The sequence below is a fragment of the Symsagittifera roscoffensis genome, chromosome 3, assembly GCF_963678635.1.
Source record: "Symsagittifera roscoffensis chromosome 3, txSymRosc1.1, whole genome shotgun sequence".
Taxonomy (NCBI): domain Eukaryota; kingdom Metazoa; phylum Xenacoelomorpha; order Acoela; family Convolutidae; genus Symsagittifera; species Symsagittifera roscoffensis.
This window is the reverse complement of record NC_087064.1, coordinates 64,378,347-64,450,435: the sequence shown is the minus strand read 5'-3', so window position 1 is coordinate 64,450,435 and position 72,089 is coordinate 64,378,347. Positions and strand designations below refer to the sequence as shown.

General features: G+C 34.1%; 1 protein-coding gene across 1 annotated transcript; it reads right to left on the bottom strand.

Annotated features, from left to right (window-relative positions):
* Positions 1–23,356: 23,356 nt before the first annotated feature.
* Positions 23,357–57,424, bottom strand: LOC134842132 (uncharacterized). The gene is made up of 9 exons (XM_063858332.1): positions 56,418–57,424; positions 47,477–47,644; positions 43,347–43,470; positions 41,872–41,951; positions 38,595–38,891; positions 30,310–30,474; positions 27,085–27,287; positions 25,259–25,493; positions 23,357–24,341 (listed from the first exon to the last, which is right to left on the bottom strand). Exons 1-9 carry the CDS (start codon positions 56,545–56,547, stop codon positions 23,494–23,496), a joined length of 2,250 nt encoding a protein of 749 aa, XP_063714402.1. The 5' UTR covers positions 56,548–57,424; the 3' UTR covers positions 23,357–23,493.
* Between the last annotated feature and the right edge of the window lie 14,665 nt (positions 57,425–72,089).

Genomic DNA, 72,089 nt, shown 5'->3' with positions numbered 1-72,089 from the left:
TTGTTGTTGTTGCTGTTTAATGAGCTGGTTATCAACACACGTTAAGTGGAACTGATTTACTAGCTTCTAAGAACATATGAAACGATCCACAAAACAGCATTACTTCGACTTTTCCCCTGGACTCAACTGTTTGAAATGATTGGTTACAGAGTCTAAGGTTTCCACCGATGGAGATGCTTCAAAGAACGCCGGTAACTGATTTCTAGTTAAGACAATGGTAAAAGTTTTGCTGAAAATATGAGTTTTTCCCCTTTTTAGCAAAAATAAAATTTTAAAAAGTAGTGAGATTTGATGACTATTGTTTCCTATGAGGTCTTTTATAGTGCGAGTACTATTAAATATGTTTTTGCTATAAAATTTAACTATGCTGAAACCTACTAGCACTTGAAAAACACTGGGTTTTCAAAAACATATATATATATATAATGAAAACATGACTGCTCTATATCGAGTATACCTATTATTTATACAAATTTAAAACAAAATAGGAATTGTAATTCCTTTTCTCATAATCGACGGTTTGGTATGAGGATAAATTATCTTGAGTTTATTGCAGTGAGTAAAACAACATAACTCTTTATTTGTTTGCTCTTATGAATCAATCATATGGTTTACTGTTCTGAATACAAAACTCTGTTTGTAAATGAAAAACTGGTCACTTCATTCAGAACTCTCTTTTAATCTACCATAGGTTCGTCTCCATAATCCTCAAGTTCCAAAGTTTAAAAAAATATGCTACCTAAATTCAATTTAACTGACTTGTAGTCACAGGATCAATAAATCTTGCTACATCCATATAGCATCTATATACTTTCAAAATCTCTACAAATCGATCTCCATTTATCGTGTTGCTTTTTTATGAGACTTGCAACTTGTTGGAAGAAACATACTTTTTTGCAACTGCCTGAAAGGCTCTCTGCAGTCGTTTCCTCTCACGTTTTTCCCAAGTTTGTCCCTTATCTATCTGAATACAGACTTATAAGTTAATTTCAACAAGAACTATAAAAATCAAGCCTGTGTTCATCTCCAAATCTTTAACGCTATTTAGATCACAGAACTTGTTAGAAAAGTGTAGTAAAATTGCAGAACTCCCAGTTCTGCATACTGCAATTTGAATAATCAATTAGTTATTGACTCTTTGTGCTCTATTGTATATTTTGATTCTTGTTGTTTTTATTTCTGTTGTTAGTTTTGTTGTTGTAAATGTTTTGTTGTTGTTTGTGTTGTTTGTCTTGTTATCGCTACTACTGTTGTTCTCGTTGTTGTTAATTTTATTTTCGTTTTTGCTGTTGTTGTTGTTTATTTTAGTGTTGCTGTTAAAAATGTTGCAGGTTCACTTCTCTACAGAGATGGAAAAAAGTTACTCTGTTGCTTTTTAGTTTTTTAGCATCACAGCCTGTGCACCTGGAATACACTAAATCACTAGTATTTCTTGATGCATGGTAATTACTTGCAGCCCAAATGCGATGTTCTCTAAACAAAATTTCTGACAAAGCTTCTAACTAAACCAAAAAAGTTCAGCTTACTCCTTAATTTTTGATCAAATCATCAATGGGGGCCCAGCAATTTACAATCGATCAATTTCAGTTAGAATTTTGCTGTAGTGAAATAATGCAAATTCCGTGATTATTCAACTGCGCATGAGTCACCTTGCGATTGATTTCTAACTTTTGCACCATTCGCTCCTTAACTCTTTACACACAAAAGCTGCAAGTCAAAAAAATTTCACTTTGGTACCCCTGGAGGTTAATTACTAGAATCCAGTCAGGAGAACTGCAAAAATTTTGGCATGTGAAACCTATGTATCGACTCCAGTTACAGTTACAGCAAATCAATTTGAAAACAGAAGTAACCGGTTATTGTGGTTCATAAAAAAACTACAAAAACATTTTTCTTGATGAAAAAAGTGTCAATATGCGTGCGCGGTATGACAAAAAAATTTTACAAACGTTTTAAAAAAATGAAGTCGACAAAATCGAGGTTATCTGTTCTCAGCTATTGTAGAAAAACATTCAAAAAATTTTCTGTAACTTTTTAGCAAAAATACTTTCAATTTGTAACAAAACATTTTTTCGCCAATTAAAAGCTGAATAAAGCTTGCAATATTAGTTTTAGTTCGGTAAAGTTACTTTTTCTTACACTGAATGAACAATGTTACTTTTAACAAACGTTACGTGAACTAAAACACAAAAAATTAAACCGGTCTTTCTCGAGACTGCGTTTTTTGAGTTTTTTATTGTCGTTTGAATTAAGACTGAAAGGGCTTTTAAATGGTTTGAACTTCATCAGATTCTGGTGATTATTTGTGGTATCTGATTTTGCGTGGAAATCAAATAAAACTGAAACGCACCAGAACAAAAAGTTCTTTCCTAATTTGATTGGTCAGAAAAAAAATTGTGTCACAGGTATCAAATTGTGTCACATTGGCTCAAGTATTAGTCGAGCAAGTGGGCAAAACCCAAGGCAGTGAGGATGTGTTCAAACAGCAAAGGGAATTAGGGATCTAGGCACTAAAACCAAAAAAACCATAGAACTATGAGCTTGGTTCCGGATCCTGATGTATTCACATGCAGTCACCGGTCTCAAGTTAAAGATGATCAGTCAGTTTCAGGAGGATCAGATACTTGAGTGAGTCATCGTTAATTATTTTGCTAAGTATCAAATGACTGCTATGATTTCTGAGTTTTGGTGATGACATTGGCTCAGAAGTTTTCAGGGCTAAATAATAATTTTTTTTAAAACAAAAATCGCGTCAAATGTTTTTAAATGTGAAGTTATGGCTGATTTTTCAGCGAGATATACGCGTCAACAAGGTTTGGGTGATTTGGGCGTGGCCTTGGACGATGAAACGTGGTCGAACGAAATGTTCAAGTATCGCGCCACAACAGCCCAGAGCTATATCACGCTTTGGATGCGCTCTTTCAGTCTCGTCAACAGGAACAATTCACTCAGCTAATATGTCAAAAGAGAGCCAAAGGCCAAAAAAATATTTTTTTGGTCAAAAACTATACAGAAATAAAAAAAAAGCAGCTTGCTGCAATTTTCAAGACTACGAAGTAAGAGAAATACTGCACAAAAGGCATAGAGAAGAATTGTTCCTATTTTCCACCCGACAGTGGCCTCACAATTCTCCTCGTCAAACACTTCGTGGTGATTCCGAAGAAAGCGAAGAAACAACTCGCCAGATGTCTCGAATATCTGCAAAGCAGCACAGGAATCTAAATCCGTTCAAGTTCACGATACAATCCCTTAATGGTGTTCGAAAACAAATTCTAAGCATACTTCTCTCCGTGTTTCTGAGAAAAAAAATCTTTTAGGCTAGTGATAAATCATCATAAATTAAGGGTTGTTTCAATTTTTCAAGGGGTCTGTTTTGAATTATATGACCACAATTGGAACCCACCTGCTTGAAATTTCCAAAAAACTGTTTGTTTTTCTCTACATGGATTAATTTCCAGAGATTAATTTCTTTAACTATAAAAAACTTTAAAAAGGAAAAACAACAAAAAGGAAAAAGGAAAAAGGGAAACTACAAAAAGGAAAAACTGATAATCTTTGAACATTGTGCTCATCTGCAATATAACATTTCAGCAATAGGTTTCTTTTTTAACAACTTCAAATATTACCCAGAAATAAAGGATTTTTTGATCATTTTCAATATGAGAAATCATTATTTTGGGCAATAACTGAATGGATTACTTGCGTATCAACAAAACGGCTCTTTTTCCTTTTCCCCCATCTGCAATTTTTTTATCTTTTAAATTACTGTTCACCTTGTCCAATAGTCATGCAGACTAACTAGGCCATGACAAACCTATTTGGTCTTCATAATTAACCTTGTAAAACCCTTCGTTAGACCATAAAATTCATATTAGGGGGATTTTCCCTTTTTGTCCTTTATTGCTGTTTAGATCTTGTTTTCGGTCAGTTCTTAAGTTCTCAAAGGTCACCATCGTTGCCAAAATACACTAAATTATAGAGTATCAAAAAAATTTAAAAATTATTGGCTCTTTTTCCTCTCCCCCCGCCTGCAAAATTTTACTAGTAATATTATGTTCACTTTGTTCGACTGTTATGAAAATCGACATACCGACTATTTAGGTAATGACAAATATATTTGGTCTTCATAATTAACCTTTTAAAACCACCCGTTACACCATAAAATTCATGTTCGTATGAGGTGGGGGAAAATGAAAAAGAGCCAAATTATCTAAATTACACTTTTGTGGAATTGTGGCGCATCGGTAATGATGGTGCCCAGTAATCATATGATTGCGGGTTTAATTCGTACATACCCTGCAATTTACAAGGCGAGCTCTTGTAAGGTAGCCATAACTTAGTTAACCTTAAATAAATAACCCTAGGGTTAGGCCTCTGGCTGGTTATCTATAAAAAAACGTTTTGGTTAAAGTAATACATTGTAGCAAGAAGAAATACATTGTGATACATTGCAGTAAATTGTGGCTGTAGCATTATATCAGGGCATTGTTAGTGCTTAGAAGAGCTGAGTTTTGTTGGACTAAAAATTCGTCGAAGTTGTAGATAATTTTTCTGAAAACACGCCCTTTTTCCATGCAAAACTCGACTTCTGCTCCTGATTCTAGGCGTAATAAAAATATAATTGGATCTGAATGTTCGAACACCAACACATCCTTTTTTATTTCTATTATTCACCATACATTTCACCTCTTTTTACGTCTCCAAAACCTATCAATGTGAATGATTTTTCACCCTGTGTTAATTACGAAAAAGTACCCAGGAAATTTGTTTGATCATCAAAGCTTGAAGAGAGATCAACGGAGATAGCAATTCTCTGTTCCAAAGATTTATTGCTCAATCGTACAGAATTTGTAAATCTTTTCAACGATTTCCCTCTTTGGTTTCTAGTGAAGGTTTGCCACCACTATATTGAAATATATCAACGTTTAAGAAGGAGCATTTTTTTTTTACTTAGTAACGAGTCCCCCCTTGCAAAGGGTGCTAGTTGAGGAGATCCTAATTAAATAATCGTTATCGAAAGCAGCGAAGCTAACCTAACGCCAAATGGGATCCACCAAAAGATATATCATTTGAAAGTTGTTAAAAACCTCAACAATTGCATCTAATTTTTTTGTTTCTTGCTTCAAACGTTCGCAATACCCGATCAACTTTGAAACTGCAAAATCAATCTTGAAAAACAACATGCATGAGTTGAGACTGAGTGAAAAAAACTAAAACTGATATATTCGATATTGGACTGAGAAAAAGCAAGAATCCGTCCAGAACTTTGAATGTTAGATCGTACAAAAATTTAAGATTTTTAAAACTCATTCCCCTTTAGTTTTTAGGAGAAAATTGCTACCCCTATAATGAAAACATTTAACAGTGAAAATATTTTAGCTTTCACAAGCTAGGCTAACCCATTACACGCGCAAGATCCAGAAAAGATCAGAAAAACCCTAAAGTCTCATCTGGATTAGGGTTGGTAAAAGTTTGAACTTCCAAGTCACTAAAATCTCAATGAGTTGCAAATTGAATTTCGAGTTTCAAAAAATCTGGAAAAAATATACAATGAAACTTAAAAATAGCTAGAGCTGTCTCAGCTGGCGTGCTGTATGTATTTATGGGTCACTAATAGGTGCGTCCTTAGTACGTGGCTTTCTTTTTTAGTAGTTCCACGAATCGTAAGTACCTGGGTTTCAGTTAGAAGATTCTGCGATCTTGCAAATTTTTGTTTATTTTGAATAAGGCTTATCTTGCAAACATACATACATCTTGTCAAGAATTTTGCAAGAACGCAGCATAGTTTTATAACATAACCATTGGCTATTGATCAAGGTGATGAAGTAGAAAATTTTTTAGCACAGTTGTTGAAAACTTCGGTGGTTTCAATTTTCATAATAAATTTGTCTTGTAGTTTCTTTAGAAAGAATTAGATCATTTCGGCTCAAGCTAGAGTTTTAGCTGATTTCTTCTGATATTTTGGAAATGACGTCAAACAAAATCAATTTTCAACTAATGTTTCTCCGATGCCAAAATCTTGGTTTTAAGTAGTTTCTCAGATGTTTTTTTTTCGAAGTTTTTTAAAGCTCAATCTACAAATTCTTAAGGCTACATAAGAAAGAATGAACGAAAACTTAATCAATTGTCGCTCAAAAAAAACGACAAAGCCACAACCTAAAACACGATAATTGTCAGAAAACCACTTGAAACTGTTGTTTTTTCATTAAATTTATCAACGCCCCCCTCAGTACTCATACTTTAACGGGAGCAAAGTCTTTTTGCCTTCATTTCTCTTTGATTTTGTTACAATCAGTAATTGTTGTTTTGGTAGTTCTATGAAAAAACACAAAACCTGTCGACACACTTCGGATCTACATAACAATTTTTTCCCTTTGTTATATACTTAAGAATATCCAACCCATTAAATACAACAGTAAATTAGCATTACAGCTACATATTGCGAATTTTAGTTTTGCCGCAATCAAATCGGTCGAAAATTTGATTAATTTTATCTACATAACAAACCCCTTCTTGCTGAAAAGGTTGCATGGGGTTTCCGAAACTGATCTTGTGCAGATAATAACGTATTTTAACGTACAAGGCTAGATGGATTTCTTTTTTTTTTCAAAAACCTTAGTGGTTGTAAATATTGTTCTGTTTGTCTAAGCAATTTTATTTAATCAGTCGGGGTTCGCACAAAAATTGTATACTCATTTTTTGTGGGAAGTTTTCTGTTACGTCATGGACGAAAACCAAAATGTATACAAAAAATTCCCTTTCCTGAAAAATCCTTTTCCTGTATACATAAAATTCCCTTTCCTGAAAAATCCTTTTCCTGTATACATAAAATTCCCTTTCCTTATTTTCGTGCTGCTTAAATTGTCTTAAAAAATTAAAAAAAGTTAGTGAAAATGAAAGTGTGCTTTTAAAAAAAGTAAATAGAAAATTTGTTTACAGCGAGCTCCTTACATTGCAAAAGAAGCACAAATAGTTGATAACTTTCTTTGCAAGTCAGAAGAAAAGGCCTGCTGTATTTTTAAGAAGGAGTATTGAGTTAATTGAATAAAATATAAATAACAATCAAAAATAGTTGTGAACGAAAAAAAGTCAAGAAAAAAATGACATACATATGCAAAAAATGCCTAAGTGCATGTAATCTACGCATGATTTTACGAGTTTCTTCATAATTTTTGATAAATTTTTCTAAAAAGGTGATTATTTAAAGAAATTTTGTGCTTATCAACTTTTGGTTTATTAACTGCACATTATGAATGCAGGTCTTAAGAGAATCTTACAAGACTTTTTCACGACCTTGAATTTTTCTTAACTTCAGCCCAGAATGCAATGGCTCGCTAGATTTTGTAAAGTATCTTATTCAGAAATGCAGTTCAAAAGAACCCGAAGTCCTTTTAGATTTTTGCTGGGCAGTTGGCTATCATACTTAGAACTATATGTTGTTTATATAAGTTGGATTTGAAAAAATTGCTTATTAGATGACGTTAAAATATCCAGGCTTAATATTCGGTTTTACTTTCACTGAGTTGCGCAATTTAGTTAAAAAATTCAAAATTAAGCTAATTTTGCATATTGTTACAATTAATTCTTACAAAAAATGTTTAGCGGATTGCTCGGTTCTGAAGTTTTTCTCATGTCAAAGCAGCTTTCCCTACGTTTTTGCCGATAATTAAAACTATCTAGGTCGGAAAGGGCCGCCTGGCTGGTAATGGATTATCTCAAACAAAGATTTATTCAAAATGTCTCCAAAACTTCGATGCCCTCCTTTAAAGAGAAATCATTTCTTTTTTGTTATGGAAAACCATTTATGAAGTGGTTTTCTATAACAAGACCGTTTGACCCAGATTCTTTTTCAATAGATGGTCCAAAAGATCTATATTTTTTCCAAGATATATTTTTAGCGAGACTTTAGTTATACAGCTGACCAATTTAAAATTGAGTCGAACGTAATTATACAAAAACAAAACTTTAACCAATCATAAGCACATTTATTAACTATAGTTACAATATAGAGTTAAATTTAGGAAAAACTTTAAATAGATAAGATATGCAGTAATTAAGTATAGCTGTTTGTTATAATCAAATAAAATACACAAAAAAATCCTATTTACTTCAGTTTTTTTATGAGTTTGAGATGTCGGATACTTGTTAGCGAAGTTTTGGAAGAAATGAAATCAAATTCGTTGCTATACTTGACTGCTATACTTGAAACAAATGCTTGTGATAAAAAATAAGACTTACGTGGGCTGAAATAACCGTTTTTCTTTTAAAATTTTTTTCTAGATTTTTTATTTTACAAACAATAAAAATTATACACAAAGCGCTTGAGTTGATGAGCGGGCTATTATTTAGCTGTCGCATAAGATTTACATTACTTACAATTGCGACATGATTTTATGCTTTTTTAAGGCATCAAAATGCTTAAGTTGAAAGCATACAATTACGAGTTGTTTGCTGAGCATACAATTACGAGTGAACTAGTGGTTAGAACATTTAGTTATGAAGTTTTTCAGAATCAAAGTCAATTACAATCTCATTAAATAATTTGCTATACCGCTTAAAACATCTGGGTCTGGCAGTAGAAAAAAAATTTTTGAACCAAAACCTCCACCTCTAGTATTGCAGAAATCACATCCATGATTTGTACCTACTCTTCTTTGTCCGTGAAAACGGTGTACGATTCCATGTTGATTAAAAAAAAATAAGTTTTTTCACTTCTAGTGTTTGCAACTTTTTGATTGTTTGTCCATTCAGAATTTGTACTTATTTTGTTGAAAAGTCAAATATAAATGATTACCCTCTAACTAAAAAGCGGCTTAAAATACCAGAACGTTTAGAGTAATTTTGCAATAACTTAATTTCAACTCTAATTGTTAGAAATATTTATAAAAACTTTAAATCATAACATAAATAAGCTTTGAAAACACTTTAAAATAAATATGCGAACTCAGAAAAAATCAAGCCAGTGTAATCTGAATTCAAACTCCGATACTTTTCATCTTTTTTTCATCAATAATTTTGTATGAGAGTTGTGACAATTTTAAGTTTTAGTCAGGTAATTCACTATCCGTTGCCAAACATGAGAAATTTTTTTAAGTCACTTTAGAGGTGAGTGCGGATATCTGTTTCTATCACTTTTTACATACTATCATAACTTCATTCTTATCTGTTAAACCAGAAACCGGATAAGAAAATTTCAACAGTCAAGAGGAGCCGGTTGGTTGCTTATCAAAACGCACAATACATTCCAGGGGCGGATTTAGGGGTGGGGCGGGGGGGTTTGGGGTGTTGCGGACGCACCTCCCCTCAGGGATTCGACCCCCTGCCGACCCTTTGATGCTTTTTCAGAAATCCATTTTTGGCCGACCGACCCTAAAACTTTTCTAAAGGCGCCTTTGGCGCCAATATATAATAACTTTGAGGGGGAGCGCGCCAAAAAAAACGCGATTTTTTTGTCAAAATTTTTCAAAAAGTGCCCAAAAACGGCTTTTTTGACTGTTTTTTTTTAAATTTGCCTGCGGCGCAGAAAATTTTGCCAAAATAGGGGCAAAACAGTGCTTTGGGAGAGCTCAAAAAATCAATTTGGTCGACCTAAAAAAAAGGTCGTCAAAATTTTCGAATTTTTTTTGAAAATCCGCCCCCCCCCCCTCGAGAAAATCCTATATCCGCCCCTGATACATTCCAATACCAATTTTTTATTTAAAAGGAGAAAGCTAAATAAAAAAAATCACGCAAGGGTGAGTTTTCCCAATTTTCCCGAAGGTGATTGAGTGAGAAAAAGACCAAGAATGAATGAGTACAAAAGCCGCAGTTTGATAAAACAGCGAGTCGTTCAATTCTCATTTTAAAAAAGCTTGTGAAACAAATCCATATTGTTCCATTGAAGAAAAAACTGGTATGAAAATGGCATGACTAGCATTTGTTTTATTAATGAAATGATATGACTAAAAAGTTGCTTTTTATTCGTCAATAAAATTGTATGATTAGCTTTTTTCTTAAGTGACAAGAGATTTTCCACGGATTGAAAAAATATCTTTGTGTGTTTCGTTTTATTTATTCGTGTTCTGCCTTGAAACACAAAACAAAAAATTTCGCTGATGAAGAAACAGGTAAAACGGCAGCCAAATCGCTTACGTAGCCAAATCGCATTTGTATTCACTTGCTATAAAATAAACTAGATTAATAAAAATCCCGACATCGCAAAGAAAAATTTGCATCTTATTTTTTGATTCCTTGATGTAAAAAGGCTTGGTCTGGACTTTTTATAGGCAACAATTTTAAAACTTTGATAATAGAAGCAATTTTTGGTTAATGTTTGCATCTTTAAAAAAGTAGCTCTAATTGTGATCTGAAAAACTTTTCAACAATTTTTTTTTCTGGCTATGCTTATCATGCAATTCTCATGAATGAAAATTGCGTGACAGGCAATTTCCATACAAAAAAATTAAACTTATGACAGAAAAAAAACTGTCATTCAGCAAAAAAGCGCAATAAGTTTTATTCAATATTCCTGAAAACAATTTGCATGAATTCGCAGTTTTTTATTGCAAAACACGTTTTCTTCATAAACTCTATTAATGGAATGGGATATTGACAATTTTTTTTGGATGTCAACCTTTGTAAAATCCTGGCTGGCTATAGTATTTTTCTAGCTCCACTTTTTCGTAGAATTATAGATATTGATGCAAAAAAGAGTGGCCATTTTTGCTGTTGCAAGCTAGTTGCAAGAAAGACTGTGCTGGCCTATACTTTGATAAAATTGCGAACAAAATGCAGAAAAAAAGTACAAAAAGTTCAACGTTAAAAAATTTGTTTTTAAACCAAATCCTTGTATCAATATAATAGGAATAAAGGTTAAAATAGACACCCACCGGTGGTTGATTGTTTCGTTTCTTTAACTTTACTCTATACTCTTTTGATATTGTTTCTAAGGAGTCATTTTAAGCAACTTGAAACACAATATCAAAAGAGTGTCGAGTAAAGCTCATAGACACGGAAAAATGAAAGAAACAAAAGCATCAAACTCCTGTGGTTATCTATATTAAACTTCATTCGTATTATATTGAAAGTGTTTTTGGTTCAAATTCCCAGTTTCTGCTTTTGAGTTACAAACACTCTTCTTTCCACTTCTTGCTCTACGTATGTTTCTCCAATTTCATCAAAGCTTGAGCCAAAATAGGTTTTACTTAACTTGAATACATCTTGCAACAAGCTTGCAAGAGCAAAAATGGCCACAAATTTTTTTTTTACAAAGATGATCAATTTTGAAACAGGCTCAAATCTTGCTCTTGTGTGTTAACTTGAGCTCGAACACTTTCGTGTATTTCATGTATTTTAACTTATATTGCAAAAAGATTGAAATTTGCTCATGTGAAAAAACTTTGAATACATGAAAATTTTCATGAAGGTAGTCACCAATGAATTGCCCGCGTTTGCAATCAATAATTACGTAAAAATTTTACAGCTTTTTTTAAAAATTTGCCTGCGGCGCAGAAAATTTTGCCAAAGCTTGCAATAGCAAAAATGGCCACAATATTTTTTTTTACAAAGATGATAAATTTTGAAACAGGCTCAAATCTTGCTCTTGTGTGTTAACTTGAGCTCGAACACTTTCGTGTGTTTCATGTATTTTAACTTATATTGCAAAAAGATTGAAATTTGCTCATGTGAAAAAACTTTGAATGCATGAAAAATTTTCATGAAGGTAGTCACCAATGAATTGCCCGCGTTTGCAATCAATATTTACGTAAAAAAATTTCGAGGCCTCCATTGGTTCTAAGGAGTCATTTTAAGCAATTTAAAAAACAATTTGGAAAAATAATGCGAAGGTAGAGCGCTCACATTGCAGAATTCATAAGTAATTGTTGATACGAAACGCCGGCGATTTATTGGTGACTACACTCTTGGAAGTTTTTACGTTTTTCACATGAGCAAATTTTACGTGTTTTTTTTTGTATTTCAAGTAAAAACACACGTAACATGGACGAGTATTTGCGCTCAAATTAATACACGAGAACAAAATTTTCTCAACACAAGATAAATGTTTCTGTGTTTTTCATATTTTTTAGCCTGTTTCAAAAATCATGATCCTTAAGCACAAAAAAAACAGAAATCAACAAAGTAAAAAGTTGTTATCATTAACCCGGGTTTGGATCCACGGTGCGTAATGATCCGTGTTACTGAGCTAAAATTAAATTTCGATAACTTACTGATAAAATGGGTCATTGTACTGATACTTTCAGATAATTGATGGGAAAATGTCGTTCAGCGGAAAAAAACATACTTTTGTCGGAACATACTTAGTTCGGCTGGCCAGTTTTCGAATCAAAACGGAAAAGCTAAAACTACAGGAGGGGTGAAAATAGCAGACTGCCAAACGTGACGACAGAAGTGAAAAAACGCATTGACGGACATTTTTGATATCATGATTTGCATCTGACCAATCAACGAAAAAAATTCTGAAACCAGACGAATTAAGCACAACCATTCGCAACTTCCTTGAACTAAAAAAAAACATTAATCTTTAGGGTCAATTAGACTCCAGAATGATATCAAAAAAATGGAATCCCAAGGGAAATTATATTTTGGCCAGTAGGTTCCTAAAACAATTTTGACAACGACAAATCAAAAAAATTTTAACTACCAACATTCAGTTTTAAAAAATCAAAGCAAATGCGATCGCTTACGCCAAAATTTGAGCTGATATCAAAAATGGTCAATTTTCTCGTGGTTTTTTTTCTGTCTTAGGTAAATCCCTGCAGCTTATTTAAAAAAATTTGAGTAGCGTACTAAATAATCTACACTTATGGATTATTCGGCTAAATTGAAATTCAACTCAAAATTGCGAACAAAACAATTTGAGATGTTGACAAACTTTTGGCAAACTTCTACTACCTTTTGCAAACAAAAAACTGGACTCAACCGCTTAATTATCGTTGAAGAGAGAGGTGACTCAAATAAAACAAACTTTCAAAACGCCCATACATTAAGGTATAAGTGCAGAGAATAAAACAATGATCGCATCGATTGGTTCAGTTAATGAGATTGCGATCAATTTTTTTTGCGGATTTCTAGTAAAGCCGAAATTGGAGCAGATGTGAAAGTTGTTATTTTTTTCCGGAAGCTTCTTATAATGTTTTTGTTTTCTGGTCTGGATAAAACTCAGCTACCTTGATAAAAATTTTGAATCACCCACCAATCCATCCACAAATTCAGTGTTATGAACAAAAATGAATGGTTTACCAAACAGTTTATGTTTCATTGTAGTTCGACTCATTTTAATTGTGAACAAAACATTTTGAGATGGTGCTGAAAATTGTTTTACTATTTCTTGCCATTCAACTAAAATACTTACAGTTCAAGATGCTGAAGTTTTGATTTCAAGGCGGAATACCTAAAAAGACTCGATTTTCATCCTGCCGTTGAAAAAAAAATGTTCATTCAAAATTTGATAGATTTGATTTAAATGACTTGAATTTTTTCATCATTTTCTTATTTTATAATCAAAAAGTAAATATTCGCACAAAAAACTCCCTCATTTTTTACAGCAAAATGTAAAGTAAATTAAAGAAGGTATTATTTCTAGGCAGCTTAATTTTTGGATTGAATTTTTGGATCAATATGCAGTGCCTGATCATAGTATACAAGTGACTCAGAAGAATATAGTAGTACTTGAACTATATCAGAAACTGTTTTTGAAATGCTTTTTTTGTTAAAAATGTACTCAATAACAATTTATTTGCAATATCGTAGTTCAACTCTGAGTAAAAGAATTCTTTTCTTCTCTTTTCTATGATCCTGCCCTGAAAACTTTATTGAAGAGTTCCATTCTAAAAAAATGAATAGTTACTTGATCCAATCTACAACTCTTTGTACATTGCAAAAAAAATCAAAGGATCAGTATTGGATATGGTCTGAAATGTTAGCCAGGTTTGTCGACAATCGAATTCTATAAAATGCACGTACCGGCGATACAATAAAAAGCTTTTTTTGAAATCTCATTTCTTTGCTGCTTATAAATAGAACATTGGTTTAAATGTACCCTAGTGTCAATAGTTAAACACCCGTACCCAGCAGATTTTTGACATAAGATCTGATATTCTTTTTTTTTCTTACATAATTTGATCTTTTTTTTTCTTGATAAGTTGATAAGAACTCAATAATTTCAGTTCTAAAAAACCTCGAAAAACAAAATTTCAGATCTGAAATTAGATCTGAGAACCTTTGTTGCCTTGAAATGGATTCATTTCGAGCAAAAATTGAATTTTCATTTTTTCTGCTTGTGCAAAACGTAATTATATTTAGATTAGTTAGCGGTAAAAAAAACTTCCAAATAATTACACAAAAAGTTTTTGTTTCAAACTAAACTTCTTGTTCAACTGTTTTAAAAAGTTATCAAAAATTATTAGAACACTTATCATTTTGATTTTCACGCGCTACTTATGCGTTTTCCGAAATTTCTCTTATGCCCTGGGAAACATACTTCGGCCGTTTCCAAATGGATATTTTGCTGAATACAGGATAGCAGCTAACAGAAGCTATAAAATAAACAAGAGTAGCATAGATTGCGTCAGAATCATTGATTTTTCAGATCTGACCTGACCAAGAAAAACTAAAATCTTTAGATCAGAAAATTCATCTGAAATAGATCTTTTTCAAATCTGAAATAGCCAAAAAAAAACAAATTTTCTGATCTGAAATAACCCACTCTTAAAGTATCTACGCATTATTTTAACATTTCAGAACCTGTTTCAGATCTAAAGTTTAGAGTTGAAACAGATAATTTCAGATGTGAATTAGAACTTTTAATGGGCACGGGAAGCTTCGAACTGTTCTCAGCTTGGTTACGTTTTGAATCAACTCAGTTATATTCCATATCATCAACGTTTCCTTTTAGTTTTTTGTTGATAATCAAAGTGACGCCCCACTAACTGACGCCCATATTTCAACTAAACCAGAAAAAAAAATAACTTAGAACTAGTACTAGTTCTAATTTAATTTTCGCTTGATACAATTGAAATATGGGCGACCATTATGTGTGCGTCAGTTAGAACATTTTTTCATCAATTGAGATTGAAGGGAAACGTTGATGAGATTGAATAGAACTGAGTGGATTTAGCACTGACTGAGACAATTTTTTTGAGAATTATTAATGAACTTAGAAAATGTTCACAAACAATGAAAGAAACGTTGTTGATATGGAATTTGAATGAGTTGATTTAAAATTGACTGAGACATTTTTTTAAGAATTATTCGATAGAATTTAGAAAACTCTCACGCTGAAGAAAATTTCAAGTTGTCGACGTGCAAAAGCAATTGGCGACTACTTTGCACCTGCTGGATTGCAAACCTTCGCTTCAGTATCATGATCAAGTATCACAAAACAATGGCCAAATGCATTTAATATTACATATAGTGTTGACCGTGTGTTGCCTGTATAAATTCAACCAACGCAATATTTTTTATTGTTTCTCATATCAGATAGTGCTCTCATACTGCTTTGTTTTTACCTGATTACTGATGCTTGAATTTTTCATCATTTTTTTATGGAATAAATTTCTGCCTAATGATGGAGCATTCAACTGAAAAGAGTGTTTTCATAAAATATCAAACACAATATCAAACACAATTGATGAAATCTGGGGAGAATCCTTTAACATTACTACGAACCAATAGACCAAACGCTGTTTAGAATACACTGCCCCATCAAAGAAAATTCAACATAACACAGATATTAGATCAGAAATGATCAATTTATGAATTCAAAAAATAATTTAAAAATGCTTCTGACAAACTGTTTCTTTGATTCTAACAAGACTTTATCTTTTAAAACAAAAATGGGCAAATTATAAAGAAGAAAAAAAATTCTAAAAAGAGCTTAAATTTTAAAAACTACATTCTATAAAGTAACGTTTTCCTTCATAAAATTGAACAAGGAAGATCATGTTAATAGGGCGTGTGCTGATATAAATGCACACTCAGGTTACCGGGAACGCTAAGCAAGGACAAAAACTAATTGCAAAATCAATTGCAAAAATACTCACAATTTCCAAAGTGAAACAATTGATTTTTTTTGCGAACCAATTTTTATACGCACTATAGTTATAATCGAGCTAAAAACATTATCAAAAAACTGAAAAATATTACTAATTCGTTGCCTAAAAAGTGATTTTTTTCCTATCATTTCAATAAATCAAAATAAGTTGCCTACCTAAGAGGTGGGAGAGGAACCCTTCTGATCTCACGGTGGATTTGTGAGGGCTGCGTTGAGATGCGAAAAGTCAATTGTGTTCTGTTTTAGAAAAGTAACTGAAACTTCTCGGTTCTATTTTTTCTATATCCACGCTCTAGAGGTTCATGCAATATAACCGCTTGTATTCATTTTTCGTCAGTCTCTAAAAAGTTTGAAACAAATAATTATATTTGATTAAAAACAAATTTTGATTTTTTTTTGCCATCAAAAAATTTTTTTTTTCGATCACAATTGATTCGTGAGGCGTCTATATGGCGCACAGACAATTCAGCCAAAGACAATTCAGCCTATTTGAAATAAAGACAATTCAGCCAAAAATATATAGACAATTCAGCCTGAGACAGTTCAGCCAGTTTTACAAAACACTAGATTCGAAAGAAAAAATCGGAATTGGAGTTATTTCTCGGTTTAAGGTCGCCAGTCGGCGATAACTGGCTCTAAATTTTGTATACAATTATAACCTCTGTTGGCAAGCTCGCAACACGTTGGTGCGACTGCGGCGGTCACTATTACAGGCTGAATTGTCTGCATACTTTTGGCTGAATTGTCTGAATTTCAAACTGGCTGAATTGTATTTGGCCGAATTGTCTGGACGCGGTCCTTCCATCGCAAGCGACAAATGGACGAATTTCAAAAATCGACATTTCGCTGCAGAGCAATTATACATAACAATTGGAAAACTAATTTGAAACAAGACTGCGCGAATAAGGGCGAACGGTCGATAGAGTAGTGTTCGCTTTAAAACACTGGATGAATTTTTCAAAAAAAAACATTGGTTACTTTTTTTTAAATTCGAGTTTGTAATAGACTAAATACCATGCCTCAATACAATTTGGAACGATTTCTAAGACGGATTATATCTCCGCTGATGCTTTAATACCACAAAATCTTTGGCGCGTTAATTGTCAATCTTGAAGCCCCAATAACTCAACAAGAGCAAATAGGTTTGGAGGTGAAATATATTTTTTTTAAATTTGAACTGAGGAAAACATAACTTGTCGAATGATAAAAAAGTTTTCGTCAAAATTTGCTAGATGAAAAACCGAGTTAAGAAAAAAAACCAAGGACAATATTCCGACATTTTCTTTGAAAAATTTTGTGCAATATGATTTAGCAAAGCACATTAACCAAATGCCCATGTCGTAGCGAGTCTGGGTCTTGATATGGAATGTTTTGCGGAACTCCTAAACGATGAATCCTGAATCAAATGGTTGGCGACAAATTGTCGCCTTTTGATCCGATTTTCGAAGAAAGCGACGGAATATTTGTGCTCGGGTTGGGTTTTTCTCCAGACGGAAAACACTAACTTATCGATTAGTCGATGGCAGTACGACACTTATGATATAAAGAGCGTTTAAAAAACACACGCATGAGATGAAAAAGGGAAGACGTTTTCAAATACATTTAATCAAGTTTGAGAATACAGTTGGTATAACCTGAGCAATTTTTTCAACTGTAAATCAAGTGCTGGCGTACAACAAATTAATAAACATCAATTCAGTCATATAATGTGTAGTTTTGCCACTGACTCACGATGCTTTTTGCTTAAGAACTGACACCACTTGGTTCACTAAGACTCTGAGACCAGCACTTGTAATAGTGAAATTGATTGACGGAGAGAAATGCTGACGTGTCTAAAGATACTAAATGATCGAACGAACTATGATTTAATAGTCAAAAAGTGCCAGAGGTGAGCAATCAGTTTTGTTATTACTGTTTGCTAAGGTAGCATCTATTTGTTTTGAAAAACATTACAATCGTTATCTGATTTTCTTATTAGCTTTGGTTTATTTTTTTGGTAAGAATTTCTCCAATTCTTTTTTATATTATGCCGGAAACTGAAGGCTGGCGTTTAAGCACGCATGATGCTATCAGCATGCTACAAAACCCAGGAAACGCAGATGAGATTTTTTCAGGAATGCTTGAGCTGCGAGAAATCTACTCAAAATTCAAATCTGAAACTGGTCAGTGCCAGGAACTCTCAAACGAAGTGGCTTCTTTGAACTTCGCTGGCTTGTGTGAAAAAGTTCTGCGTGCTAACCAACCTGATATGAACATACGGCTGACATTGAGCCTCCTACACAGCTTCAGCGATAGTAGCAAAGATCTTTGCAAGAGTATTATGGAAAAGGATATCCATACACTGGTAGTTACCCACCTATTGGATAACCGTGCTCTGAGGGCTGAAATCTTGAACAGGAAACCATATAGTGAGAGAGCTCTTGAACACACCGAGCATTCTGTGTTCATTCTGAACAATGTGCTCTGGAACTACCCCGAGTCTCGGCCGATTCTCCGCAAGACAGGGCTAAAGTATGCATTGAGAGGTCTGCTCGACGTGAAAGACAAAAAAATCAGGTTCGGATGCCTACTGTGTCTCTCGTATGTGATCGACGTTGATGAACATGTAGGGGACGTTAAACTTCTGAAACGACACGTTGAGTTTGGAGTGAAACACATTCTGATACGAATCTCAGAAGCGGAGACGGATGATGGAGACCCAAAGTGGTGCAACTCCTATGAGGACTTCAGCTCCGAGGAAATCATGGAGCCCCTCTCCATATTTGCCACCGACTCCCATAATGCATCTGAACTTATAAAACAAGGCATTTTGTCCGTCTGCGAGTCCATTCTGGAGCGCGTTGATGCCAAGTCGATGGCCTCCAGAGAAATGCCACACAGATCTCAAAACAAAGCTGCCCTCTGGGTCTTGAAACTCCTTCGCGAATTATGCAAACACCCGTTCGCTGCAGTACTAATAGCCGGTTGTGGAACAAGATATTTTGAGGATCTCATCTGTAAGTTTAAGAGTCACCCAATCGAAGAGATTGCCGCAAACGCAAATGAATTAGAAGCTTCCTTGGAAAATATCGTTAATATGAGCTCCACAGATTTCACGGAGAACCTAAATAACTCAAGCAGCTCCAGCTCAAAAGTTGAATCTTATAGAACACAAAAGTCACGTGATCAGATCCCGTTGATTGAGATACCTGAAGAAATTGAGAAACATATAATGATAAGCTACTGTCGGGAACAGCAGCCAGTTGCCAAAAAGTTGAGAGAATCACTACAGAAAAACGACATCAAACCCATATGGATTGATTATAAAGACATGCACAAAGGCGATGGCCTTTATACTGAAATGGCCAAAGCTGTAGACAATGCAAAATTCGTGATCTGCTGTCTTTCTGACGCATATCACAAAAGCCAAAACTGCATGAAAGAAATCAAATATGCATCAATTCAGAGCAAAAACATCATCCCCGTTGTCGTAGAGCCAAAATATACGCCAAAAAAAGAGCTACTTCTTATCATTGGCGACAAGTTTCGGTTCGACTTCTCGACTGATTCCCAGTTTGACCTCAACTTCAGCCAGCTGCTGGAAAAATTGGCTCCGGAGAAGTACATCCAAATTTAGTAATTGAAACAAGATCCGAATCATATCTATCTGAATACAAATGTACAAGTAAAAATGAAAACAAAAATTATAAGTTAAACTTCTTTTTTGTCAGATAAGGGAGGGCGCAAGGAGAGGGCTTATCTACAGCTCTCACACCAATTATAAACATCAGCACTTAGGTGTAATAATTGAGCTTATGAGATATGGGACTGAATTCCCGCATCTAAAAAAAGTGAAAAGAAACCAATTATAATATATTTTTGTAATTTAAATGTTTATCAATATAATCGGTTCCCATGTAGCACTCAGAAAACCGACTGAAATAAAAAGTTGATTAAATTCCATTGGTTTTATCAAGTTTAAAAGTAATTATAATCCATTTAAAATCAAATAAAATGAAATTTTAAAATTTAAAATCAACTAAATTGGGTTTTAAAATTTGGTTTTGCGTCGCGCAAAGTTTTGTCAGAAGTTCTGAATTATTGAAATGTGCAGAGCGTAAAGTTTGCAAAACGAGTGTACGGCCTGCTCGATTTCTAATTCTAAAGTTTTTTCAAATTGCAAAATGATTCCGATAACATCTCCCCCCATTCCCCCCAATTTTTGCTCCTGCCCCCCATATACCTGACACCTGAACCACCCTCCGTCATCTGACCACCTGAACAACATGAACAATCCCCCCCCCCGAATTACCAACCCACCACCCCAACTCCCAACTGAAGCCCCCCCCCCCCCCCCCTCCCTCACTCCGTCAAAAATGCATTTTTTGGAGGATTTTGGCAAAAAAATGATTTTTTTTAGCACGCGGTCTCTCGCATAACAGTACACTTACAATTTTACCATTCTCTCACCCCCCCCCCCCCCCCCCCCAAATTAAACAATTAGGGAAATTGCTGAAAGGAACAACATTGAGAAATTGAGTAACATAAAGAAAACAGTAACAGAAACCAAAGTTGAGCAGAAAAAAAACTAAAATTGAACAACAAGTAACCAAATACATGGAAAACGCTATGTGCGTTGAAATTTGAACCTTAATAAAATGTAAATCTAATTTAATGGAGATTTTTTGTCTCATTCTCTGAAAGTGAAAAAAAATCTATTATAATTGATCTGCAATAGTTTTCAATGCTTTAATAAATATTAGCAAAAACAATCCTTTTTTATTATACTCGATTACTCCTTACTGTTATAGACTCTGACATTAAAACTCAAATTAAACCGATTTTTATCCATGAACCTCCAGTGCGGGTTTTATGTTAAATAGGAATTTCAGAAAAAGTACACCAATTTTTATCTGAACTGGAAAAACTAAAGAGATTTTTCTGTTTAACAAGTTAGGATTGTTTATAGATTTTAAAAATTGAGAAGTAAAAATGTAGACGTTGAAATTTTTAATAATTGAAATAAAAACGAACGCAAGACTTGTTGTGTTCATTTTTTGGACTGTGCAAATACTTAATCAATTTTAAAAATTCCACATAAAAGTGCACTTTTTGAGTTGTTTGATTGGCAGTCTAGGAGAGCAAAAAGCTGGATACAAAAAATTAATGGTTTTAATATAAAACACCTGAAAGGGGACTGGACTGCTCTGAAATCTCAAAGAAATGAATAGAGTACTATGTCTGTTTGCCACGCAACCTATTTTCGGCTGGGTAAGTTCGTGCAACTTCTTATAGTCCAATACTGATTTTAATTTTAATCTTTTTTGTTAAGTCTCAAAAGATCTCTTAGAAAACCCGGCAAACACAAAAAGATCAACTATTTCAAAGATTTTCTCGAAGTAGTTAGACTATTAAATTCTCATGTTTACAAAACATAATGTAGTGCTATTTTTGAAAAATAATTGGTTAGTGTTTAAACTTTTACATTTGTTTTCGGAGAAATAAAACTAAAAAACATAAAACTACAAAGAGTGCTTCATAAAATGTGAAAAACAGTTTGTGATTAAAGGTTTTTTATCATTCTAACAAATGTTTGGCTGTATTACTTGTACAATTTAGCGCGATGTTTCATTCTTCTGTAGAGGTGTAGCATTTTGCGTTTTTGAACTAGTTGATTTGCAAACGTCGTCCAATAGGTAATGTTTCACGCAGCCAGTTATGGAGTGATGTATAACCTATGTGGTTGAACGAAGATACTGTGTCGACATTGTTTGTTTTTAATGGCGTCGTCGGTTTTAACAATGTCGTTCGCTCTGCAAATTTTTTCATATGTTTCGTCAATGAAAATTTTCCATAAACTATCAACAACCGCATAACTAGAAATTGATTGAACTTAATTTCAAGTTTTCGGCACTGCAGTAAAACGATATCTAGGTTGATTGTGACGATTTAAAATAAGAGTTTTTCTTACGTCAGACAAAATGTTTCTCTAAAAATTATTTCAGAGAAAGAAAGCAGACACTAACAAGACCCAAAGCAGACATTAACAAGCGGTCTTTTGAAAAAAAAATCATTAATTGCAAAATTTGCTCACATCATTAGGGGAGGGGGTGACGTCCCATTTGTACCAACGGTCATTTGTACCAAAATGAAAAATCGGTCCCATTTGTACCAAAATTATTCAACTCGATTTCTGATTGGTCGAATTGTGAGCCAACGAATTACTACATTAATTTCCTACTGTTCAAACAGAATAAAACTAAACAGCAGAATAGTGACCGCCGCAGTCGCGCCAACGTGTTGCGAGCTTGCCAACAGAGGGTAGGACTCTATACGAAAATTAGAGCCGGTTATCGCCGCGAAGCGGCGACGCGCGCGTAGCGCGCCCACCGGCGACCTTAAACCAAGAGCTTAAAGTAGTCGGCTTAATAGTCTTAGGCCAATTGAATATGTTTTGGTACAAACGCGATTGATTTTTTATTTTGGTACAAATGGGACTGATTTATCATTTTGGTACTCGTGAATACCCACCAGGGGAGGGTTCTCATGCTTGAAGGACCGAATGCTTGAAAAATTTCAACCAATCAAAATCGCCAAGCGTTTCTACTGGCTAAATGCCTTTCTCACAAAATCGAAGTCAATATTAACAGAAAATGTATTAAATCAGTGGAAAACAATAAAAAAAAATTACAAAAGTTACAACCCAATACGATTCAAATAATTATCAAAATTAATGAGGTCAAAATCTACGAAATCTTCAGTCTTGAAAACGCATCTGCTTATTATCCAATCGGTCAATATTAACACTAATGGCCTGGATTTATTTTCTTACTTTGAGGTTTTTCTCGATTTATTTTGAGATTTTGAATACTCAATTCTGATTGGCGGAAAGTAAGCTAAAATTAATTTCAAGCATTCGGTCCTTCAAGCATGAGGGACGCCACCACATCATTAATTTGGTATCATTTAGCCAATTTTGCTGTGTAGTTTTGAAATCCATACGTTTGTTTTCTTTCAATTTATGTTGTGCGCAATTGTGCGTCAATTTATTATTGTGCGCAATAAATATACATAACTATACATAGAGTATGCATAAAAAAGAGTCGTCTTTCGAGTACTACTAATAGTTTTTGATAATTTATTGTTCTTCAAAAACTATGCTGAAATTTTAGGTATTATTTACAGTCTGATTTGAAGGTTTCAATTAAGATGCAGAGCTAGTTGCGACTGTAGTTCGATCTCATTTTGCCTCACTTGCCAACAGAAGCAAACAAGCTTGAAATCATTTAGTCACAATCTTTCTTATTTGATTGCAAAAGGGAAACATGGAAAACAGAAATGTATTTGAGAAATATTACAAATTAAAACAGAAATCCATCTGGGTTATCATAACAACAGAAACTCTAATCGTCTAATTTTTCAAAGTCCTTCGTAGTTTTTAACAAAAGAAGAAGAGTGTTTCATTAAATCTGAATCTGCTCGTATTGATGCGTCTGTAATTGTTGTTTCTGCTGCATCCGCATTTGCTCCTGCTGCTGTTTCCTGAGCAACGCGAACGCTCTCTGCGCTGTGGTGGCCCTGTGGTTGTTGCCATGGTTACTACTGCTGCCCCTCCCCCCAGCACTCACAACACTACTTCCCCCGTCATCCGTCTCACTCTTGTACCCCCTGCTTCCCCCCATCACTGGTCTGCCTCTGGTCTTAGCCAGGGGGGCCCTGTAGCTGTCGTTTTCCGAGTGGTAGCCCTGACTGGACCTGTAGGCGACGTTGTTGTGACTGAATTTACCATTTCTTCCTCTCTGCTGTTCGTTTCTGAGATTGCTGGCCGACTGCAGTCGAACTTGATGAGGTATTCCGTGTGCTTCGTTTATGTCTAAGAAGTCTTGGCTTCGAGATCTTCGGCCGTTTGAACTCTGCTGCTCCACAAATGGGTTGACTAGCTCAACATAGTTTGGGTTCTGCATCATGCTATGGCAGTGAAATTGTCCTCCGACGCTCGGGTGACCCTGGAACTGGCTGGTGCTTCCTTGGCACATACATGGTGCCTGGACATTTGCCATTGCGTTCGGGTTATTGGGGTCGTATTGGATCTCCCACTCTCGGTTCGGGTGGTTCGAGTGTCGGAAGTTACTGCGACTCTTCTTATGGGGGCAATCTCGGTGGTGTTTGCGTCGACACCCATTCACACTCGAGACTACTCCTCCGCGTTCGCTTCCCGAGAACACTGCCGAGTCGCTGTCGTTGGAGTCGCTCATAAGAGTTCGGTGACTGTTGCGAGGGTTCATCTGAGCCGAATGCTGTTGCTGGCATCCTTAAACAAATGTCCAGGATGAAACATGCTCGTCTACTACATTTTGTCTAAAGTAGTAGAAGTCATAGTTTTCGCAGCCAATTAACCAACACGAAACGATTTTGCGATAAGCAGTTACAAGGTTTGACTTAAAATTGTGACTAATAGTAAAGACGTTGAATTTATATTGAACCAGGGGAGTGGAAAATAATCAAAACTTTTCATAAGGCAACTTGGTTGTTTAAAATGTTGCAAAAATTTGGGCTCTTTTCCTCACCCCCCTCCCCCCTCCCCCCCCCCCCTCACCTTAAATAAGCAAGTTATGGTGTAACGAGGGATTTTACAAGGGTTAGTATCAGGGCCAATTTGGCTCTTTTCCAGTTTCCCCCCCCCCTTTCAAAATAACGAGTTTTATATTTGTTTTACGTGTTATTACGGCTAAATGCGTGATATTACGCTGTAAAGTATGAAGAACAAATCTGTTCAGAATTGTCGATTTGTTCACCACGCCAAATTTCATTGCATTGTGACAACGTTAAATAGACTTTTCAAAATTGAATTTGAAAGGGGGGGGGGGAATTGGAAAAGAGCCGCCAATTTATTTTTGTTGCCAGTCCCTCTTTTAATTTTGTCTTAAATTCGAGTTACGAAGTCTTATTTGAAATGATTTTTGACGTTCCAAACTGCAATAAAACATGTCAGCGTGCGTAAAAAATAAAAAAAAATTTGGCTATTTTTCCCCATGACTTGTAAAAATAGCCATGGGAAAAACAGCCAAATTTTTTTTAGTTTTTACGCACGCTGACATGTTTTATTGAACTTTGGAACGTCAAAAGTCATTTCGAATAAGACTTCGTTACTCGAATGCAAGAAAAACTTAAAATAGGGACTAGCAAAGGGCCAAAAAAGGTACAAGCAAAACAAGTTTCGTGTCTCACCATTGGGAGCAGGGGGGTGTCTAGACGCGGGTGCAGATCTGCTACTGGTGGGGGACGAAGAGGCCTTGGAGGAGGCTGCCGACTGGGATCTGCGGAAGTTGCCACTAGCCCAATGCATCCCCCCACCACCACCGCCCCCTCCTCCTGTAACCCCTCTAGTCGACTGGGGGTGGGGCATGGTACCAGTGCCTGGATTGCGAGCTGCCTGGATTTGAACTGCGGTTACGTCTGGCATCTGCAAGAAAAATTGAGAAAACTTGCCTTGGTTTCGAACACTAACGCTCCACATTTGAAACTTGAGCCGTTTCACCATTTCATACTTTTCACAATAATAAAAATTTTTCTTTCACTAATTTTTTTTAATTCGACAAAAAACACATTTTAAGGTATTTCAAGAGAAAGAAATTATCTCCGCACTCAAACGTTTTTTTAGTTCAAAAGAAAGTGATCAAAACTATGGGTTGTTTTTGTTTGCAGGGTCTTCTTGTTTACTTTCCAGTGTCGACAACCCTTGGCGTATTCGTGCCATTTATGAACTTCAAGTCAGTGCTCTAAAGGTGTGTGATTTATTTATATTTCTCGACCTTATCGCAGTTCTTACTCTTCGCCAACTCAGACGGGGTGTTCAGTAAACAACGACAACTTAGCTGGGGGATAGTAGTCATGTTATTTTAGTTTTCACGACCAGAGTTTTCTGTTTTTGATTTCAGTCTCATGTTTTTTGAAACAACCTGCTTTTTCTTCAACCAATGTTAGCATAGTCAATTATCACCGAATTACGAAGTTTTAAAGAGCTAAATTTAGATTTAATTTTCAGCGCATAAGTATTTCTTTTCACAATCTACTAAATTTGCTCAAGTAGTTTTCCACTGAGACAGAAGTAACTTCCTGAAATTAGGTTGAAAAAATGAAGTTTTACTTTGAACTAAATTGCTAAATTCCTTTGAACCCTAAGTGCGGCCGAGGAAATTTTGTAAAATTTACATAAGATTTATTTTTGGGGGCATATGTCGATTTTATCGGGATTACACGGGCGGCAACTTGAGAGAATTTGGCTCGGCTGACAATTACAAATCGCTTCATATATGTTACAACTGCACGTCAAAGCGCAGAAAAAGTGGAATAACTTCCTTCCATTTGCACCAATCCTTGTGAAACTAACTCCACTCAAATTACGCAAATTGTTTTGCAGCTTCCATTAGTAGTAGGTCAAATTATTTTTGAAGAGGCAAAACGCAAATTAAATTTTTAGCTCCGCCCCAGAAGAGCTTTGAACTCTCCGAGCTAATTAGTTTAACCGAAAAACGCGAAGCAGTTCATATTGTTGAGATCTGAATCGGACCTGCCATGCCATACATGGGGCGAATCAGATCGGGAACTTCCTGTATCATTATCTCTCGATCAAACTTGAAATTGAGGACAAAATTCATTTTTATTCTAGAAGCTTCAACTTGAGAGCGATCGATCGGCCTTGTTGATAAATATTGAATCGTACATGACAATTGATTATGTTTCCCGTTGCGCGATTATATTAAGATGAAAAAAAAAATTGACATCGGCAATGAGAATTTTGGATCTACATTACTACCCTCGACCCTATTGCAAAATAAGGTGTCATAACTAGCAAAAAAACTTGCATATGCTTAACCGTTGAGTTAAATCCTCTATAAGTCTGGCTACTGTTTACGGGGTACCATTTCTATGCAAGCCTTCCTATTAAGGTGTAGATGTTTCCCAAAAAAAATCTCGACCAAAGCTTTCATAATTTGAACCATTGTCAGTTCTTCTACAACGCAGTTGCATCGACCGCGAGTAGTATGACTCACCCCAAAATGAGTGGGGTACTTTTGTCCGTTGGCGGCGTTCATCATGTCGTACGGGGTGGGTGGGAGCATTGAGTAGTCGTTGGGGGGGTTCTTGGCAGTTGTGAGGTTGAGGGAGGACTGGGTGCCCATTTCTGATAGGGAGAGGGGAGGGGGCACTGGTGGCAGGGGGTCGTCGAAGTGGCGCTCACGTTTGTGCATCGCCTCTGAAACAAACTTACAAGTTAATGATTTATAAGTTGTATGTATTAGATGGACCAGCATCTAAGTATCATGAGTGTAAATATCATAAATTTAAGTATCATTAGTCAATTGAAAGAAAAAAGAAAAAATTCAAAAATTAGAAACTAGAATTCAAAGCTTTAGACGGAAAAAACGGCCTTGAACTGCAAAAAAGAACTTCGCTCAACAAGAAGAAACTTAGAGTGGAATGTGAGGAAATAAAACAAATGAATTGTGCTTAGGCCTGAAAGCCTTTCAAAAATTCTCTGCAAATCGCACAACCATCAATTAAAAACAAGAAAAAATCAATTAAGAGTTATTAGACTTATTAAAGTTTGAAAATATATATTTTGTTCAGTTTTTTGCTCGTTCGGTAGTTTATTTTTCAGTAACGGGTGATTGAGTTGCGTGAAAAGCTGTCAAAGTTGGTCGTTTTTTTTTCAGTAAAGGGTGATTGAATTGCATAAAAAGCTGTCAAATGACCGGGGAGATAATAATTGCTAAGTTGAAATAAAATTGCAGTCGAACTAAATTGAGAGTTCATTCTTTCATCAGATCAAACTTCATTTCCTGTTGTCGGAAAAACAGAAAAATTCAGACCGCTTTCTCAAAACTGAGACAACTTTTTTTGATTTTGTTTGGAATCCAAATCACTGCTGAAAATGCTTCGGTAAAACACCACATTTAACCCCTTACGATCTTTCTTGGTGGTGACCAAAATCGGGGGGAAGAGAACTCAAGCTACGCCTTGATTCCTTCCCACATCTTGAAGTGGTTGGAGCAAAAAGGCGAAAAATGGATGCCAACTACAAGAGGTTTCATTTTTAATTCATTTTCATTAGATGGTTGTAAGTAAACACAAGGTTCTCTATTGACGCATATTGTTCGAAGAAAACGGAATATTTATGCTCGGTATGGTTTTTTATTCAGTCAACTTTAGCCGATCGAAATAATAGTTTTCAACAAAAATTTTTATACGCCATTCAAGATATCGACTTTCTGAATTCAAATTTTTAAAAAAAATAGTTTACCTCCGATCTTTTTTTTGTAAATTTCTGGGGGTTTGAAAATTGCCAAATTGGCCATGTTCTTGACTAAATTATGCGCGGTTTGAAGAAATTATTCATATTGCTGCGAGCGTAACGCGAATTATTTATGCGTGGCGAACTATCCCGTACAACAAAATTGATTCAAATTGAATCGAGACTAGCTAATTGGATCGGCCGTATTAATTTCAAACGAGTTAACATTTCACACTTTGATATTGTCCAAAAATTAAGGTTTTCAATATTTTCTTTACCCAAAAATTATTCGACATGAATTAGGGGACACTCAGAACTTTCATGGCTTTGCCCTGATATACGAGCAGTCTTGTTTACTTCACAATTCTCATAACTTTGAGATAATGCATTGTTGTTCCGACTTTCGTTACGAAAGTAACGGGATATTTGTGCTCAGGGTGGGTTTTTTTTCTTCAGACAAATTTTGACTTTTTCACTAGCCATTTTTGACAGATTTTTTATCATTCGAAAGGTATTGTTGTTCTGAGCTTAAATTTGAAAAGATATTTCACCTGTGATCATTTTTCGTACAGTTGTGGGGGCTTAAAAACTGGCATTTTGGCCAATTTGGGACAATTAACGCGCGAGATATTTCGCGCTATTAACGCGTTAGCGGAGATTTAATCCGTCTTAGAAATCGTTCCAAATTGGTTGACAGAAGCTGAGTGGCCATAATTGGTTTGTTACAATGAGCGAAATCTATTTTTTTTGTACTTTATATGGCGTGTGGGGGTATGATTTCATTAAAAAAAAACTTTCAAATTTAAAATTTTTTTTTCATTTTAATTTATTACATTTAATTTTTTTATGTTACTACTGCTCCATAAACCTTAAAAGGCAGTCGGAACAGTCAGGGCTTCGCCCTGATACGAGCAGTCTTGTTGAATTTCAAATGTTTTTTTTTCTTTAAGCACAGATTCATTTTACAGTTCTTCAATATTGAGCTATCAAACCAAATACTATAAACAAGACTGCTCGTATCAGGGCAAAGCCCGTAATGTTCTGACTGCCTTTTAGGTCTATGGAGCAGTAATAACTTATAAAAATTAAATGCAATGAAACGAAATAAAAAAACATTTTTTTTTATTTCAGATTTTTTATTGAAGACACGCTCCTCCACACGCCATATAAAGTACAACGTGATAGATTTTGCTCCTAGTAACAAACCAATTATGGCCAATAAGCTTCCTTCAACCAACTTGCAACAATTTCTAAAACGGATTTAATCTCCGCTTACGCGTTAATCGCGCGAAATAGATCGCGCTTTAATTGTCACGCTTTAATATATCGCGCTCAAATTGAGCAAAATGCCAATTCTAAACCCCCATAACTTTACGAAAAAGGATCACAGTTAAAATATTTTTTTATCTTTTCAAATTTAAGCTCAGGGCAACAATACATTTCGAATGATATAAAAAAATTCCGTCAAAAATGGCTAGTTAAAAAGTCGAAATTTGTCTGAAGAAAAAAAAACCTACCCCGAGCACAGATATTCCGTTACTTTCGTTATGAAAGTCGGAATAAAAAGTACCATGAATAAATTTCCGCAATTTTATTGGAAAGTGAAAGTTGAGTGAAAAACCATTGGCTCTCTCCAAATAGAAGGATGACGATGATGATGATGAAATAGCACTCTATGATACTATACAAAATATTGTTATGTGAACAAAAAACTAGGGTGATCTCAAGAAACCAAATTTTGCTAGCAAAGCCAACTTTTCTCTTCGCTAGTGGTTAAAAAGAGTTCACAAAGCATGCAAAAAAAATCATTTTTCTTGAAAAACAAGAATTTTTGGTGAAAAATCGATAAGTGCTTTGCACTCGGCAGCTCAGTGAATCCGCTCAAGATTCGCCTCAGTCGAAGGCAAGCTAGAAAATATTGAGATATGATTTTTTAGAAGAAGAAAACTGATCTTCTGCACTTCACTTCGCTTCGCTCTCTTACCGACTCTGCGCTTCCTCCTGGCCCTGAGAATGGCCTGATGTCTGAGGTAGTAGGACACTATGGCCAGTATGGTCACAGTGAGCACGGCTCCTATGGACAGCACCACATTCCAGTTTTTGCCCCAGAAGCCCCCAGACCACCCGAACCCACTGCCAGTGGCCACACCTGTGAATTAAAAATAACCCATGAAGAAATCAGTTCAGAGAACTTCATTTTGGATTTGACTAAAGACATTCGAAGAAATCTATCAGTGCCGATAAATTGGTCATAAAACTTTGCTATGCAAACAAAAATACAAAGAAGAGCGGTTTCATAATTTCAATAAAGGAAAAATTTCCATTAGATGAACAGTTCATTGATATGTCTTGTTTTTTAAAAAAAAATGATAATTTCGAAATACTTTTTGAAAATATCAAAAAAAAGGAAAATCGATTTTTTAGTATTTTTTTTGCAATCACATGTTGTCGGAACATTCTGTCCTTTTTTCACACAAGCTAATTCCTCTTGTTTTATGTAAGTTTAACCTAAGAATATAATTACTAAAAGAAAATGTGCACAGCCGCTGCTTGCTAAATGCACAGCAAAATTGATTTAGAAAAAACATTTTTTGCTATTTTAACTGAAAAATTCTTTTTTTTTCGGAAAACAAAGTTTTTAATTTTCTGAGTTTTTATGGCTCGGTACCGAAAAACAACACAGCAGAGAATGGTGCAAATTGCTATGATCTTTAAATGAGTATTTAGTTTGCTTCCAATTCATTAATTCTCAAAAACTTGTTTAGAATTCAGACAAAAACAGAAAAAAGTGAGGTTGAGAGTGTAAATGACAGACAGCGTCAGTCAAATCAACAAAACAAACATTCCTTTCAGCTGATGTTTGAAAAAGATTTCAGAGGGACGCTTTGGAATGATTTTCACTATCCCATCTGTTGAGTTGGCGTAGACTCTGTTGTTAAATGCAGTCTTGGTTGTTTCAATTGAATTTGCGACATCATATGTCAGACGGAAAACAGGGAAGCATGAACAAAAGATACTCCAGCGGGGAAATCAATCAAGCAAAACACTGCCTTTGTTTCAAAATGATTGATACTTGTACGATACACTTGCAATTTTAATTATACCTCGAAGCTCTTGAAAATTGGTGAAAATTTATTGCTTACATTTTGTTTGGAATATTGTTAAAATGGGTTACGTAGAAATATTTAGACAACTGCGTATTCAGACTCTTCAGTAAGCAGACAAATACTGGATTAACCAATCAGAATCGAGACAAAGAAGCAATGAAAAATTAATAATTTTTTTATTTCGTAAGTTTGCTTTCCCATCTCGATTCTGTGGTAATGTAATATTTGTCTGCTTATTGACGAGTATGAATACGTAGTTGGTTGTCTAATTCAGACCGCACTCCGTCAAAATGATTGTATAAATAATTACGCACATTTTTTTCAATCAGTTTTCCTGATAAGAAAATTACTTGTTTTCTTCTCGGAATTCACTGCGATCCAGAAGTAGAGATAATTTTATGAATTAATCAGATGTTGATAAATTTGGACATTGCAATTTTTAATCTGTGAATAAACCCTATTTTCTTCTGATATTCATGTAAATGCTTAAACGTTGTGAAAAATAATACCTTCGCTGAATGAATGGAAATTTCTTTTACTGAATTATCCTGGTTGAAAATAAGTCTTAAATGAGGGCGTTCTGAAGTTTGTGGGCGGCTCTTATTTATAGAATGTGATTGATAATATTACTAACAAAAACTTTGGCAAAAATTTGAGACTTTTAGGATAACATTTTTAATATTCAAGGATGAAATGATGCTATTCAGTCGTAAAATTATTTGATTTAATAAATGTTAGAAAGGAATTTTTCGAAATTTAGAACAAGTCAGGCTTTTAGTTGCGAGCGATTCTTGTTGTCACTTTCGAATGAAATGACAAAAAATTTGTGCTCGGGGTGGTTTTTTATCCAGATAAATATCCAAACCGAACTGGGCATGCAATTTAGTCAATTTAATACTCTGTTACATGCGATAAATACCACTTTATACATATCATAAGGTGTGGGGATGGTTTACAAAAAAATCTGAGAAAACATTTGATTTGTTGTTTAAATTTTGAAGAAAATTTTTTGGAAGCGAAAAATTCTCAAAAGACTTTAAAAGGCAATGGGAACATTTAAAGCTTCGTCCTGTAAAGAGCAGTCTTAAGGTTTCAATTCTTATGAGTGTCTTTTAAAAGGCGGCGGTTCTCTTTTAAGACAAAACGGTAGCTCAATTTTTGTTCAAAAACAAGGATAGTTTGTTGCATTGCAAAAAGCACAGAAAATTCCCACCATAAATTAAAACAAACTAGCGTGTAACGCACCTCCGGTGATTCAAATTTTTGACAACTCATGAAAAACCGCATACATTGGAAACCACATCTGCAGGCTTTTAGTGTACTCTGACAGCACCCAATTACATGGCTGGTAATTTGATATTTTAAAAATTGTTTCAATTCCTATTTTCCTTCATCTCCAAAAAGTCAAATATCGAAAAGTACAAATATTTAGGTTGTCATATTCGGAGGCAAGAATTACAACTTCTGAGAGTACCATGGCAATACCCAATTAGAGGGTTGGGGTATTTAAATTTTGAAAATTTTTCTAAACCTTAAATAATTGAAAAACTTGGAAAATTTCTAGAAACAAATCATCTTATCTCGAAAACTACAAGGATTTGAGCAGCCATGGTTGGAGGCAACATTTGCAAACCCTAGGAGTACCCAGACAGCACCCAATTACAGGGTTAGGAATTTCAAATTTGAAAAAAAAAACACAAGTTTCGTTTTCTGAAAAACTTTGACAAAATCACAAAAACGTCATATCTGGAAAACTATTAAGATATGAGCAGTCATAATTAGATGCAAGATTCACAACCCGTGAGAGTACTCTGGTAGCCCCCAAAAACACGGTTAGTATTTCTTAAATTTTGAAAAAAAAATTCGGTATGTTTTCTGAAAACTTTTTGAAAAATCACAAAAAACGTCGTATCTGGAAAACTACAAGGATTTGAGCAGTCATATTTGGAGGCAAGATTCACAATCCTTGAGTACTCTGACAGCACCCAACTACAGGTTAGAAGGATAGAAATTACAGATAGAAAAAAAAGATAGAACAAGAAGGATAAAAACAGATAAAAAGATGGAAAGATCAAAATAGACGCATCAAAAAGATTTTAAAAAAAAGAAAAATAGAAAAAGAAAAAAAAGTTTAAAAAATTAGAAAAAAAAAGATTTTAAAAAAGATCCAGAAAACAGAAAATCCAGATAAAGTTAAAGAGAGATTGGAGACAACCGTTTGACAGTTGTACTATTTTGAACTGTTTCGTCGAAACCAAATTCAAAGTTTAAAAAACTAGGAGACGGGTAGACAGACATAATCAAATTAATTTATGAAGCAGGTATTCAGACAGACAGACTTAATTTGGCCTCGAAAAACATTACTGAAAAAATAATGACCTTGCGCAAAACTAATTGAAAAATTTTCTAAAGCATTGCATTATATGATATAGTTGAAACATGAAAAAATTCTTTCGTTAAAAATGCAAATTTAATAATCTTAAACATTGGAGATAGCTGTCACTAGCATTTAAATATACTTAAGATAGATAGATAGATAGATAGATAGATAGATAGATAGATAGATAGATAGATAGATAGATAGATAGATAGATAGATAGATAGATAGATAGATAGATAGATAGATAGATAGATAGATAGATAGATAGATAGATAGATAGATAGATAGATAGATAGATAGATAGATAGATAGATATATAGATAGATAGATAGATAGATAGATAGATAGATAGATAATTTTTGACAATTTTTTTTTCATCATCCAAGAGATATTGTCGTTCTGAGCTCAAATTTTGAACAATTTTTTCCTGTGCTCAATTTTGGAAATTGTTTCGAGCTGAAATGAGGCATGCTCTTTTTTCTTTTAATAACTCGCTATACCTGAAAAAAACAAATCACATTGCACTTTACATAATATAATGCGTGAGGGGATAGTTTTAGAATAAAGCTCAAATAAGAAAACAAAAATTTTATAGAAAATTTTATCGTTTTTAGCTTAAGCTTAAAATACAGTCGGAACATTCAAGCTTTGACCTGATACGAGCAATTTTGCCTAAACTTTATTCCCAAAAAGCGCTAAAAGTTTTCGAAAACTAATTTTACTTGATTAGAACTAAGCTTTCACGGCATAAAGTGATTTTTACGACTCTTCTTATAAGCTAATTATAAGCATACTATGAATCTTTTATATTCGCTGGAGCATCAAAAGTTTGGTTTTTCTTGTCAATGAGAAAACTTTTGGAAATTTTATAATGTCTTATGAATCACAACTGAAAGGGTTTTTATATAATATATCACTAATTCATAAATCCAGAAAAAACTTCAACTTCTAGGCGAATTGCATAAGCCAACGTTTTCCGCATTTTTAAAAAAGAAATGAGGTTGGTAATCTATAATGAATAAGAAAAAGTAAAAAAAAAACATATCCATCAACTCAATTTAATTTTCGTTTTTTCTTTCAGCACTTAAAGGGACTTTAACTTCTATCGAATCTACATAAAATAGGCTGTAAAAACATAACGCGTGGCTGCTCAAGATTGTAATATGATTACATAGAGGCATTATCCGATTGCGATGGAAAAAAATCAAAGACAAATTTTTGTGTAATTTAGTGCTCTAATGTCATAATACTATGAGAGCGATAAATAAAAGCTGACTTGAAAGATGCCAGATTTTTGGCAGATCCATAAAACCAGATACTGAAAAAGTGATTTCACCGACAAACTTTTTAAAGCTGGCAACCGTTTACCAAAAAACATGTCTACTCGTATCAGGGGGCAAGCCCAGAATTTTCCGTTTGTGTTTCCAGGTGTTTATCTTAAAATTTATTGAAAGTAAATTTAATTGAGAGCAAAAATTATAGCTTTAAAAATTGATACAATTTAGGCCATTAATCCAAGATGCCAACCTCCAATGAATATCGTTTCAAGTCAACAATGCTATATTCTTGTTGTTTGAGTTTGGTTGACGCATAGTTTAAGAGTTATCATTTCAAATATCGCTTTTACATGAAGTGCTTGCGAACCCTATCAAATCAATCGATTACTGCAAAGGACACAGACTAGCTACATGTAAGCTTCCATCGGGTGATGTTTTCAATTACAAAAACCCTTGAGACTTTTTCGCCCAATTTTTCGATTTTTAAATTAATCTCAAGATTGCAAAGCGTCTTTGAAAAGCGATTAGAAGCAATCCTCCGAGAATTCATATCACAAGACACGTCATCATTACCTCTTTAGCTAAAATTTACTTTTTAAAATCAGTTAACCAAGCAATGCTTCGCCCCGAGATGAAGCCTTTTATCTCAGAATTTCTCAATTTTCCACTTTTATTTTTCCTCCTTTTTCGGGCCCCGCAGAGGTATCACAGGCGATAAAACATGAGTGAAAAACTAGAGGATGATTCATTTATTTGAAACTGGGCAAAAAAGCAAATCATTTCAATTAAGTTCGTGACCGATAAAATTTCAGGAAAAGCACCACGAAAATTAAACTCTAATGAGATTTTCAGGTCCGTGAAATACTGCGCCTGCTGGGCATTTGGCTGCCTAAAGTTTTAATCTTAGATGATCATCAATGCTTGCAATTATATACAGGCCATTGACCCGGAAAACTAACATCGCAAAACGGTGCAAAAATGGAATCATAGTGATATAATTATTTATTCAGGTTATTATTCATACTGCAAACAATTTTCTAAAACACGCATTTTTTTAAGTGCTTCGCAGTATAGTCACCAATTGTCTAAAAATTTAAATTTCAGCACTTGTCTAAAAATTTGTATTTATTGACAATATTGAATACAACTTGGAGCGCTTTGTTTTGTTGAAAATGACTGCTTTCAGTGGTTGAGAATAGAAATCTCTTCAGTTTCAAGAATACAAAAAACTAAATTTTTTCTTTTCTCATCTTTTCTTTAAAATATCTTTTCTCTTCATTGTCATCCAGATTTGTGATGAATAATTTAGAATGTCTGTTCTTGAAACAAAAGAATTATAAGCGCATTTGCCTAATCGAAATTGTAAATGAAAAAAAAAAAATTCGCTTTTTCCAACATGCGTCAAAGTTATGCGAATGTGAATTTTTGCTTTGTAATCAAAAACAAACTGACTGCAAAATAATGAGTTTGTTCTTATAATGCTCTGACTGCCCTTCAAAGTGACTCAATGTTTTTGAGGAAACAAAACTTTGAATTATAAATTGGTCTGAATAAAAAAACACCCCTGCATAAAAATTCGATTTATTTCATTGAAGGTCAGAACGGATATTTCAAACCGATTTTCCTTGACAGTGAGAAAATTGTTTGGAAAATTTCGACAAACGATCCAATCGCAACTGAAAGGACTTAATACCATAAATCGCCCTCTGAAACCCCATCTAAAATTTATTTTCGCTGCCTGATTTTACATGGGAAACAAAACAAACACACCACCCAAATTTCCTCACATCGAAAATTGAGTCAAAAACCATCGATTAAAAAAAACAAATAGTCTCGAGAGAACTGAAGCTGATTGCTATGAAACTAATTGCTTAAAAATAAGCTTAAAATAGTGAGTTTTGAGCTTTTAGGGGGCTCTAATTATAACAATACAAACTATTATTTCCCCCGAGGCTTAAAAAATTAGCACAGCCTCGACCAATTTCACTTCGTTAAATCACATCCTGGGGCCATGAAAAGAAGGGATAATCACGTGACCAACAAATTATAAAAATTGGTCTTCAGGATAAAATCTGCGAATTACTGTCGTGACATCTTTGGCAAAAGAGGATTAAAATGGAAAAGTACAGGCCTTCTTTTCGAACATTTAATGACATTTTGGCCGAATTTTTTTTGTCAGCCCATTAAAAAATTACAAATTCTACCCTCAAAGCTCAAATTAAAATTGATCATTTAAATCGTTTATTTTTTTTTCTGAAAAAAGTTAGCAATTATTATTGCAAATGCAAAATAACTGTGAAAAGAAACTGCTTCAATATTCCATCGACTAAGCTGCTGATTTTTATTGAAAAACTTTTTTCACAATAGATAATGAGCTTAGATGGCACCATTAGATAACGAGCGAGTAAAAAGAGCTGAAAAGATGTTTTGAATCGATTTAAACTGCTTTCTAAAGCAACAAAAGAATTGATCAGTTCCAAAAAGGAAGACAAACTTCCCACAACAACTTTGGTCTTTTGTATTATAAGCCATTTATCTAGGCATCTAATCCTCGAAAAAAATTAAGTCTCAAATTGAGGAAAATATTGATCAAGCAGACAATTTGGACCTAGTGAACAACAATTTTAAAGAAATAAGGAAGAAATACCGGTTTAGAAATCCTCTTTAAATAACTTCGTTTCTGCGATTCGCAGAGAACCTATCAAAGAATTCTAGGCTTGTCTGATGATCGCGGGTTTATATTTTTTCTCCACATTCTACACTGATTTTTTTTCAACAAAGCCCTTTTTTGCTAATCAAGGATGTTTTTTTTTGGCCCATGCGAGAATCCCACCTTTAATAGAGCAAATGACGATCTCCCCTCCCGCTTAAACTAAATGGCAAGTTTAAGCTATAAGGCCTGTAGGAACTATGCTCAAATCTGATTAGCTGAAAAACATTAACTTTTAATCAAGTGAACAATCTCCCATCTAATTGATTAAAGGGGAGATTGATCACTTGGTCTTGTTTTTTTTGCGTCTGGAATGATTTTTTTTGCAGCCAAATTTGGTAAAGTTGTGGTAGAACTGAAGCAAAAGGTCAAGTGAGGGCTGATATACTCAACTTGTTATGGCAGGGTATCGATCGACTTGAGGATCTGACGATCTCAAAGCGAACGCCTTACCACCACGATGTGTGCCTCTCATATGTTCAGAGTTTGAAAATTGCGGATCAAAGAACTTTTTCTTGGCCAAATGCGTTTCGGTGATTTATTGTGCAGACTTCGCTTAGGATCAGAAAAAATGCGTTTTGTTGAAATCCACCATACAATGCATGCATACATTGTCAGTCGGAGTTTAGTCAGCTGTTTTCTATCCACGAATTAACTATATAACCCCCCACGACAAGGTTAATCACTATAAAACCTTACATTTTTATATTTCTCTCTTTAAAGTTGTCCTTTTGTATTTTTCCCCAGAATGTGATAAAAATTTAAGGTAGTTTGTGAACGATAACAAGTACTAACATTTCTCGTCACTGTCGTCTAGATTTCCAAACTTGTCCAGTCCGCAGTTGACATGTCCGTTGCAGAGCAGTTCTCTGGACACACAGAGTTTCGACCTCTCACATCGGAACAGACCATTCTCAATGTCTTGTTCGCTTTCGTCAGCTACCACTCTCTTTCTGTATTTCTTGTTGTTGTTGTTGACGGGGGGATCTGGCTGCAACGAGACCCTCGCAGTCGACCTCTTTTGACGTCGCTTGCGTTTTCGGCTGAGAGCCACTGTTTCTGTTTGAGTACTCTCACTCGCTTTGCAAGTGGCTGAAATGAAACCAAAAGTTAGATATCAATCTTGCTACTACTTACAAAGTACAATAGCCAAAAGTATTTGGAAATGTCCTACTGATCTTGGGTAAAAAGACTACCAGCAAGAATGGCTGAGAAAAACATAGCCAACAGACAGTTGGAAAGAAGTCGGTGACTTCGAAGAAACCAAAAAAAAACAAATTTAAAACATTTTCGAGTTTTGGAAAAAAACATACAGTGCTGATTTAAATTATCCGGACAAAACGAACAAAACTTGAATTTTCAAACGTTTTTCTCAAATTGGGTTAAGATTAGACAAAAAGTGAAGAGAACAAAAGTTGCTTAGAATTTCATCAAAATTAATATGGTACAATTTTTTTCTCCGAAATTCTCAACCAAAAATTTACCCCAAAAATGGGTAATTTATGCTCTTTTCAATTAATCAAGAATTACACTGAAACTATTTAGTTAATTGTTGAGAAAATTATATCACAAGAAGCCTCCTACATAGCCCAAAAAAGTTTAGGAAAAGTTAAATCTCCAAAAACCAGAATAAGAGAAAAAGTTTTTACTTGATAGTCAATAAATGTGATTTTTACTATGTAAAACCCAGAACCTCTGTTTAAAAACAAATTTTCAACAATTTGCGCAAACTTTCGGAGATTTAACTCCTCTTAAACTTTGTTGGGCTATTTAGGAGGCTTCTTGTGATATAATTTTCTTATCAATTAACAAAGTAGTTTCAGTGTAATTTTTGATTAATTGAAAAAAACCAAAATGTCCCATTTTTGGGTAAAATTTTGGTTGAGAATTTCGGAGAAAAATTGCATCATATTAGTTTAGACGAAATTCTAAGCAACCTTTGTTCTGTTCACTTTTTGTCTACTCTTAACCCAATTCGAGAAAAAGGCGTTTGAAAATTCAAGATTTGTTTGTTTTGTCCGGATAATTTAAATCAGCACTGTTCAACGATGAAACTGTTTTAACTTGTACCATCTTTCATGTTTGTAAATTTTTTCATGAAATTAACACAATTAACCACAATTTTTATGACATTAACACATATTAACACAAGTCATTCACGTTTCTTTGAGGAAAGCGTATAAAACAGGAGAGCGGCGATTTTTTCCAGTTACCAAATGTTAACTCAAACCAACTCCCACTCTTTAACGCCACGTTATTTAACCCCCATTTTTTACACCTCCTGCTTTATAACCCGTAACAAGATAACACCACAACAATTTAGCCCCCTTTTAATACCGATAATTTTTTTCAAATTAAGTCCTTTTCACCTTTTCATGGGTACAGGAGTATTCCAATTAGGTGTACTAATTGAGGCCTGAAAAGACAGTCTTAATTCACTTGATGCCTCTTGAATCTCAAAAAAAATGTATTACGATTAGCTAGAGAAACAATCCCTCATTCACGCGTTTAAACTAGAGATAACCTACATTGTGCTAATTGAAAGCAACTCAAGAATTTTAAAAACTGCACATAAAATCATACTGCCTTACACTTGAACAATTGTCTTACCATTCTATGAGCTAAAATGTCTGAAGCGTCCTTTCATTTTACTTTATCCTCCAAAGACAAACAAATATTAGTGGTATCAGGCCACGAGTGTTGTATTATACGTAAGAAGAAAACCACTACTAACTGGAACTGCTCAAAATACCGGACTCATAAAAGCCGAGCAAGATCAACTACGTGCCGGGCACCAATTTACAAAAAAAGAAAAAGTACCGAGTCCTAAACGAAAAGTGCAAATTATTATACAGCTTTACGAAGAGAAAACTGATTTGAGTTTCTTCCGCGCTATGGTGAACTTAAGCTAAACATTTGTTTTTTGTATATATTTTAAATTTAAAATGTTGTTTGTCAATTTTTTTGAGAAAAGACGTCTCCTTGCAGCCTCCCGGAGACGTAAGAAAACGCCTTGACTTGGCTCGCATTGGAAAAATGCTGTTTCTAGCAATTTAATCCCGGAACAATCGCTCCTTTGGTGGGACGCTAGATTCTGTACAAATGGGAGCCTAGTCATGTCCGTCATGACTGTAGGCGCATGAAATTTTGGTTTTACTTTACTAATGCACTCTTTTTTGATTGTGTTGGGAGAAGCGTACCAACAAACTCTCTGAACTCAGCTTTGAACAAGTCCTAGAATTATTGGTCAATTTCGAACACAGAGAATCCCTTTTCAAGTTTTATTGCGGCGTACTTCAGGCCACTTGCAATTAGCACATTAAACAGAAGTAGCCACCCAGAATAGTGGACCATTTATTCGAACCGACAAATAAACAAAACACCCCCTAATATAAAGTAAGAGGCAAGCGCTTTTGTTTTATTGCGTCTATTTAGCTATAAAATTAAGCAATAAATTAGGTTCGAATGATTCAATTCATTAAATCCAACACTTTTATTGCCAATCTAAATCTGGTCCTTACGAGGTATAAGCATACTCCTTGTGATCTCCATACGATAGGTAATTTCTTATCAGATAGGCAATCATTTCACTTGAGTTCTGAAATAAAGTATGAATAGCTATAATGATAATATTTTAGACAACATTATTCCATAATAAACGATTTTTATCCATGAAACTCCGGTGCGTCAATACATATTATCCAAACTCGTTTATTTCTGTAAAGCGTAGCTGAGTTTGAAAACAATGAAACCTTAGAAAAAAGTTAAACGAGAGTTAAAAAACCATTTAGTTTTGATAAAAAACTTTAATTGTATCAATGACCTAAGCCAGATTAAAAAAGTATGTTTTGATTCAAAAAATTGTCGATAAAAACTACAAGTTTATTTAGAAACCGACCAAGTTCGTAGATTTTTCCGTATAAACTATTGTTCATATGACAACTCGTGCAAACTTACACGAAAAATCATGTAAATGGCCACAAAATTGTGTCCCTTTTGTACCGATAAATCGTGTGAATGTGCACGGTTCTTCGTCTGCTAAAACACGACACATCTTTAAGTGTAGCCTTACCCTCTGCGTGGTATGCTGTCCATACAATAGAGAAGTGAGTCTTTCGTTTCAGTTGAAAATCAGTTGTCTTTTCCACGTACCTGAAACAAGATAAAACCAATTCTCCTTCAATCAAGCAGCTCAAAAATTGTACACGGCATCTTAAAACAGTCCTTGCACCAAACCATCTTCCGAAAACTTCTGCTCAAAATCTTGTTGCTAGTAATTTTTCTGAGCATTTTTAAGCTTCTTTTATAAGCATATTGCATGGTTAAGATTACCTACTAATTTTTTTTTAAAAATTGATGCAGTCGAGAAGGAAAAAAGTAAAACAATAATAGAAAAATGCTCAAATTCACTCGGAAAGTCATTTAACCCAACCCATCTTAGCTGTAGGTTGTTCTAACCATGCCGAAAGAGAGACCCTTTAATCTACAATTTTTCACTTTGTCTCTGAGAACCAGGCTCAATCCTACAAAACTCTTCATCCTACTGGATCAAAGCACTTCAACTGACGGCCTTTTCCAACTTCATCAAGCCTGAATGCATTTAATTGTCAAATATTACTCTCTACTCCGCTTCAAAGCTTATATTGTCAGGAAAATTTTTCTTTGATGTGCTGTTGTGAAAAAATTTTCGAGTCGCTTCACAGACAAAAAATCTCCCAATTTGTTTTGAAGTAAGGAAGTTCTGAATTTCAAAGGAACTGGAAATTGTATCATGCAAAAAGACTTGAAAAACCGAAAAAAAGTTACAGAATTTGCATAACAGATTGTTTTGAAGCAAATCAACAATCTTCGCAGTTTTTGAAAGCTTGTGTGCAATTTTATGATACATGAAGCTGATTAAATTAAGAAAGCTTTTGATTAGGAATAGTAGCAGGTTTGGGTTTAAAATGGTTCGATAAGAAAAGCTAAGTTTGATCAGCTACCCTCTCTTATGGTACCGCTGGGTTATTTGAGATCCTTTTATCAGGCTTCCGCTACACCTTCTATCGCTGCCTATTTATATAGTGACTCTTTCCATACTCCTGACAGGTCATAAATAAACGCGGGGGGTTAATGGAGCGTTTCAGATCAAATCTTTTAATCATTCACTTGCAATCAGGGGTTTGTGCCGCCTCGTCCGCTTCGGGATAAAATCTTCACAGGGCGGATATCTTTTTCGTCCCCTGCGGATTTAGTCCCATTTTAACTGACAACTAAAATTTCAGCAAAACTATAGCTTCTCCTTGCGCTGAGTTTCCTCAAAAATTAAACATAGGCGGCGCAAAGTCTTAATTTTATTAGAAACAAGTTACATTTAAAACCAAGTTACTCCGAAGTTGCATTTGAACAGTCAAATTCAATAAACACTTCCTGTTTAGAATATGTCAAAGTTTACGTCAGATGACAACAACTTTTCAGGTCATATGTTTAAGCCTTAAGTCGACACCGACTGCAGACCCGGAGGTCATAGGTTCGAAGCCTGTTGAGTTGGGTGTTTGTTTAACTTACTCTATTGAGACGAGGTTCGTAGCCAGAAGTTTCGGGGTCAACTCCTCCCCACATGCACTTGGCACTATGTTGAGGTACCTCTGCTTCTTGTCGTAAAACCTCAACGATGCATCATTGCAGTTTTCTACAAAAAAAAAAAAACCTTCATAAGTTTTTTTAAACAAATTTTACAACTCAAAATTTAACACGCGAATAAGATGTGAACTATAATTTTGTCAAAAACTATTACTTTGATACGGGAGTGAGAGCCAAGAGTGTGTTGCAGAAGTATTGATGCACTTATAAACGAAAAAGAAAAGCTGTCAGTTTTTTCTTAAAAATCACATCGTGATTTTTCTAGAAAATATTACATAATGGTAAGAGCTTTTTGATTTCAGGGAAGTTTTTGTTCTGAAAATTTTGTTATAAGTTTTTGTAACCCCTGTTCTTCTGAAAAACTCATTTCAAAATTTGTCAAAGCAGAGCTTAATTATCCGAGCTGCACTCGGAAATAGGTAAAATTACCTATTTCAAAAAAAGCGCGCAAACAAAAATTGAGATGTTTCTTGAAAAAGAAAACAAAAAAGCAACAACACCTAAGAAACACTCATTTTGATCTCAATGACAAAAAGTTTGGCTCTTTCAACACCCCCCCCCCCCCCCCAACCTTCAAATTTTTACTACTAAAATTTTGTTCATTTGATCCGAAAGTTACAAAAATTGGCATGCGACTTAATTAGGCCAAGACAAACATATTTAGTCTTCATAATTAACCTTGTAAAACCCCTCGCTACACCATAAAATTGATGGTTATGTGAGGTTAAGTAAACAAAACTGTTTGTTTCAGGACAAAGCCCTGAATGCTCCGACTGCCCTTTAAGTGGTTTCGAATAGTTTTCAATCATTAAAATTTGATAAACAAAATTTTGAAATAAAAATGGTAAGCTTGTTTGCGCCCTTTTTGCAGCTTTCGATAGCAACAAGCTGCCAAAAAGGCTCCAGAATATATGTTGATATCACCTAGTGTGAAATGATATATTTTGGTCAATTAAGAGTGGCAATTAGATAATTAGCATCCTATTATGTCGGGCAATTTTTTCCCTTCCAATTCATTTTTAAACAAACTGTTTTATATTAACGTCAGATAAGAAAAAAACAGCAAAACGGCAATTCTTTAACATTTAGAGAAGCTATAAATTTCTTCACGAGTAGCATTATCTCAACACTTAAAAAAAATACCGCCAATAAAGCCAATGAAAGCTTAAATTTTACGCATCCTGACTTTTCGGCACGTTGGTATGCTTCCATTATTATGCCTAATTAGTCTATCTCAATTCAGTTCGGAATAGTTTTGAGAGCAAACAATTCGACACGTGCAAAAATTTTGTGCTTAGGTTTTTAGTATCGTAGATAAAATCTTGGATCAGTAAACTAATTCCACTTTGAGCCTTGCTAACTATTGGACCTTGTTAAGTGTGCATCTATTTCCCTTCGAGTTGGACCTTGTTGTTCTGACTTTCGAAGAAAACGGAATATTTATGCTCGTTGTGGTTTTTTTATTCAGTCAATTTTCGCCGTACGAAATAATAGTTTTCGACAAATTTTTTTTATAACCCATTTATCCCGCACAACAAAATCGTTCCAAACTGAACTGAGGCTAGCTAATTGGCCGTAATAATTTCGTACCAATCAATATTTTACACTTCGATTTTGTCCAAAATTTACAGGTATTCAAAATTTTTTTCATAAAAACTATTCGATATGAATTAAGGGACAGTCGGAACATTCGGGGCTTTGATCTGATATATCGAGCAGTCTTGTTAGCTATTTAGGTTAGTTATTTTATTTTTATTGCCTGTATTTTTGACAATCCATTCTGCCTAAAATGTGCATTTCGAAATTGTCAACTATCAATAGTGTTTTCGTTTTCGTTCCTTCGTATTTGCATAGCTCTTTTTAATTGATACAAAAATTAAGAACTTTAATCAAATTGATTCTCTGAAAAAAAGTTTAAGCTATTTAAATCTGGAAATCAAAGCTGAACTTCTGAAATCGAATTAGGGTGAACTATAACAAGACTGCTGGTATCAAGGCGAATTCCTTTATGTTCTTTATATTCTTCTGAGATTTTTTTTTTGAAAATCATTCCCCTACATGCTATGTTAAGTACAAAAAGAAACAATTTGTTTATAGCAAATTATTAAATGCTTCATTTCATTTTGGAACAATTTCTAAGACGGATTATATCTCTACTTAAACATTAATAGTCCGAAATATGTCGCTCGTATAACCCGAAATATATCGCCCAATATAAAATTATCCTAAATTGGCTACATTTGAAATCTTTAAACCCACATAACTTGCTGTCAAAAATTACTTGTTAAAAATTGTTAAAACTGTTAAAATTTTTCGAACCCCCAAACTGGCAATTTTTCAACCATAAAAATTTATTTGTTGAAAACTAATAATTCGAGCGCCAAAAATAGTCAAAATAGTAAAAACCACCCCAAGCAAAAAAATCTTCCATTTTCATAGAAATAAGGATCAAAAATACCTGCCAATATCACATACTATTCTAATGCATTTTCAAGGAATAAAAAACATAATTTCCTGTAAATTGATTGATAACTCTGCCTGTCACACTTTGTATGGTATCCGTTAATCAGATTTCAGGCAATAATTTTGTGACTTTAATTTACCTGTACCAACAATACTTTTCAACGTGGAGAGTACTTCAATTTATGACATGAATGTAAATTCCTGAGTCATTTTGCTCTAATTTAGTCTGTTTTCTTTCCCCATACTTCAGTTTATAAATCCAATTAGATCCGAGAGAAAATGGATAAAGGGGGTTTTACTATGGCGCTGAGAAGAGCTAAGCCAAATAGAGGCAGGCTATATGATGTCTTGTCTAGCAGACTTCTATCCGGGGAATTGTACTAAAAGTATTGATTTCTAAACAAAAATCTTTTCAGTGAAAATACAGTATGCCCACAGCGCTATTTCAAAAGACTACTTTTTACCTTTCAATATGTTGCAGTTGCTTTCTTTTATAACTTGTTGAAATTTATAAAATTCATCTAATTTGAATTTTTTACTCATCTATCTGTGAGAGGAAATGAAAAAAGTGAAGTGATGTATATGATATGAGAGAGCATTCAACTTTTGCATACAGGATGAGATATGAATATAAATCATATTCATATTACATTTGGGAGGTAAATAAATTCACATTTTTTAGCTCATTTTTTGTTTCAATTTCTCACAAAGTTGAATGTTGCGAGAGCTCTGATTGAAGGCGTGGAAGTCCCACTCACTCCCCTTTGTATGAGCAACAACTGAGCACTTAAATTGGGAATGATTCCCTTCATTAATTTTCTTAATGACACGGTAAAATCACTTCAGGAAAATGACACTATTTATTGCTAATAAAAAACGAAGCGCTACTAAAGATGAGTCCAAGTTCCAATTATTTTTATTGATTACACTTTTCGAATAATTTCAATAGTCAAATCCAAATGTCATTTAAATACTGGTACAGAAATATTCTGTCGTTCCACTTTTTGTGTTTCTCCAATTATGGATTTTAAAATTTGGGAAAGAAAGCAGATTTTTTCAACCAAGGAAATTTCAATCCAGATATAAAATGAGTCCGATTAAAAAATTCCCCAAAAAACTTTTAAAAAGTACATTGATTCATGCTCGCAGGGATAATGCGCTATGCTAATCCCGACAAATGTCCTCCTAGAAATCAATTCCTTAACTCAGATTTTTGAGCAATATTTCCCCAAAATACCCGAGGGCATAATAGCCAGTGAGCGATTACAGCGGAAGCCAATTAGAAAGTGTTGCTACTCATTCCAAATTGACACCTTATTGACAACGTCAATCAAATTGTGGCAACATTAAAAACAACACCTTCAATTAGAATTTACAATTCCACACACTGAAAAATCAACACTGGAAATGTGAATGAACAAACTTTGAAAACATTGCATTTATGTGAACGAAAAGTGAACATGTTCTGTTTCAATTAAATTTCACGTGGTATGAAAGAGCAAATGAATGTGATACGAACTTGTGTTATTTAACTGACTACTCATGAAAAAAAAGCTTTCTGGCAATAATAAAACAAGTAAATTTCAGGTTACCTGAAAAGCGTTCCTTAGGAATACTGAAGCTCTCCGCGTGAAAAAGGATGTAGTGGCTTTCAGGAGCCATGATTATCCATGTGCAGTGAACTTGTGAACTTTGAGTGCTGGTCAGTCCATAGGGGAACTCGATCACGCCCCCTACACCTGTCAGAGTTCCGCCACAACCTGTAACAAAAATATCGGATATATTGAACAGATACTGTAAGACTCTGTAACCTGTAAGACGTTTTTTGTTGAATACAATTTGCTTTCATTATGAAACACAACAGAACTGGATATTTCATATCAAGCTAAATTAAACCAATTTATTCTAATTGATATAAATTGTAAAACCAGTTGTATATTTGCACCTGAATCTTTTTCAAAATTAATATTTACGATAGTTTATACGAAAAAAAACGTTGATTTAATGGCATTCATACTATCCACACCAATTTTTAACAGAACATGAAAAAGATTCGTAAAATCAAAAAAGAAAGCTCGTATATCAGGGCAAAGCCCCGAATGTTCCGACTGTCCCATAATTCATATCGAATATTTTTTGGGAAAAGAAAATATTGAAAATCTATACATTTTGGACAACATTCAAGTCAAAATATTTAGATTCGTACGAAATTAGCTAGCCTCATTTCAATTAGGAACGATTTTGTTGCGCGGGAAAATTCGCCACGCACAAATAATTCGCGTCACGCTCGCAGCATTATGAATAAACTCTTCATAGCGCGCATAATTTAGTTCAGAATCTGGCAAATTTGGCATTTTTCAAACCTTCAGAAGTTCACAAAAAATATCGGAGGTGAAGTATCATTTTACATTTGAACTCAGGAAGTCAATATATTTATTGGGGTATAAAAAATTTTGTTGAAAATTATTAGTTTGCTCGGTGAAAATTGACTGAATAAAAAAACCACACCGAACATAAATGTTCCGTTTTCTTCGAAAGTCGGAACAACAAGACTGCTCGTATCAGGGCGATGCCTTTTAAGGTCTATGGAGGGGGGCGTTCAACGGTACCGAAGTACAACAGTGCCGAAAAAGGCGGGAAATTTTCAGAATTACTTTAACGCATTTCTAAAGCGCAGGAAATTACTGACGCTAATTATTTAAAAAATCACTCCAATTTCGACGCCAAATGTCTGGAACTGCAAATTAATCAATTATTTATGCGCCAAAACGTCTAAACTGCAAATTTTCTCTCTTAAAATCTTTAAGTGTCTTTTAAGATTATAAACGTTCGCCGTTTAATTTTTGATTGCCGCACTTAATATGTTGATATTTGTTCATACTTTTGGCACTGTTGAACAAAGTTTTCAATTTCAGCACTGTTGAATTAGTTTTTTTCGGCACTGTTGTACTGCACCCTGTGGAGCATTAATAACCTTAAAAAAATTAAACTTAACAAAAAAAAAGAATAAAAAAAAAAGATTTTTTTTTTTTGAGAAAATTATCCCCCACACGCCATATAAAGTACAAAGTGATAAATTTCGCCCCTAGTAACAAATCAATTATGGCAAATAAGCTTCTTTCAACCAACTTGGAACGATTTCTAAGAGGGATTAAATCTCCGCTTACGCGTTAATAGCGCAAAATATATCGCGCGTTAATTGTCCCAAATTGGCCAAAATCGCAACCTTTAAACCCCCATAACTTTACGAACAATACTCACAGGTAAAATATCTTTTCAAATTTAAGCTCGGGACAACAATACCTTTTGAATGATATAAAAAATTCCGTCAAAAATGGCTAGTTAAAAAGTCGAAATTTGTCTGAAGAAAAAAAACCACCCGAACACAAATATTCCGTTACTTTTGTTAAGAAAGTCGGAGCAAAAAGATAAAGAATCCTTTGCCTGCACATGTTCCGTTGTCAATACATTAAGTGACAATAACATAAAAATGACCGGCAGGATTTTTCCACTTTCTTGCTTTACTTTGCTGAAGATTTTCTTCACATCTTATCACTTTTTCCTGTCCGTCAGAGCCATCTGAAGATAACTGCATCAAAAATAAATGGGAATTCAATTAGCGAGTAGCCACTATCTTATTACATGGGAAGCAGATCTGATACCTCATGGATGAGGAGGGAAAAAGAACCCACGTTCAAAATTTAAACTTAAATACGATCCTTGAAGGTAGTCCAATCCCTTTTTTTTTAAAAGGAGAGCTCGGAAATTCTACCCATAATCGTGGCTGCAGCAGGGGGAGGGGTGATTTGCAAAGGCAAGTTCAATTAAGGGACCAATCGGGGCTTCAAGTTTCTGAGCGAAGCCTGTGGGAATTTGCTCTAAATGGGATTAGTCAAGCATAAGTGTTTAATACCGGTAGTAGGTCTCTCCATTGAGTTTCAATCGTGGGAGGGTCTAGGCTGAATTACGGGGACAAAAGAACCCGATGAAAGATGGGAGTTATTAAGAGAACGGGAGCAACATAAACCCCACCCTTTAATTAGCGCGCCCCCAAAATCACCCCCATTTGGTTAACTTTATGGTAAATTTCGATCGCAATGGGACAGGCTTAGCCGGTTTTTTCGGGCGAGGAAAATCATAAAAGACGTTTAAAATTATACGCTTCTGCAAATAATTGGCCCAATAAATTCACCAAGCATCAAAAACATTAACCTAAATTGAGCCACCAACTAAATCTGTTATCTTACTCCCGTCTTTTTTGTATTTTAGGAAATTATTGAACTGAATTTTTTCAACCTGTTAGTATAAGTTTATGATGAGTAATAAAACTCATCTAGTCCTTTAAATCTGTTTTCCACTTGTGAACTTCCTCTTTTCCCCCTTTGTTTCTATTCACCGGGGCCTAATTAATTTTCCCATCAGGTGGAAAACAGAAAGAAGGTATAAATAATGAGGAAAAAACAGAACTAAACTGGGAAGTGTCAATTTGGAAAAGAAATCTTGTCTTGCACCTAGCACATATTGACCTAATTTATGATTATGACTCATAATATTATGGAGTAAAAACGTCAACATTAAAAATATGAAAATTGAAAGACAATGTTTCCGTTAAACTTTAATAATATCGAAAGAGCACACTGTCGTAAAGTAGATTACTTTGACACGGTCAACTGACATTTGGCAGCTCTGAAAACGGAGCGACCAACTTTCCATGTGATGAAACAAACGTACAAGTAGCGCTGCTGTTTAATTATGTCACCAGTCTATATTATTATGTCATTTCTCGACAAGTGTGAATAAATGTGTCGAGGGTTTGTCTTGTGACAAAAATGTGTCAAGTCCACTAGTTAAAGAAACGTTACGTTTAAGAGGAAACCATTAGAATGGCTTTTTGTTGTTGCGTTTTATTAAATTCTGAGGTAACATATGTAAAATGAACCACAAAATAACGACATGAAACTACAAAAAATGCAAAGAACAAAACCATTTTCTGTACCCAAAAAAAAAACATTGTTTTGTATATATTATTCTGAACAGTTTAAATTAGCAAAAGAAGTCTTTTTTAAAACTAGCAAATGAAATACTATACAATGGATAGAAGCGACAATTTTGTCTTGTTTTTTGATTTGATTGCATACATCATGCTTAATAAATTATCCGTAACTAGGGTCGTAAAACACCATTCAAAAAAACGACAACCAGTAATGCATTGCACGCATGAATGAACCCCCCCCCCCCCCCTGTTATTTTACAGTCTGGTAATCTGAACAGAGTCCATTGTTCCCTGGGTCAAATATGGCACCAGTATCATTAAACTGAATGCTCGACTTTGTTCGAAATTAGTGGAAAACAAAAGATGGGAAATAAGAATGAGGCAAAGGAAGGCATTTGGAGAGGAAGGGACTTGAATTTCATTAAGAGCAAATTAGAATTCGCCCAAAAGGGTAAAATTTTACACATTGTTTTCCTGTCACGCTGGCATGTACTAAAATATATTTGACGATTGAACACAACTGAATGAAAAGATGCCGAGGAAATTAATATAACAAAAAATACAATTAAATTTCCGATGCTTCAACCAACACGAGTTTTCATTAACAAAAATTTAGTTTTCCAACACAAACTAACTTTTCAAATAAATTCAACTTTATATCCAGCTGTTCTTCGAATACTATTATATTATATTTCTAAATGCCCTAATTTTTAGGCTTTTAACTCTGTAGCTTAAGTGATTCTTCTTCATATTGAGCACTGTACGGTTGAACGTGACTTTTTGTAACAGTCATCTACCTTGTGTCTGAGTCAGATTGAAAATTATCTACCCAACATTTTCTTCTTCTTTTCCGAGACAGGTATCGAACTCATGGCTGTACGCAAGGATATAGAAGGATAAGGCCGTGTTCCGTAGAACTAAAAGCCACTAGTTCTTTTGTTTTCCATTTTTCATTTGTAAGAAAATTTCAAGGACGATTAACTTTATTGTCCATGAAACAACTGATTTTTATGACTATAAAAGAGCTTTTTTGCAATTTACAAGGAATGGAAATGTACATTAAAATAGCGAAACATCGAGAGGTTCAGAGCCTTGATTATGCCTCGTTTGTTTCGCACATTAAACCACAGGGACAAATTATAAAAATTTCATTTTGTGCATTAATAAGCATATGAAAACAGGTAGCTTTTTAAATTTTTTTCTCCACCAGGCTAACAGTAACAGAAAAATATTTCTGTTTATTTCAATTCTAGATATCTTTTTTATATTTATTCAGACAAATGTAACGTGTTGCAAAATGGAAAAGGATGTATTACATGTTATGCTATATATAATTTAATTTTTTAGCCCCGCCAAATTGAAATCCAACCCCAAGGCTCTTTCGCTCCACGGAAGGGAAAAAGTAACGAGATAAAGATTGATAGCTTTTGTAAGTCAAGCCTGCTTCCTTTTCAAAGCAGTAATACACGCAGGAATTCTGAATACCTGTCTGGCAAATTCCTTTTTCCTTAACTGCTCCATGATTAATCATACCTATTTGACACAATTTACACACTTTGTGTAACTTGCAGTCAAAATCGGCACCAAAATTGCGGTCTCATTTCAGCCCATTTTGCTGTTGCTTTCGAATAGCAGAATAGCAAAACAAGGGTATTCTGAGTTGAATTTGACACATTTTGACATTGATGAATGGCCATTTAACTAAACAGACCGTTAGTCGATAAAGAACAATGAGCTCGGTCATAAATACACCACGTGACCGATGGTGTTTACCATCAACCAACTCCTGTAACCTATCAGTTTAGGCAAACTGACCGACCGATCTTGGATCTTGTTAATTACCCCCCCCCCCCCTATGGTATCTAAATAGGAGGTTTCACTCCTATCAAGGACTAGCTCGATGGCTAAGCATATTCGAATTTTGTATCACGTCCCCCTTGCAATGGCTGAGTGCAACGGGGGGGGGGGGGGAAGGAAAAACAGGTGCCCGATCTAAACTTCTTATTAATAATCTTAAACAAGACAACATCTTCGCTGAAAAGACACATAAATATATTTGCATATTAACCAAATACTGTAAAACACTTCCGTTGTGTTTAAACGTTTGCAGACAACAGAATGTTTTTATTTTGAAGACTGTAAAAACAAAACCAGCAAAAAAGCAAAACAAGACGACTTGGCGTCTAACTGAGAAGTAAAAATAAAAACTAATCAAAAATTCATTTTCCCCTCCCTAAACGCAATGAGATTTACAAGTAGATCATATTTAGTAAAATGGTCTCGTTCTAAATCTGAAAAAGGCAATTTAGGTTAAAGCAGAAACATTTTTCAACTTTTTGACCTATTTATCCTTGTTTTCACTCAAAAAAACTGACCAACTGAAGATAAAAGTACTCCAGTTAGATTTCCTGAGCGGAAATTTGTTCAGCAGTGTTTCATGAGAAAATCGATTGGACGGAAGCAAATACTTTATACAATTACTTTAAGTTCCCTTATCCCTCCCCCCAACAATCAATAAACATCTAAAAACCTGATAGAATGGATATAGTTACAAATTTGGGAAAAAGTTAAAAATGGAATACTTTTTGAATGAAGCTAATTGAACAAGGTTGTACAAGCGATTTGGTAGCTAATTCAATAAATCGAATCTCCAGTCGATTTGTGATAAAATCGAGTACAGGGACCATTCAATCACACCGACATAATAATTGGAATCTAAAACCAGGTCTTAAGTCTCAAGCAGAGAAGCAAATAAAGGATTAAACACAACTAATGCTCTTTCAACAAAGTCTGCAAGTTGCGATAAACACTTAACCATTGGATACCATTATTGAATTTTCAACCCAAGGCAAACATATCTTGAATCTAAAGCCAAATTGGTACGTTTCTAATCATGCCACGGAGTTCAGGTACCCAAATAATGATTGCAAACATACCTTGTCTAAATATGTTCTTAATTAGACAGTTCCTTTATGAATGATTCCCCAAGACTTCTGGGCTTTAAGACTTCCGACCTTTCAACTTTACACTTAGTTGCACAATTTTGATAAACAACTTGCTAATCGCCAAAGAAAACGTCATAATTCAACAGCAAATGTTTTGATTCAGTTGCGGATCATAAAAAGCTAAATAAAAAACAAAGAAAACGCCGCGAGAATTTGAGCTGGAAGCAAATAAACCATGTCAAAATCACCAATCGAGTTGCAAGAAAAGTATAAGCGGGTTTTAAAACCAAACTTTGCCTCAACAGTTTTGAAAGGAAACAAAACATGTTTATTTTTTGTTGTTGTTTAGAACGAAGTTTGACCTCAAAAACTCCGCAGCAAACATGTTTCACGAAGTTATAGTGATTTTATCTCTTAAAACTGAGTCAACAAAATGCAAAAACAAGAAGGTGCCAGCGCGACCAGACGACAAGCCAAACCCGTTGTTAAGGTGCAGATTTAATACGACCCGTAACTTTGCCTCTGTGGCCAATGTGTAGTAAACATTTCTCGTCGTACCACCTATCAACTTTTATTTTGCCACACTTTTCCATTTTGCAGGAAACTTTTAGATCAAAATGGCGTTTACGAGCAATTTTTAAAAATTTCGACTGAAAACAAACGTGCGTTGAGGCTAAACACAGACACCGCAGAGATTAAAAATTGTAAATTGGCTCCCAAACCATCTATACACAAAAATAGCCAAAAGTTCACCAAAAAATAAAAAAAATTCAACTAAGTACATTTTTCATATCATGGCTGAAATTTTGAATCAAAATAAAATGTTGCTCGGGGGTGCTTTTGACAAGAAAAAATCCATTTTGTAAAATAAAACAATTTTTTCGAATCTTTTCAATAAAGTCTGGAAGATATTAATATCTTGAAATAATAAAAATTGTATTTCAGCTGTGATAATTTTTCATGTTTTAGCGGGTTGAAAAAATTTCCAGTTTTGAAAAATTGCCGACATATAAATTTTGAAAATCTAAAAATTTGAACAGGGGCGGATCTAGGATTTTCACGAGGAGGGGGGGGGGGGAAGCGGATTTCCAAAAAATTTTCGAAAATTTTGTCGACATTTTTTAGACCTCTCGAGCTCTCCCAAAGAGAGGTCTAAAAAATTGATTTTTCGAGCTCTCCCAAAGCACTGTTTTGTCCCTATTTTGGCCAAACTTTCTGCGCCGCATATACGCCAAAAAAGACGTTTTTAGGCACTTTTTCGATAATTTCGAACAAAAAATCGCGTTTTTTCGGCGCGCGCTCCCCCCTCAAAATTAGTATATATTGGCGCCGAGGGGCCTTTAGAAAAGTTTTAGGGTCCGTCACCAAGAATGGATATCTCAAAATAGTACAAAGGGGGACCGTTTGGGTCGGCAGAGAGTCGAATCCCTCAGAAAAAAAACGGCCGCCCCACCCCCCTCCCTCTACATCCTCCCCTGAATTTGAATGAGCTGCTTCATCATATGGAAATTGAGCGATAGGTTCAAATTTTATAGAAACGAAGTATTCATTCACATTTTGATCCATGTTTTTACAGACCTGGGTTGACCTTCATATGAACACGTAGCTTATCTATCATACAATTCCATACAAAAAAAGCTTATCATACAATTCCATACAAAAAAAGCTTATCATACAATTCCATACAAAAAAAGCTTATCATACAATTCCATACAAAAAATGCTTGTCATACAATTTCATGCTTGGTTTCTAGAGAAAAAAGGCTTGTCATATAATTCCATAGTATGGAGAAACTGCCTATCATACAATTCAATTTTATGGAAAAATGCGTATCAGGTGAATTTCATCCATTTTTTGCAAAGAATTGTATGACAAGCAATTTTTCCATAATATGGAAATGTATGACAATTATTTTTGATTTTTGTCAATCCAGCGACTTTTAACACAAAAACAACAGTTTCATCTGTTTGACTCTCTTGAAGGTTCCTGGTCATCTATGAATGATTTTGTTATTTAGATGAAAAATAGCTTAGGGTGAAAAAGTACAATTTCTACTTATGACAGATTGTATGATAAGCTTTTTCCCATAAAATATGTCAAAAAAATTGAAAAAAGATTTTTGGAACTTTTCAACCAGTTTAACTTTGATGGTTGAGAGCACTTTGTTTGTCACAAATATACTACTATTCTTGTTCGGAGAAACCTTTATCACACCGCGATTGTGTAGACTATTTAGAGGACACAAGTAAACAAATGTTCACTGAGCATGTTTCCGAAGATTTTAAACGCAAAGAGTTTCTTCAGGGACCAATTTTTGGGACCCAGCTATCATAATTGTACCATTTTTAGTTGATTCAATTGTATGAACAGCATTTTTCGATAAATAGGAATTGTATTATTAGCATTTTGTCAACTGGGTAGTGTGATGGAAAGCAGTGTGACATACCTAGTAAATGTTCGAATTCAGATCTGAAATGGGTTGCGAAATATCACAATAGCTTTGATACTGTAAGATATGAAATTTTGTTTTGCATGATGATTTCTGCTTTGAGGAAATCAATGATTCTGAGACATTTACTCCAATTTTGAACTTACCACCGGACGATGACTTAGATGTGGATCTCTTGGCCACTGGCTCTGTCCACACAATTTGCACGACCACAAGTAATAAAAGCATCAATACCTTGGCTGAAGATTGGCAGTTAAGCACAGGTAGTAAAGCCATGTCTGCTACAGTTAATTATTCAGATATGTCTGTCTATAGGTTATTATAAATGCCTAATGAATTCCTTTAAACAAATACCGGGATTCAATCCCCACTGAATTTGTCCAGTCTGAAAAAAACTGCACAGAGATTGAATTTCTCTGCAACAGCGACGTTTTTTTTTTCAGTCAAATTTTTTGAATGGCAGTTTTGACAACTGAAAACTGAAGGTTTTCGAGATTTTTTCAGGTGTATGAACTAACTCTAGAACGTATAAATAAAAGATAAATAGTTAGTTAATTAGCCAAAAACTGATCGAGTGTATAATCAAACTGAGAAAACTAGGTGAGTTTTGTTGGCGTAAAATAACAAATGGTAATAAATTTAGAATCCAGGTACTAAGAACGATGTTTTTGTTTTGAATTCGTTTGAAAAACAAGTCACACGCCATAACTTAAACGATGCGTGATGTTTTCACTGCGAACCATGATCGAACGATTCAATTACTTTCTGAAAGCTTTCAATAGCAGCAAAGAAAACTTACATAAATGTAAAATTAATGTAAAAAATGTTTCTTTCATAAAATAAGAAAAAGATGTTTATTGTCAAAATAACTACCAGGTTTTTTTTCCAGATTTTAAGAGCCAAATGATGAAAGTTAAATTGAAACAACTGAAGTCATTTTTATCGATCAAAGAAGTTAAAAGCCGCGATCTAAGATTTAAAAATGATTTTTTAAACAAGCTACCAAAATTATTATTGAACAGGTAAATTTGTGTGGTGAACATAAAATGGGAACATAAAAAGTAATTCACTATTTTAATATCCCTTGTAAAACAAATTCCTGTCAGAGCTTGAAAATGTCGGCAAAGAATTAAGAATTTATGCTTGCATTTGCATTTATGTTTGGAATTAAATGCAGTTTTAAACGCTTCTTTCTCATTGGCTGATTTAAATCCGTAGTACTACATTTCTGTGCCTTTCCCTCAGTCTTTTCAGCTGGGGGAATCTGTTCAAAATAACGAACTATCAAAATTCCAACAAGCCACTGATGAAAAATTTAAAGTGCTTCTGTTAGAGTTTTGCCTAACTGAAAACCCGTAAATAATGAAAACTTGAACAGATTTACGATTTTTTTTCAATCCTAAATTGCATGAAAATGGCATCTAAATATACAATGTAACAAGGGTCAGGGGCAGAATTAGGGGGGGGGGGGGGGGGGGGGGGGTTCAGAATTAGGGGGGGGGGGAGACTCTCCTCCCCCCACAGGGATTCGACCCCTCACCCCCTCACCAACCAAAGGGTCCTTTCTTTAGTATTATACTTTATGACCTCTTTTTTAGGACATCCAACCCTTTTTTTTTGTAAAGGCGCCATTGGTGCTAATATATACTTATCTTGAACAGGAGCGCACGCCGAAACACCGTAATTTTTTTGTCAAAATTTTCCAAAAAGTGCCCAAAAACGGCATTTTGGCCTGTTTTTTCAAAGTTTTGCGTGTGGTGCAAAATTTTTGGTCAAAATAGGGTCTTTATAATGTTCCGGGGGCGTTCGGAAAATCAATAATTTGATCAACCCAAAAACAAAAAAAAGGTCGACAAAATTTGTGATTTTTTTTGAAAATTCGCCTCGAGAGAAAAGGGTCCTAGAACCGCCTCTGACAAAGATAGCCGTATTCTGTGCAGGTAGCACAGGATGTTCCGACCATAGTCTTTTGTTTTGAATTTTTTTCCAGATGGCATTAAAACCTTCAAAAACTAATTTTACTTGAGTAAAATCATAATTAAGCATAAATAAGCAACTTTAAAAGGCTTTTCGTAATAAGTAAGCACAAATAACCGTGCTCGTTTGCTCTACTCGCTGGATTTTAGACGAAAAAGCAAAAAGTTCAAACCGTTTTTCTCATCACTGGGAAATCTTTACTGGAAAAAAATGTACCGGTTTTCCTCGACACTGTGAAAACTCGAATTGCGACTAAAAGGCTTTAATATTATATTTGACTCAACTCTCTCCCATGATTATTTGTGATAGCTGATTATCCCGGAAAAACAAAAAAAATAGGAAAAACTAAAACACACCCGAATAAAAAGTTTATCCCCAATTTCAAATAGTTAGAACCAAAACGGATTTACCGGGCTTTTTTGGTCATACCCTTCTTATAATAAAATATGGATATGAAAATGACAGACGAAAATAGGACTGAGCTTACTTTGAAATTCTATGCTAAAAACCTGAGCGTTAAAACAAGCAAAAAAGGGCAAAAACTGCAAACTAAACGAAAATTTAAAGCTCATTTGGTATAATTCTTATGAAATTTATGTGCAGAAAACGGCAAAAAGAAATGAGAAAAAATATTTTGAAGCTAAATTAAGTCAAAATGCTTCGCTTTGATCGGTCCTATTTTAATATCTTGCATTGTTTGTAATATCCATCCAATTTCGTTATAAAAAAAAATCAATCTCAGTTTTCCTCATTTAGCGGGGTTCAACCAAAAATACACAAGTAACATCCTCATCGAATTATAGTAAAATTATATGCAGCCAAAAATTGCCAAAGCATTAAATAAACTTTTTGTTATTTTTTCTTCTTTTGAAGAAAGTGACTGAATATTAATACTTGGGGTGGCTTTTTGTTCTACTTTTTGCAGAAAACGGAAAACATACGCTTGGTGTAGTTTTTTTTTCGTTCAATTTTTGAATTTTTTTTATATGTACTTTTATGTATTATTATAATTTTTATTTTCATAAAGTTTTGGGTTTAAAATTCTAATTTTTGGCAATTTAAGATAGAAAGCACGCGATATTTTGCGTTCTTCTAGAAGGTGCAGGCTCCTGATTGATAAGTTCAAAAACGGAGTTGCTAAACCTACACCTTTGTATTTTAGATAGCTCGTATTTTAATAATTTTTTTGAAAGAAAATTGTTTTAATTGGATTTAAATTGAAATCAAAATTCTCAGGGGCTTTCTCCCTGATATCAGACCAGTCAGTTTTTTCATCAAACTTCAAATTTTAGACGGAAATTTTTATAGTATCTGAAAGATGCGATTGTCCTGGACTGAATTATTGAGAGAGAACTCATCTGTGATTGTTTCTCGGAAGTTCGGGGGTTTGAACAGTAGTAGTCTGGCTAATTTGGTATACTTAACGATAGCTATAAAGCGTTTGTGTAGTGTAACGCTAAACTAGTTCGGCTTTGCATAACCAGATAAAAAAAAATGAACTTTTTTTCATTTGTTTCTTTTATTTTCTCAAATTGCTAGAATTGTGTCCTAGTAAAACCAATTATTTTGATTTGCAAAATTTAACTATTGAGTAACATATTTTAAACAGATTATATCAATCATCAAAGTAGAAACCGAAATCAGTTTTCTGAATCTTAGGTTTTTAAAGAAGAAGTTAAAACTGAAACGAAAATCAAACAATGTGAAACAAATAAGTTGAGATTTTCAAATACATAAACTACATAAGAAAAAATGATGTCAAAAATTATTTTCTGAAAAAGTTGTCAAAAATTTTTTTCAAAGTTATAATTACTCAACCTATCATTCCAAGTACTTCAAGAAAAAATACATCAATTACATTTAAAAAAATTGTTTCAAACAATAAAGATTGTTTTTTGAATTTCAATATCACTTGAGATACAATGGAACACTTTCAGCACCCTCCGAAGCAGGCAAACTCTCAAAAACCACTGTAGACGCATTTAAGGTTTTTGCAGCACTTAACCCAGTGCCACAATGCAACAGATATAATGAAACAAACAAAATGATTATTGAATATCGAAACTCGATTTGCGCGACTTATTAAAAACAGATACTGGAACAGAAGTTACAAAGAACTATATACCCAAAATCAATTTTCTAAAAACTCAGAACACGTTTAGTTAAAGACACAAACATCCAAAACGAAGCGATACAAAAAACTGCAAATGGTTGGTGCAGGTAAACCATCTTTAATGCTTTTTACACCACAGTGCTGATTCAAATTATCTGGACGAAACGCAAAAAACTTGTCAAATAAAAATATATATATTTTTTCAAATTGAGTTAAAATTAAGTAAAAGACGATAGCAACAAAACTTGCGTACAATTTTAGCAGAATTGATATAGTTTAAAATGTTTTGCAAATCTCGGGCCCAAAACGGTTAGTTTTTGACTTTTTGAGTCAATAAAATATTGCTAACAACTACCTGTTCTTTTACTGCCAAAATTTATCCTACTAAGCTCAACAAAATGTATTAAAGATACAAGCTCTTAAATTTTGCGCGTATGGTTTTTAAATAAAATATCGGAGTTTTTTATTGAAATGGTAGTTGTAGCGTAATTTTTGATTGACTGAAGAAGCCAAGAAATATCTGTTTTGGGGCAAATTTTCAGGCCCTATTTTTGCAACCTTAAATCAGTTACTCCGACATTGATCAAAAAGTCATTACAACCTTAATCAAATTTTTTGTCTAACCCACTCATGTCTACCAGTTCTCATAGCGATAAAATTCTATAATTATTCCTGAAAATTACACAAACTTGCAACTCACATCTCATCAAGCTCAAAACAATAAGTTCTCACCTGCAGTTTTTTAACGCCCAAATAACGAGATATTAACTGCATGAAATACAACAGCAAACAAAGCTAAAAAGGTATGAGAAAAATTTCTGCAAAAGTTCCGACAACATTTTGACATGTTTACAGACTTGTCTCTGTAGTGCACAGTTTGGCTTCGTAATGTTGTATATAAATCTCTAAAACTATCAGTTAAATGTTACCTGCATTTAAATGTTACCGGTTAAAAATAAACCTGCATTACAACCAAACTCTTTGGACTCTTAGTATTTTTTCGGGCCAATAAGTTCAATCCATTTTTAGGCATCGAACAGCAAAAGTTCTGAAAACAGCAAATGTAGCAACAATACAATACAATAAATACGGGTAAAAATGAACAGCATACAAGATTGTACAAAATTACCTAAGAATAAATTAATTCATTTCAGTTTCCTTCTAAAACGTGTTTAAACTTCAAATAAAACCCTGAATATTCCGACTGCCTTTTAAGGTCTATGAAGCAGTAAAAACATGAAAAAATTAAATGTAAAATAAAACGATTTTTTTAATTTGAGAATTTTTTGTAGAAATCATTACGCCTTCATTTAAAAATCATTTGTAAAAGTGATAAATTTTGATCATTCATTAACAGATCAAATATTGCAAATAAGCTTCCGTCAACCAATTTTGAACGATTCCCAAAACGGATTTAACGGATTCCCAAAACGGATTTAACGGATTCCCAAAACGGATTTAACCTCCGCTTACGCGTTAATCGCGCGGAAGATATCGAAATTCAATTGACCCAAACATTTAAATTCCCATAACATTTCGAAAAATGATCACAGTTAAGACATTTTATCAGATTTAAGCACAGAACAATAATATTTTTTGAATGATATAAGAAACCCGTCATGAATGGTTGATTAAAAAGTCGAGGTTTTTCTGCAGAAAAAAAACCACGCCGAGCACAAACAATCCGTTACTCTTGTTACAAAAGTCAAAACAACAAACGAAAATTGATAATAAGCACTGAGACTCAAATTTATTAGGATAATACGGCGAAAACTGCAAAAAAAATTTTGAGAAAGAAATGTCTGAGGCCTAAGTAATGAAAACCACTTGGTTCTGGGCTTCGGACAACATCATACACATTATTTTACCTTATCCACTCAATCACTTATAGGTTTAGAATTCGAATAGGCCGTCCCACTCTAGATTTTCATGGATATTAATAGTTTATTTTGGATATACCTACTCAGTCTCTAAATACTCGAAATCAAACTATTATAATAGATTAACGATGGACTAAAATTTTAGTTTTTCAAAAATTAACAATTTCCATTTGAATATTTTATTAATATTAATTTTAAGGAATTGTAATTTTACGTTAACTGCTCTGAAAACTTCAAACACAATGCAGTATATTTGAAATTTATTTGTTGTTTTTGGCTTAAAATACATGCTACATCAGATAAAAACAAAATTCTCGTAAATTTTTGTAATTTCTCAATTCATTGCTGATTTTTTGAGCTCTCCATGATCCAGTTTACCTATTGGAACCCCCTACTTTGGCACACCTCTCCGCCGCTTACACATCCTCGTTTACACCCCTCTCTTACTCCGGTTACATTCCCTCCCCCACGTTTACATCCCTTTCCAGCGCGTGCACCTCCGCGCTTACATCCCCCATTTACGCCTCCGCCTCCACCTTCACCCAATTTTACACCTACCCCTGCTTAAAACTCGTTTACATCCACCCACCCACATGTTTGCAAACCTCACCACGCTTTATTGCCTCCATTCGATTCAACATTTACGGGGAGAGACGGTGGTGTGGTCTGAGTGGCTGTGTAATCTCAGGGGGGGTTGAAAACGCATCTTTAAAATAAAAATGATTGAGTTAAGATTTCGCTAAGGTCGTGAGTATAGCCGAAATTGTTAAAAGTATTGATGAAAAAACTACAAAAAAGAGGTTATAATCTGCTCTATGGAATTTTTGTTCCGACTTTTGATACGAAAGTAACGGAATATTTGTGCTCGGGGTGGGTTTTTTTTTCTTCAGACAAATTTCGACTTTTTAACTAGCCATCTTTGACGGAATTGTTTTATATCATTCGAAAGCTATTGTTGTCTTGAGCTTAAATTTGAAAAAGTATTTCACCTGTGATCATTTTTAGTAAAGTTATCAGGGTTTAAAAATTGCCATTTTGGCCATTTTGACCAATTTGGGACAATTAACGCGCGATATAATTCGCGCTTTTAACGCGTAAGCGGAGATTTAATCCGTCTTAGAAATCGTCCCAAATTGGTTGAAAGAAGCTTTATTTGCCATAATTGATTTGTTACAAGGAGCGGAATCTATTGTTTTGTACTTTATATGGCGTGTGGGGGCATGATTTTCATAGAAAAATTTTCAAATTTTAGAAAAGTTTTTCATTTTATTTTATTTCATTCAATTTTTTTAAGCTATTGTTGTCTTGAGCTTAAATTTGAAAAAGTATTTCACCTGTGATCATTTTTTGTAAGGTTATCAGGGTTTAAAAATTGCCATTTTGGCCATTTTGACCAATTTGGGACAATTAACGCGCGATATAATTCGCGCTTTTAACGCGTAAGCGGAGATTTAATCCGTCTTAAAAATCGTCCCAAATTGGTTGAAAGAAGCTTTATTTGCCATAATTGATTTGTTACAAGGAGCGGAATCTATTGTTTTGTACTTTATATGGCGTGTGGGGGGATGATTTTCATAGAAAAATTTTCAAATTTTAGAAAAGTTTTTCATTTTATTTTATTTCATTCAATTTTTTTATGTTCATTCAAATGTTATTACTGCTCCATAAACGTTAAAAGGCAGTCGGAACTTTCAGGGTTTCGCCCTGATACGAGCAGTCTTGTTGTTCCGACTTTCGATACGAAAGTAACGGAATATTTGTGCTCGGGGTGGGTTTTTTTTTTCTTCAGACAAATTTCGACTTTTTAACTAGCCTTTTTTGACGGAATTTTTTTTTAATCGTTCAAAAAGTATTGTTGTCCTGAGCTTAAATTTGAAACGAGTTTTCACCTTTGATCATTTTTTGTAAAGTTATGGGGGTTTAAAGACTGCCATTTTGGTCAATTTGGGACAATTAACGCGCGATAATGCGCTATTAACGCGTAAGCGGAGTCTTAATCCCTCTTAGAAATCGTTCCAAAGTGGTTGAAAGAAGCTTATTTGCCATAATTAAGGAGCCAAATCTACTCTTTTGTAGTTTATATGGCGTGTGGGGGATGATTTTCATAAAAAATTCAAGTTTAAGAAAAAAATTTTCATTTTGTTTTATTAAACTTACTTTTTTAATGTTATTACTGCTCCATAAACTTTAAAAGTCAGTGGGAACATTCAGGGCTTCGCCCTGATACGAGCAGTCTTGTTTAAAATTTATATCCATAAGATTGTGTCTAAATTAATAATGTTACGAAACGAATCGATTATAATGACAACATTTAGACATCAATTTTATCCATGAAGCCGTGTTGGATATGATCACAACATTTAAACAACAATTGGAAAAAAATTTCTTTACACTTTTAAGTTAAGCAGAAACTGTTCAAAACTTTTGCACTACGCGAACAAAAAAGGCAGAATGCAACCTTTTTTTTTGGAAAAAAATCATTTTAAAAAATTTGAGAATTGATTCATATTTCGTTTTGTTGTCTGATTTCGACATGGGAATCGATTGTCTTCTCAGTTTTGTAGATCTCAAAAATCAATTAAAAAAGATTTTCTTGTTGTTCCGACGTTCGATACGAAAGTAACGGAATATTTGTGCTCGGGGTGGGTTTTTTTTTTTCTTCAGACAAATTTCGACTTTTTAACTAGCCATTTTTGACGGAATTTTTTTATATCCTTCGAAAGGTATTGTTGTCCTGAGCTTAAATTTGAAACGATATTTCACCTGCGATCATTTTTTGTAAAGTTACGAGGGTTTAAAGATAGCCATTTTGGTCAATTTGGGACAATTAACGCGCGATATATTTCGCGCTATTAACGCGTAAGCGGAGAGTTAATCCGTCTTAAAAATTGTTCCAAATTGGTTAAAAGAAGCTTATTTGCCATAATTGATTTGTTACAAGGAGCAAAATCTATCTTTTTGTATTTATATGGCGTGTGGGGGGATGATTTTCATAAAAAATTTCAAATTTTGGAAAACGTTTTTTTTTTTTCATTTTATTTTATTTCATTAAATTTTTTATGTTATTACTGCTGCTCCATAAACCTTAAAAGGCAGTCGGAACATTCAGGGCTTCGCCCTGATACGAGCAGTCTTGTTAATATTATATAGACGAGGCCTGCATTTTCCTTCTTGCTGTAATCTTTCTTGCTTTTTTACATTGCTTTAAAATTATCTATATGGGTTTTTGCCTTTTTCAACACGCTTCTTAAGTTTGGCCTTCTTCAACACAAAATTGATTTTCTTATAACAGTTTTCAGCCAGATACCATCATGAAAGGAATAAGTAAAGCGTGGATTTTATTACATTACTATACTTTGCTAATTTGATTTCTGTTTTGAATATGGCTAGTTCTCGGCAATTTTAGCCAAAACTTAAATGCTGCTGGGATTTGAACAACCGATTTCCAGTTAGCCGATTAACCACAGGACCTGTAATAACACTGAAAAAGAAGCAGTATAAGGCAAGCTAACTCTTCAAACTCTATCCGCAATTTCAAAATAGTTAGATTTATCTAAAAATTATTCATGAATAATTTTTTTAAGATTTTTTTGAAATAAATTTCCCGTTACACGATTTAAAAAGTACAAATTGATGCCCTTTGTACAAAAAGCGATAATAAAGCTAAAACTTTCTTCTCCGGGTTAAATTGGTGCCTTTGTAAAGTAAGCATGAAGTCTGTAGAGCAACTATTGTTCCAAATTAGGTTGATTGACCGTTTCCAACCTCCAATGAATTTTCTTTAAAGTTGCGATGGTTTTCTGCAATGAAATCTTCAGAATCAATAAAAATTTTTAAAAAAAACTATTCAAAAAATGAACCCGTCTGAAAAACAAAATTAAACCGAGCACACGTATTTAGTCACTTTACTCAGAGAGTACAAACAACAACATCAAATAATTATACCTTTTTGCTTAAAACTTGTTTACATCGACATTATCCCATACAAAACCTCCCCACGTGTACGCCCTACCACTCACATTGTCACCACCAGTCGCCTTGCTTGATTCCCACATTTTAAAGTCCACATTTATGGGGAGAGATGGGGGTGTGTTTGAGTGGGTAGGGAATCTCAAGGTGTTGTGACCACCCACATGGTCACAACCACTCGCCGTGCTTGAATCCCACAATTTAAAGTCCACATTTACGGGGAGAGTTGGTGGTGTGTTTGAGTGGGTGGGTAATCTCAGGGGGTTTGAGCACGCAATTTTAAAATAAAAATGATTAAGTTTAGATATCGAGTAGGTCTTGAGTATAGCAGAAAACATTGAAAGTTTCGCTGATAACTTTTCAAAAGAAGGAATTTACTTTCAATTTACAGAAATGCTTAAAAGTTTATAATCCATTAGAATGGGTTTGATTGATCTTATTATTACGAAACTAATCGACTAAAAAGTGACAAAATTTAGGCAACAATTTAATCCATGAAGACGGTGCTAGGTACGATCAGAACATTTGAACAACAATTGGAAAAAAAATTGCTTTATTTTTATGTTTTAAGCTGAAATTGTTAGAAATTTTTGTATTACGCGAATCAAAAACAAAGCGGAAAAACAAAACATTTTATTGGGTTTTAAGCTGATTAAAGCTTTTTTTTTTTCAAATTTGAGAATTGATTAATAATTCATTTTTTGGCCTGATTTTGTCATGGGAATAATTTTGTTGACATTATTGAAAATAACTCAAAATTTTTTTAAATTGAGTTTCTCGCAAATCATCCATGGATGCGGGCTGCATTTATCTTCAAGCTATAATATATGTTGCTTTTAAAAAACGTCTGTACTTCAATTTTGCCCTTTTTCAACCAGCCTTTCAAGTTTGGCCTTCTTTAACAAAAAATTTAATTTCTTATCACAGCTTTTAGCCGGAAAACATCTTGCAAAGATTAAATAAATTTTGGGTTTTATCAAATTACAAAACTGTTCTCATGATTTCCGGTCAGAATTTGGCTAGATCTAAGCAATCTTAGCCAAAAACGAAGTGCTGCTGGGATTTGAACAACTGATTTCTTGTTAAACGGTCAGCCACATGACTTGAAAATACACTCAGGAGTAGGCTGCTAACACTTTCGCAAAATTTTTCAATTTGCCTTCAAAAAACTATAAAAACTATAAGTTGATTAGATTTTTCTAGAAAATTTTTGTCCAGAAATTTGCAAATTCAATGTAAATATTTGACCGTCACACGGTTTAAAAAGTACGAATTGATGCCATTAAATTTTAAAACCCGATAATGAAGCCAAAAGCAATCAGCATGAAATCTATAGAGCTGAAATTAGCCCAAACTAGACTGACTGACCATTTCCAAATTCGAATGAACTTTCAAAACGTACAGTAGAGGCGGAAATCTTCTTATTCTTATGCTGCGATATAATCTTCAGGTTGAATAGAAGTTTTTTTTGAAAGAAAGTCAATTTAAAAATGCACCCGTCTGAAAAACAAAAGTAAACCGACCTGAAATATTTAGTCATTTTGCTCAAAGAGTAAAATTTACAAATAATAAACTCAAATCTAATAAGTATACTTTTTGCTTCAACTCGTCTACATCCAATCCATCCCGTAGATAGTATCCCCCCTTGTACGCCCTACCACCCACATGATTAAGTTTGATTTCGTTTAGGCTATGTGTATGGTAAAAGTGAATGAAGTTTTGCTAATAGTTTTCCAAAAAGATAGAGACTTTTTCAGTTTTGAGAGTTTTTCAAGCTATAATCTATCAGAATGGTTTTAAATAATTTGTTTATTGCAAAACTATTAGATTATAATGGCAGCAATAAGATAACAATTTTATCTATGAAACCGGAGCTGGGTACAATCAGAACAGTTAAACAACATTTGCTAAACCTTTGCCCTTTTTTTTGATGTGTTAAGCAGAAATTTTTAGAAACTGTTGCGATACGCAAATCAGAAATAAAGGGGAAAAAAATTAAAATGATTTTTTAAGCTTGATAATTGATTAATACTCCTTTTTGTTACTTGATTTCGACATAGGAATTGATTGTACTGAAATTTGAATCTCAAAAATCCTTTTATTCAATTTTTTTGTTCCAAATTTTTATGGATGCGGGCGTTATTTTTGTTCATGCTTTATTAAAAATTGCTTGTTTAATACTCCTTTTTGTTACTTGATTTCGACATAGGAATTGATTGTACTGAAATTTGAATCTCAAAAATCCTTTTATTCAATTTTTTTGTTCCAAATTTTTATGGATGCGGGCGTTATTTTTGTTCATGCTTTATTAAAAATTGCTTCTTTATACTGCTTTAATTATTCCTACTAAAAAATAGAGGCTTTATATTTCAGCTTATAAATCACTCGAAATAGGTTTTTGCTTGCAATTTGATCCATAAATTGAATCGAAAGGCTCAAAACGTATCATTTTGTACCTGAAGTTACCTTCAAAAATAAAGTTTGTCTTGGTTTACAAATATGTAAAATCTTAAAAATTAAATTAAACAATAAATAATTCAGAAACTATTTTGAGGTCTTAAAAGTCCGTTGAAAGTTTTGTCTTGATATAAATTTCACTTTGTGATAGCATTTTAACCTCTAAAAAGCCTAACAATCTATTGAAAATTCTAAAAAAAAATCACTTTATAATGCTTAAGCACATAATAACAAATTACTTTGGATGAAATTAAAAATTGGGTGAACAAATTAACTGATAATGTCCAAGTTATACCCATAGTGCAGATGCTCAAGACCAAATGTAGATGCTCAAAGAAAGTACTTGTTCAATTGCTTAGATTAGCTTCAAACAGTGTAAGCTTCTGTAAATTGTAGACTCTCAAAGAAAATATCCCTTTCTATGATTAGATTAGCTCAACAATGTGTAGTATATTCTGAAAATTGCAGAAAATCAAGAATCAGTTCAAAAGCTTAGATTGGCTTAACAGTTTGCAGACTTTTTTCTATATTACAAAAAACTCAAAGAAAGTACCCGTTCGAAAGCTTAGATTGGCTTAAGAGTGTGTAGAAGTGTTCATAATTTGGAGCTGCTCAAGGAAAGCTGTTAAACAATGTCTTTAATTTTTGTAAATTGAAAATGATCAGGGAAAAAGTATGTACAAATGCTAAGATTGACTCGAGAGAAGGTAGACTTCTTTGTATATTGCAGATGATCAAGGAAGTTAGTCGATTTTTTGCTCAATGTTGCTAAACTGTGTGAAGACTTTTCTGGAAGCTGGAAAGTGCAGATGCTCTAGGAAAAATTTTCATTCAAAAACTGAGGTGGGCTTAGAAGTGTGCAGATTTTCTTTGTAATTTAAAGATGCTCAAAAATAGTACCGTTCGAATGCCTTGTTTGGCATAACAGGATGTAAAACTTTTGCGCACTGCAGATGCTCAAGAAAGTACCCGTTCAAAGCTTTCATTGGCCTTAAAGACTGTAAAACTTTTTTGAAATTGCAGATGTTCACGCGAAGGGCCCATTAAAATGCTAAGAATGGTTGAAAGTGTGTAGGTTTATTGTCATTTCATATGCACAAACAAAGTACCCTTCAAAAGCTAAGACTGTCATAACAGGATGTAGACTTTTTGCGAATGCAGATGTGCAGGTAAAGTGTTCGTTTGATAGCTTGGGTAGACACAACAGTGTGTTGAAAAATGTTCAGTTGCAGATGCTTCAAGAAAGTTTTGCTTCAAAAGATAAGCTTGCCTTAGAGGTGTGTAGATTTTTTTGTAACTTACAGATGGTAAAGAAAAATACCCATTCAACACTTTGGTTGCCATAACAGGATGTAGGTTTTTTGTAAATTGCAGATGATTGAAAAAAAAACCCTTTCAAATGCCAAGATTAGCTTGACAGGGTGTAGTCATTTTTGTAAAGTGCAGATGATCAAGGAAAAAACCCGTACAAATGCTAAGATTGGCTTAAAGCACTGTAAACATATTTAAAAAAAAAGCAGATGCTCAAAGAATGCACCCGTTCAAATGCTAAGATTGGTTTGACTGTGTTTAGTAGTTTTTTTTATTGCAGATTCTCAAAGAAAGTACCCTCTAAAGGCTAAGAGTGTCAAAACAGATTTTCTTAAGTATCATTTAATTGCTTAATTAGTAGTTTGTAGTTTTTTGTGAATAGCAGATGCACAAAAAAGTATTCGTTTGATTGCTTAGATTAATTCAACAGTGTGTAGACGTTTTTGTAAATTGCAGAAGATCAAAAAAATAACCGTTTCTTTGCTTAATATCGCCTAACCGTTGGGAATTGCAGACACGCAAGGAAACTTTCCGTTCAAGAACTTGGATTGACATAACAGTGTGTAGTTTTTTTGTCAATTGCAGGATGCTCAAGGAAAGTTTTTCCTTCAAAAACTGACACTGGCTTAGAAGTGTGCAAATTTTTGTTTCATTTGCAAATGCTCAAAATAGTATCGTTCAATTGTTTAGTTGGAATGTGAGGATTTAGAATTTTCGTAAATTAAAGATGATCAAAAAAGTAACCGTTTTGTTGCTTAATATCGCTTAACATTGCGTACACTTGTTTGGAAATTGCAGATGCGCAAGTAAAGTATTCGTTGGATGGCTTGGATTGACAAAACAGTGTTTAGAATTTTTGTGGTTTGCAGAGGCTCCAGAAAAATTTTCTTCAATAGCTGAGCTGGCTCAGAAGTGTGTAGTGATCTTTTTTAATTTGCAGATGCTCAAGAAAAGTACCCCTTCAAACGCTTTGGTTGACATAAAATGATATAGATTTTTTTTAAATAAGATGCAGATGATCAAGGAAAGTACCCGTTCAAAAGTTTAGATTAGATTAACCGTGTGTAGAAATTTTTACTACTTTGGAGATGCTCAAGGAAAATTTTTGCTCAATTATTTAGATCGGTTAAACAATGTGTTTAATTTTTGTGAATTATAAATGCTCAAGGAAAAAATCCGTACAAATGCTAAGATTGGCTCGACAGTAGGTAGACTTCTTTGTATATTGCAGATGATCAAGGAAATTAATCGATTATTTGCTTAATTTTGCTTAACAGTGTGAAAACTTTTCTGGAAAATACAGATGCTCAAGCAAAGTTTTTAAATCAAAAACTAAGGTTAGCCTAGATGTGTGTAGACTTGCTTTGTAACTTGTAGACGCTCAAAAATAGTACCGGTCAAATGCCTTGGTTGGCATAACAGGAGGTAAGACTGGCTGGAAAGTGTGTAGTTTTTATTGTCCTCGCATAGGCTCAAAAAACATCCTTCAAATGCTAAGACTGTCATAACAGAAGGTAGAGTGTTTGTTAATTGCAGTTGATCACGAAAAAAACAATTCAGTCGATTAAATTGGCTTAACAGTGTAAAATTAAGTTTTAGTTTGATAGCTGGGATTGACAAAACAGTGGGTAGAATTTTTTGTAATATGCAGATGCTTCAAAAAAGTATTGCTTCAAAAACCAAGGTTGCCTTAGGGGTGTGTAGTTTTTTAAATTTTTAAGACGATCAAGAAAAAACCCATTCAAATGCTTTGGTTGGCATAACAAGATGAAGTTCTTTTTTGTAAATTGCAGATGATCAAGGAAAACACCGGTTCAAATGCTAAGATAGGCTTTAATTACTGTAAAATTTTCTTTAAAAATGCAGATGCTCAAAGAAAACACTAAGATTGTTTTGATAGTGTTTAGCTTTTCTTTCAATGTAGATGCTCAAAAAAGTACACACCAAATGCTAAGTGTGACATAACAGTTTCTGTAAAGTGCAACTGATCAAGGAAAGTACCATTTCATTGCTTATTTTCGCTTAGCAGAGTGTAATATTTTGTGAATAGAAGATTTGCAAGTAAAGTATTCGTTTGATTGCGTAGAATGCCTAAACACTGCGTAGAAATT

Excerpts from the sequence above, each read along its gene's own strand:
- LOC134842132 (XM_063858332.1), bottom strand. The coding sequence starts at position 56,547 with ATGGCTTTACTACCTGTGCTTAACTGCCAATCTTCAGCCAAGGTATTG. Across the intron at positions 27,288-30,309 it reads CAGGAGGAAGCGCAGAGTCG|AGGCGATGCACAAACGTGAG; the intron begins GTAAGAGAGCGA and ends AGTTTGTTTCAG. Across the intron at positions 25,494-27,084 it reads AGTACCCCACTCATTTTGGG|ATGCCAGACGTAACCGCAGT; the intron begins GTGAGTCATACT and ends TTTTTCTTGCAG.